Here is a 71,355-nt window from a genome sequence, read left to right as displayed (position 1 = left end):
ATGATTGACGCATCTTCAAACTGGATGACACCAATAGCAGCCTACCTCAATACTAGGAAACTTCCAAATAACAGAAATGAAGCTCCGAAAATGAGGAGAAATGCTACACGGTATATCATCGTAGAAGGAGTGATTAATGCTCAAATTTATACAATTTAAGGTTTTAATTTTGTACATAAAGTTAATTTAAGTTAAATATTTTCATAATTTTATTTGTAAAATTAATTAAGTTGAAAATATTTAATTTCGTGTTATTTTTAAAATTTGAGTAAATTGTGTAATTGAAAAGGCCCAATTGATTCATTCATTACATTTCACCTGACACTTATTTCCACTTCCATACGAAATTGGAGCCATTTTCTCCATTATTCATTGGACGAAAAATATCAATTTTGAGAGCAAAATTGACTCTACAAATAGGACCCTAAAATGAGTGTTGAGCATCAGATTTTTACTTAGAGTTATTGCACCGAAATTTTATCTTTTTCTTTCTTTTTTCTTTATTTTACTTTATTAATTTTGGTGTAAAGACAATGCCTTTTCTAGGCTAATTTCTTTGGCAAGACTGTTCATGCAATTTTTATTTTTCTAATATATTGATTCTCTTTGTTCTTCATTTTCACATTTGTTATATTAAATTTATCTTCTTCTAATTTACACTTTAAATTTAATAGTACATTTTATATAAGTTCAGTCATGCTTTTCTTATGTAAGTTAGGCTATTAGTTATTAGAGTGTTTATTATATTATATGATTTTTACTGCATTTTGCCGGTGTTATTTTGTCGATTTAAATTATATAATATGATAGTATTTTTAGAAGTAGTATTAATTTAATTAGAGAACATATTTTTCTAGTGAGCTTAATTATACAGATTTTCCAACTATAATTAGTGGTGTAGAATTATAGTTGAGTTTAAAGAATTAATTTTAGTAGGGAAATATAATTGCATGTACGAAGCTTGTGTCTTCCATAATCATTTTCTGATTACTTCTCATTTTAATTACTTCTTTAATTTTCAAAAATTATTTTTTTTAATATTCTCATCACATTCAAGGTTCTTATTTTATTCTCGTAAAATTACTAATTGTCCTTTTGAGTGTATTTTCCCTCCCTGTGGATACGACATATAGCCCGTTTACTACCGCGATCGCACTGTAACTAATTGGGCGGCATCAAGGAGTTATGTATAGAAGGGGGTTCTTCATGACACTACTTAGATGTGTCACAAAAGAAGAAGCTGCACGACTTTTTTTTGAAGTACATGATGGATTCTATGGCAACTACGCAGCCGGGCAAAGCCTATCAAAGAAAATACTAAGGTAAGGATATTTCTGGCCGACTATGATTAAAGATTCAAAAGCCTATGTTAAGAAATGTGATATATGCCAAAGATTTTCAAAGATACCCCATGCACCACCCAACGAACTAACTCAGATGCAAAGTCCTTGGCCTTTTTCTATTTGGGAAATTGATCTAATTAGACAATTGCCTAAAGGTAAAGGGAGAGTACAATATGCAGTGGTTGCAATAGATTATTTCACTAAATGGACTGAATTCGAGCCATTGGCAAAAATTACATCCAAGAAAGTGCTAGACTTCATGGTGAAAAACATAATATGTCGGTTCAGGCTCCCGTACAAGATAGTCTTAGACAATGGCACACAGTTTGACAGAAAATTATTCACCGATTTCTGTGCAAATAATTGAATCGTAAATTTTTTTTTCTGCAGTAGCACACCCTCAAGCAAATGGTCAAGTCGAAGCAGTTAATAAGACACTTAAAGATACTTTGAAGAAACGACGTGAAGATGCTAAGAGGAACTGGCTGGAAGAACTTCTAGAAGTACTATGGTCATACCGCAAAACTGAAAAAACAGCAACTAGACAGACCCTATTCGCTATGGCCTATGGTTATCAAGCTATGCTACCCGTAGAATTAGAACCCCCATCCCACAGAAGATTGACCTACGATCAAGAGGCTAACCATGCCCTCCTAGCGGAATCACTTGATGAAATTGAAGAAAGACGAGCTGCATCAAACCTAAAGTTGGTGGCCCACCAACAAAAGGTGGCTCAGTATTTCAATAAGTAAGTAAAGGCACAAAATTTTTTTGTTGGAGATATGGTCCTTAGAAGAGTATTTTTGAACACCAAAAACAGCACGGTACGTGTGCTCGGACCAAACTGGGAAGGACCATATCAAGTGGTTGAAATTCTAGAATCAGGAGCATACAAACTGGGACGGTATGATGAAAACATGAAACTCGTTCTAGTACCAAGGTATTGAAATGGGGAACATTTGAGAAAATACTACCAGTAACAGTACCAGGTCAGATGACCATTCTAAGTACAAAATCTAAGAACATTTACCCTTAAGTAAATGGCCTTCTGGGCGGACCACGGCCAAAGGTTCGGGTGAAATGACAAAGTACTCAGGTCGGATGACCACCTCTCAAAATACAATTTATTTTTAATGCAATTTGTTTTGTTTAAATTCAGCTAAAGATCGGTTTAGATATAACAGCTTTTATGTAAGTTGCTACGGTAGCAAAAATATTCCCACCAATGAATGAATAAATATGTCTATTTAAATTCAGATTGTGTCAATTCTATTAGCAAGTTATAAATTTACCATTAAATGCGTACAAAAGTTTGCTCGAATTCAAGGAACCAAATAAACAAAAACCATACTTGTGAAACGCAAGTGACCAAGAGTCAAAAGTCTGCTAGGTCACTTAGGGGGCAACCATACCCGTACAAAGTATTGGTAAAAGTAAATAACAAACTCAAAAAAAAAAAAAACAAACAAACACGGTTGCACAAACAATTATCATAACAAGGTACGATATTCATTGAAAAAAAGATAACAAAGCACGGTAAATCTGGGATCAAAAGCTGCCCAGTCAGCCAGTTGTCTTAAAAATGAAAAACATATTTCATGTTTAAAAACCGCTTGGTCAATCATTTTTCTCAAAAGAAGGCATATAAGCTGAATAGACATATATATAAAAAAAAGAAAGAAATAAATATTCAAACGACAAGAGTCCGAGGCTCTTGGTACGGATCGCCTTGGTCTGAGGGGGCCGGAGGATCAACACTCTAGGCAGCAGGGATTTTGTTCCTTTGGTCAGCTGGAGCTGTGGAGGCAGTCGCCTCGGGGTTTTCTTTGGCCACCTGAGCTGCGTAGAAATCAAGATACATGCTCTTGGAATCGCCACGGTAATCAAAGTTTCCTTCAGGATTGGCCTTCCAAAAATCATAGAAAACCTCAAGAGCAGTTGTCTCTAGGCTCTCCACCTCCTTCTTGAGCTCCTCCTCCATGGTCTGCTTAATCCTGATCTCCTTCTCAAGCTCCTCCTCCCTAGTTTGTTTATTCTTGACATCTTCCTCCAGTTTGGAAAGAAGAGTCCGAAGATACTCCCTCTCATTTTTAAGATTATTGACCTCCTTGGACAAAGAAACATTATCAGCCTTCAGTTGATCGGTCTAAAGCATATCTTGCAGCTCTTTGGTCAGCTCCTCAACCTTGGTGTTTCTAGCAAGAAGCCTCTTGTTCACCTCCCAAAGCTCATTCCTTACTTCCCCGAGCTAGCTCCTCATGTCCTCAGTTTCCATTCTGGCCATATCCACCTCCCTCTACAGTGTGTTGCCGGTGGCAAGGTTCTTGGCAGCAGCTGATTTGGCTCTGGAATAGGCATATGACATCTTCACATTGACCTGCACGACAAACATGTTAGGGTTTGGGCTACATAAAAGAGAATGAAATAAAAAAGAAGATATTTACCCGAGTAGCTGTTGGGTTTTGTGCCCTAAATAAAACGCATTACAATCTGATTAGTTATCAATCAAAGAAGTTTGAAGTGATTTATGTTTGCGTGAATTTTTCATGCTTATGGTTTAATATATATTTAATATATGCACAAAATCAGTTAAGTCCAGAACATATATTTATTCACAATTACAGTATTGTCAACACAGTGGAATGTAATTGTGATTATATGATTCAAAAGACTAAGTCCCTGTTTCATCAGTGTTTTGGATTTACACTGATGTGATAATCAGCGATGAAGTATACGTACACTTGGAGTAAGTGTTATGTTCTTTCCAGGACATTGGTAAAGTATACTGGTTTCAAATGTATGGAGTATACATTGGACTGGACCGATATTGAACTTAGTTAAGATATTATAAACTTACCGTTGTATCTTTCCAAGTCAATATCCCTAGTTGATCTTAGATCAAAAGAATCTAAATCCTGATATGCTTAGGTTCAATCTCAGGAGTGCTATTCATGTTCTTTGATTTATTAGTTAAGCCTACTTTTGGGTCAAGGTGATACGTATATTTTGGGAACATGATAGTATGATTGAGTGGGAGTGCTGAACATAAATAAGGAATCTATAGCTTTTACTAGTGTATAGAAGTCAAGTGATGATTCCCTTCGAGCTTAGCTAAATAGAAGTAAATGGATGAGCTCTTGTTTCAGTGACTATTTCTTAGATCACTAAAACATCATTTACAGGTAGCTAAGTGTTTTAAGGGGCCAAATACATTGAGGGGTGAAAACTGTAAATTTATCCCATCTCGATGTAAATCATCTATATAAAGGATTTTTGATCACATTAAGATTATAACGATGGTTAAATGAGATAACATATCTATATCGTGGAACATATAGAATGCTCTATATAAGTCTGAGAGTGCAATTTCAAGTTCTAAAAGTGGATTCAACAAGGAATTAATAAGTTAGGGAATTTACTTGGTAAATTCGGTTCGGCTTATTGGAAGCTCAGTAATATAGATCCATGGTCCCCATTCTAGTTGAGACCATACTGCTTGTAAGACTCAATAATTGATTTATGATTAATCAATTATAATTCTAAAGTTAGACTATGTCTCATTTGTGAATTTTCACTAAGCAGGGGTGAAATTGTAAAAAAAAAGAGATTCTAGGTTTATTTATTAATTAAGAGACTCTATATGTCTAATTAATAATTATGTTAAATGATAATATTATTTAATAATCTATTTTAGTTATTAAATAATTAGTTTTGGCATTTAAATGGTTAGAATTGGAAAATTAGCGTTTTTGAGAAAATAGAAATAAAAATTGTGAAAAACTGCAAAATCCAAGTGAGGCCCACTAACACCTATGGCCGGCCACTTGAATGGCTTTTTCCAATTAGTATTTTTATTATTTTAATGCCAAATAATTACTAACCTAAACCTAGTAGTTGCCTATAAATAGAAAGTGATGGCTCAGACTAAAATAAGAGTTTTTTCAGTAATTCAAGAGATTGCCTTTCAAAAAAACTGAGTCTTCCACCTTCTCTCTATAGCCGACCCTCTCTCTCTCTCTCTCTCTCTCTCTCTCTCTCTCTCTCTCTCTCTCTCTCTCTCTCTCTCTCTCTCTCTCTCTCTCTCTCTCTCTCTCTCTCTCTCTCTCTCTCTCTCTCTCTCTCTCTCTCTTTTCTTCTTCATAATTTTGAAACACCCTAGTGATAGAGTAGTGCCCACACACAGCAAGTGGTACCTCAATCATAGTTTGGAAGATCGTGAAGGATTCAATTCAAAGAGAAGGACATTTGGACTCACATCTTGATAATACTCAGCGACAGAAAGGATACAAGGGTTAGAGATCTGAGTGGAAGGAGACATATTATTCCGCTGCTACCAATGTAAGGTTTCCTTAACTTTATATGTGTTTATTATCGTTTTAGAAAGTTCATATATAGGATGTTAAACAACATACTTTTGAGTAGATCTAAGATCCTGGTAAAATAAATTCCAACAACTGGTATCAGAGCCATGGTAATTGATTTGCTTGCGATAAATTTGGACTTAAAACGATTTGCATGTGATTTGGATGGTTTCATGTTGATCTATGTGTTATATAATGATTGATTGATGTTTGTGAATTTTCGTGAAAAATAATTGAAATTTTGTTTCTGGAATTATTTTTATTGGGTAGTTTGGAAAAAATTAAGCAATTTTCTTTTTTACAGAACTAAATTTCGATTTTATTTGAATTAGTTATGATTTTTTAAAAATCAGAAAATATTGGGATGGTGTCACCCACCCTACGCACGCGGATGAGGGTGCAACCCTCGGATGCACGCGCTCAGACATGTGCTCGACCGAGCTTCCTCGGTCAGAACAGAAGCTTGTCTGAATTTGTCCCATGCGCGCGTGGAGAGGCTGCATGCAGCCTCCTGCGCCGAGGGACCTCGGTCAGCCCTCCCTGCATACGCGCGCAGACAGTATGCATTGCATACTGTCCGTACCACTTGCAAAATTTTTCGTTTTCTTCAATTTTTTATGCTATTTCATGGAATTAACTTCCGATTTTTTGTGTAGTTCTGTATTTTGATTTTTACTTTTCATATTTCAAATCTAATTATCAGAAATAAATTAATTTGATTTTTTAAAATTAATTTTAGATATTAGTGTAATTTGAATTTGAAAATAGATAAAAATCTATCTTTTTGCTTAATTTTTTATCTTATTTTAAAATTTGATTATTTTATCTTATTTTTTAAATTTAAGGTCACATATTAATTTTTTTTAAATAATTTGACCTTATTTAAATTTAAAATAAGATTACTATAATCATGATATTTTTGAATAGAAATAAGATATTTTGCTAACTTTTAAATTTTGTTATTTTTTTATTTAAATTAAATTATAAAATCAAAAGGATATTTATTTATCATTTTTTATTTTATTGAATATTTAATTTATAAAATAACATGAAATTTAAAAAGTGGTTAGCAAGTTTTTTTTTTTAAAATGATATTTAGGTTAGTTAAAACTTAATTTTTCAAAATTGTAGGCTTAATTTTAAATATTATTTTATTTTAATTAAAAATACGAAATTTTTTTTATTATTTATTATTTTCGAAATTTAATTAATTTAAAATTAAATAAATCCTACATCCAACTATCCAGTTGAACTTGTTGCAGGAGTATGTGTTTTTGCTTATGTGTAAGTTTTATAAAACCTATTATTGCTTGATCTAAATTGCTATGGTTAACTTGTTGACGGATCCAATGATCTAATTTTAACCCATGGTTCAATTGTCAATAGGTCAAGTAAATAATTTGTAACAGGTAAATTTTACATTCTTCTTTCATATGTGTATGACCTAGAAACATGATAGGGTCCATCCAAATCTGTGTGCCTGTGTGAGCCTATATGTTTATTTTATTATAGATGCATATAAGTTGTTGCTAAATAAAATGTCACACCATGATATATTTTGTTTAGGTCCATTTAGTTTTTGGACCTATTCAATTAATAACAGTTATTTATTTTAAGGTTAAATTCCTCTCTTTTGGGCCTTGTGTGAGAGTTGGGGGCCAATAGAAGTGGGTACGACATATTGAACCCAGCTCCCCCTCACATGAACTACCCCAATTGTGAAGGCCCATTTGCCTAATTCGAATAACTGTATTAGGTTAATTAAATTAGTTTAACATAATAAAATTGATTAGCAACATAATTAACTTTTAAAATATATGAAATTTATTTTCATTTTAATATTTTAAAGTTACTTTTAAGAAAAACACTCTTAGTTTTAAGATATTATTTCTAGATAAACTATTTGTATTTTTCTTGTATTTAATTAAATAAAAAAATTTAACTAACTAGATTCTTTCTGAAGCTTATTTTTAATTATTTCATTAAATATTCCTATTTAAGTTATAGATTAGTTATTTTTAACTGATTTTTCTTATCAACTTAAATTTGAATATTTTTTGAATTTAAAATTAAGTTGAAGAATTCTAGGAATTGGTTATTGAAGATTCTTGAGATATTTTTTAAGTTAATTTTAAACTTAAAATGTAATATTTTCAAAAATTAGGTGGTTACAACTTAATTTTGATATTTAATTGAATTTAAAATTGAAAATATTTAAGTTTTTTTTAGATTCTTTCTATAACAACTTAAATTAGATATTTTTCAAATTTTTGAAAAGATACTTAGTTAAATTGAGATATTTTCTAGATAGTTATTTCTAGACTAGTTATTATTTCTAATATTAAATAGGAAAATATTATTCATTGTGGAATTAATTGTTTTATAATTAATTTCGGTACAATTCAGGTTAAGAATACTTTTCCTAGTATTAAACTAGAAATTAATAATTAAGTCTTCTCTATACTTAATTATTTATTAATTGAATTTAATACATTTAATTAAATTGAAAAATTAACTATCTAAGTTGATTTTCATCATGATACTTAAATATATTTTTTTTTTTCATGACATTTAATTAAATAGAAAATTATTTTAAGTTTTTTTTTTTACAACTGAAATTTGAATAATTTTCAAAATATATTTTATTTATTTTATTAATCAATTTCAAAATTGCATTTGATTATGCAAGATGATTTTGAATTTATCTTGAAAAATAGATTAAAGTTGTAAATTAATTATTTATTTTAATTAATTTTTGAACCAACTTAAATCAATAATTTTTTCATTTATTGATTAATTTAAAATAAATGAACTAAAGTATATTATTATTAAAAATTGAATTAATTAGTCAAAAGAAAATCTAGATAGATAATATTTTTGCCTGAAGTATTTTTCTAGTAATTATTTTTTTTAAGTATTTCGAAAATAGTATAGTTTTATACTTTTGAAATACAATAAATATATTCTTAAAGAAAATTTAAATTTGAGTTGCAAATTAATTCAAATTAATACAACTTAAATTAAACAATTTTCTTAATATTTATTGGAAAGTTAATACTAAGATGGAAATAATTCAATTTATTTTCATAACCATCTAAGTATAATTTTATAAATATTAAATTTAATTCTATTTAGAGTTTTATTCTAAATTTGATATTTAATGAATATATACATATATATAAATAATAGAAGACAATACATTTTAAATAATGAGCTTTATTATTATTAAGATATTCGATCTCCATTGTTGGTTTTACATAGCTATTGTTTTAGTGAGTAATCCTCCCTAATGAAGGAACGTTCGTTAGCAAGTTAGCACCATTTCATCTCGAAAGATAAGTATATTTGTAAGTGTTTTATATTAGTATTGATCACCTTAATGGTGACAACTGTATTTGACTTACAAAATATGAAGCAATGGTGGAAGCTCATGAAATAGGAATGACCTTGACTCTCGCCTAAACGGGACAACGTCGGATCCTCTTTTCGATCGAATAAAAGGTTGCTAGAATGGTTATTATTTTAGATGAGGTGACAACTCTATTCGATGGATGGTAGCTTTGACTCTCGCCTAAACGGGACACTGATATCAGTTTGTTGAAAACCTTGGAAATTATTTAGGATTGTATGTTTTAGTATTTTCTCTTGTCATTCCTACTTGCTATGTGCTAATAATTTCTGAATTAGATTTTGTGTTAAACCATAATTGATTTCTATTTATTATTTTGTAGTATCCTGTATAGCCATGTCAAATCCCATGTTATCACTCTTGACTGAAAATAAGCTAAATGGATCTAACTTCCCTAAATGGAATGAGAACATTAATAATTCTCTCATAGGTGAAAGTGCCCTGTTTGTGTTAACTGAGCCGTCTCCTGAATAGCCGGGTGACAATGCAACTTAAGCTGTTAAAGAGAAGTTCGAGCGTTGGCAGAATGCTAACAATAAAGCTCGATACTTCATGCTTTCCAGCATGGTTGACACCTTGAAAACAAGGTTTGCAAAAATTGACACGGCTGCAGAAATAATGACGAAGTTAACTGAGCTATTCGGAATGGCATCTATCCAGTCTCGCTTTGACGCGACTAAGAAATTCATCAATGCACGGATGGAACCCCATCAGAATGTGCGAGATCACCTTCTCCAATGGCAAGTTATTTCCAAGAAGCCCAGAATCATGGTGCTGAAATGGATCAGACAACTCAAGTAAGTCTTATCTTGAATAGTCTGACTCCAGCTTTTCTGCCCTATACATCAAATTATGTCATGAATAAAAAGGAGCAAGACTTTCACACATTAGTCAATGACCTTCAGACATATGAAAATTTGATTGGAGGACCCGAGAAGAAAGGGAGTAAACCTCAGAATTCTGGAAATCGTAATGGGACGATTAAACCTGAGGCACATGTAGCCTCTACTTTAAGACCCAAGACAAAGAAGAAGTGGAAAAATACCAAGAAGCGAGCTCAAGATGTGAAAACAGTTAAGAACAAAAAGGTTGCTGCTCCTGGTGATACACTAAAAGGAAAGTGTTTCTACTGCAATGAGAAAAGCCATTGGAAATCCCAATGTCCTAAACTTCTTGCAAAGAAACAAGGTATTTCTTTCAATAAACTGATGAGTTTTGGTAAATTATTATCCAATTGGATTATTAATTCTGGACTACAAACCTTGTTTATTTGTTTTTCTTCTTATTATAGCCCAAGCTGCTTGAACTCAGGTGCTATCTTAGTGAGTTGAATCGGAAAGCTGGACAAAGGGGTGGAGTTCTTCCAAGATAAAGAAGAAGCTCGTTTATTTATTTTTGAATTAATTGTTTCAGTTTAAAAATAATTTGGATTTCAATTAATAGTTTGGGATTTTTATTCCCTGTTCTTTTCTCATAATGCTGCAAAATAATTTTCTTTAATTTTATTATTTTTTTTACAAATAAATTGCAATTTATGAGTTGAGCTTCATCTACTTTATCTTAAACAGCAATTACCAATTATATTTATATGTTTGTATGTGTAAGTATTTTTATTATTGGTACAAATTCTATAACTCTTCATAGAGTTATTACTACATAAACACTAGAAATTATTTCTATGTTTATGAATAATTGTTAATTCTAAACAATTATTAAGAATCTGTTTAATAAAAAGATCTTTTGATCTGATAGGGGTGGAGAAAAAGTTAAGAATAATATGCAGTTCAACGATCTTTTATATCTAATGAACTCTAGATTATATTCGAAACTCCACATAATCTCTATAACACTTAGAGAATCATGATCTCTATAACCTTTAGGGGTGGATCATAATCTCTATATACTTAGGGGTGGACTTTATTCCACAGTACTCCCTGTAACACATATTTTTCTTTAAACATGGAAGTAATATAATAAATTAGCTATTATCAGAATAAATCCTTTATATTGATTATATGTTCAAGTTTAGATTTAATGTTGTAATAAATAATGATACCAATAAAGTTCTTTGATAATGTATCTTACTATCTTAATTGAGTGGGAGAATTTTAAAATTCTTTACCCATCTTCATTTGGTTGACACTTGTGATAGGAACTTAAGAACACTACTGAGAAAGCAAATCTAACCATTCATGTGGATGGAAATAACTTACCAGAATTATGAGAATAAGATAGAAGAATTCTTGCATAGTCTATTCGAATGACCTGAGCCAAGATTTCTAATCCTCATAACATTTTATGGTATCTTAATTTGATTCCTTAATCTCTAGCAAGTATTTTACACTTAAAATACTAGACTGCTATGTTGATGATTTAGCCTTAAAAGAAACTTACAGTTTCAGACTAATACAATAAGTCACAACTAGATATCCCTCCAAACAATAAGAGGTTAAAAGTATTATTTAACCAGACATCTACTATTAAGTGGGAGCCATCTGAGATGTAATCAAATAAGGAACATTAGGAGATACTCAAGAAAGATTTATGAAAGTGATCTATATGTTAGATATTAAGGAATTGTATATTAGTTATCCTTATATCTACACCAACTCTTTCAAGAATTTGAGATGGTGATTACTCTAGGGGTGGAGGAGTTATTCTACAAAAGTGTAAAAACCCTTCTATAATAATTCAAGCTTCACCAGAGAAGATTTATAACTTTGTAAATTCGAAATTACCAGAAAGTTATTTTTATTGAAGAATATTCTACACTGTATTATCTCAGCTCCAAATTTTAAAGTATGAAAGATATGTCTTATGTTTACTCAGATGTACTTAATATGCAGTAAGGATTTCAGTATCCCTTGATGAGTAAAGCATATAGTAAAGGATATTTCATAATATTTTATGAACCTGGTTCCAGAAGTTTGGGTGGATTCAAATATAGTACACTTGATCTGAAGATCAAGACAGCAGATTGATTGGAATGCACAATTTGTTTTATGTTAGTGCAAGTGGGAGTTTGTTGGGTTTTGTGCCCTAAATAAAACCTATTACAATCTGATTAGTTATCAATCAAAGAAGTTTGAAGTGATTTATGTTTGCATGAATTTTTCATGCTTATGGTTTAATATATATTTAATATATGCACAAAATCAGTTAAGTCCAGAACATATATTTATTCACAATTACAATATTGTCAACACAGTAGAATGTGATTGTGATTATATGATTCAAAATACTAAGTCCCTGTTTCATCAGTGTTCTGGATTTACACTGATGTGATAATCAGCGATGAAGTATACTTACACTTGGAGTAAGTGTTATGTTCTTTCCAGGACATTGGTAAAGTATACTGGTTTCGAATGTATGGAGTATACATTAGACTGGACCGATATTGAACTTAGTTAAGATATTATAAACTTATCGTTGTATCTTTCCAAGTCAATATCACTAGTTGATCTTAGATCAAAAGAATCTAAATCATGATATGCTTAGGTTCAATCTCAGGAGTGCTATTCATGTTCTTTGATTTATTAGTTAAGCCTACTTTTGGGTCAGGGTGATACATATATTTTGGGAACATGATAGTATGATTGAGTGGGAGCGCTGAACATAAATATGGAATCTATAGCTTCTACTGGTGCATAGAAGTCAAGTGACGATTCCCTTCGAGCTTAGATAAGTAGAAGTAAATGGATGAGCTCTTGTTTCAGTAACTATTTCTTAGATCACTAAAACATCATTTACAGGTAGCTAAGTGTTTTAAGGGGCCATATACATTGAGGGGTGAAAACGGTAAATTTATCTCATCTCGATGTAAATCATCTATATAGAGGATCTTTGATCACATTAAGATTATAACGATGGTTAAATGAGATAACATATCTATATCGTGGAACATATAGAATGCTCTATATAAGTCTGAGAGTGCAATTCCAAGTTCTAAAAGTGGATTCAACAAGGAATTAATACGTTAGGAAATTTACTTGGTAAATTCGGTTCGGCGTATTGGAAGCTCAGTAATATAGATCCATGGTCCCCATTCTAGTTGAGACCATACTGCTTGTAAGACTCAATAATTGATTTATGAATAATCAATTATAATTCTAAAGTTAGACTATGTCTAATTTGTGAATTTTTACTAAGCAGGGGTGAAATTGTAAAGAAAAGAGATTCTAAGTTTATTTATTAATTAAGAGACTCTATATGTCTAATTAATAATTATGTTAAATGACAACATTATTTAATAATCTATTTTAGTTATTAAATAATAAGTTTTGGCATTTAAATGGTTAGAATTGGAAAATTAGCGTTTTTGAGAAAATAGAAATAAAAATTGTGAAAACTGCAAAATCCAGGTGAGGCCCACTAACACCTATGGCCGGCCACTTGAATGGCTTTTCCTTATTAATATTTTCATTATTTTAATGCCAAATAATTACTAACCTAAACCTAGTAGTTGCCTATAAATAGAAAGTGATGGCTCAGACTAAAATAAGAGTTTTTCAGTAATTCAAGAGATTGCCTTTCAGAAAAACTGAGCCTTCCACCTTCTCTCTATAGCCGACCCTCTCTCTCTCTCTCTTTTCTTCTTCATAATTTTGAAACACCCTAGTGATAGAGTAGTGCCCACAAACAGCAAGTGGTACCTCAATCATAGTTTGGAAGATCGTGAAGGATCTAATTCAAAGAGAAGGACATTCGGACTCAGATCTTGATAATACTCAGCGACAGAAAGGATACAAGGGTTAGAGATCTGAGTGGAATGAGACGTATTATTCCGCTGCTACCAATGTAAGGTTTCCTTAACTTTATATGTGTTTATTAACGTTTTAGAAAGTTCATATTTAGGTTGTTAAACAACATACTTGTGAGTAGATCTAAGATCCTGGTAAAATAAATTCCAACAGTAGCTTCATTCAAGACTCCTCCTAGGACCAGCTCCAAGGATAGCTCATTGTCCGCCCGGTCAGATGATCACTCACTTTCGGAAGTGATCGGTTCAGGTAATACTGGAACATGTCTTTACCCTATTGGCCTCTATGCTCAGTGCCACGATTGTTGAAGGGGTTCTACCTTGATCAGACCCGTCTGAGCTCCCTCTTCTGGGACTCTTTGACTTCAAGACCTTCTGAGCCGGAAGGTCCACAACAGGTCGCTCCTCAGAAAGGTCAATGACCTCATGAACTGGAGCCCTCTTCTTAGACGGAGGAGACAGGCCCGAGCTGTCTCCCACTCTCTTCTTTAAGGCCTAGAGCATCTTCTGAGACATTTCTACACAGATAACAATATAGTTAGACGCAGCCATAATATATGTGAAAAGCATAATATAAGAGAAGTAAATACAAGTTAAAGTACCCCTGCACACGGGCAGGGGCATTTTCCAGAATAAGTATAGATTGAACATCATCATCTGAAGAGTCTTCTTGCTCCACTAGAACGAATTTTCCTTTTCCTTCTATAGGGGTAAATGGGTGAGCAAGAAAATTAGGTTCCCTAATTCTGATGGCATGTTCCACATGTGCTTGGTCGGTCGGGGGAGCTTTCTTCTTCTTCTTGCTTGGCTTCTCCTGCTCTGAATATTCTTGAGCATACTGTTTGGCCCCGTCGCCTCCCTTCAACTAAGCCTCACGCTTGAGTTGAATGAGCTTTTTTTCCTACTCGGTATCACTAGCTCGGCTTGGCTTCGCCTTCTTCTTCTTCTCCTTCATGGGCTTCGGTACAAAATCGTTTGGGAAGAGCTTGTACTTCACAAAGTTAACCTCAGTGGTCAAAAAAGTGAAATTTCGAGCAGCTTCTGGCAGTTGGAGAATTTTTTGTGCCCTCTCCTTGAGTCTTAATGTGAAAGGAGGAGGACAGTATGAAGGAATCTTCTAGAACCGACTGTGGACAGTCTCCATGCCCTGCACAAAGTAGTACTCGTCCAAAAAATGCCCTATTTTGCTGACATCAGAGTCCACAGTACCCTTCATCAATTTCTCGTCCAATTGGGAGAAGTAGAAGTACCCCGACCTGCTCTGCTTAGGAATTAACTTCAGGTCGAAGAGCCAGTTGGTGTTGTGCGGAGACGGCTCACCCCATCCTTGAGAAGCATAGAGAATGAACAGGGCAAATAAGTATTTGATGCCTTTTGGTATGAATTGGGTCAGGCAGATATAGTAGTAGTCTGCAATCCTCTTGAAGTATGGAAGCAAGGGCAGCATTGCACCCTGCTTGGTATGGGCACCCGACCAGGCACAGTATCCCTATGATGGACTAGTTACCTGGTGATTTGGAGAAGGGAAAATATACTCGACACCGCCCAAGTATCCATCCTTCTGCAAACTCCTCATCTTAGCTTGGGTTACTATAGATGGAGGAGACACCCACCGAGCCCCTAAGGCACCTTACCTTCTTTGAGGAACTGCCTCGACATATTCCTTAGTGACGTAGTCATCACCCTTAACCAAGACGTCACCGACCTCGGACACTGGTTCCCCTGCTTCATTATAACCACCAAAGCGCAATGGCTGAGCAACTCTCTCCTCCTCGACTTCAGAGCGACTGTCAGGACAGACCTCGCCCTCGTCCTCCATCTCTTAGACTTCAACAACCCCTTCACTATCCTCCTCCTTAGCTGCAGGTCGGGCCTGTTCAGCGCTCGGCATCGTGGCAAGTCAAGCCACGTGAGAATCAATCGCAGCAATTCTTCACATCATTTGTTTTGTGCGGGCCATCATCCTACCCCTAGATGATGTTTGGTTAGTATGCCTAGCAACAGTTATGGAAAAGGTGGCGATAGGAATGCCAAAGGCAGCGGTACTTGGACGGCCCACGGGGATAGTATCAACTATGTCTGGTCGGACGATTTATGTCCAGTTGGATGGCAAGTAGAGTCTCCACCCCTTCCTGAGTTCCCAAATGAAGCGTCCGTAGCCTTCACCCGCGATCTGGTCAGGATAGAAATGATGTTCCACCTCGAGTTCTAGGGAAGGTGTACCTTCACTGCTCACTTCCAAGTCCTCGAAACTTGAATTAAAAAGCCCGTCACTTGATGAGCACAGACTAGCGCAAACACGATGTTGGTCCTCATACAAAAGTTGGAGAAGATCTTGGTCGATAGGATAGAAATGATGTTGCACCTCGAGTTCTGGGAAAAGTGTACCTTCACTGCTCACTTCCCATCCTCGAAACTTGAATTAGAAAGCCCGTCACTTGATGAGCACGGACTAGCACAAACACGATGTTGGTCCTCATACAAAAGTTGGAGAAGATCCTGGTCGATATGATGTTCTCCTCCCCAAATCTCACCAGAGTTCATCTACAAAAAATAAGACACAAGATGAGAATTTGGCCGGGATATCGAGCAAAAACAAACAAAGTATACCGACTAGGTCCATTCGAAAGATTAAAAAAGGGGAATTTCGCGTTATGTAGGTTCATAACCCAAAATTTCAAAACCTCAAATTAAGGATTAATCTTCACTAAACCCTGAATGGGAAAGTGAGAACCGTATATCGTTAAAATAAAGTCATAATACCACAATAGTCGAATTATATGGTCAATTACAAGCAAAGTTTCACATTTCTAAACCTAGATTCTCTATAGTTTTCCTAGAACAAGTTCAAGACTATTAATTTTGTTGGGTTTTATGCCCTAAATAAAACTCTTTACAATCTAATTAGTAATCAATATAAGAAATTTGAAGTGATTAATGTTTGCATGCTAATGGTTTAATATGTTTATTACATTTATACACAAAATCAGTTAAATCCAGATCATATGTTTATTCACAATTACAGTATCGTCAACGCAGTGGAATGTGATTGTGATCATATGAATCAAAAGACTTAGTCCCTGTTTCATCAGTGTTTTAAATTTACACTAATGTGATAATCAGCGATGATGTGTACTTACACTTGGAGTAAGTGTTATGTTCTTTCCAGGACATTAGTAAAGTATACTAGTTTCGAATGTATGGAGTATACATTGGACTGGACCGATATTGCAACTTAGTTAAGATATTATAAACTTACCGTTATATCTTTCCAAGTCAATATCAGTAGTTGATCTTAAGATTAAAAGAATCTAAAGCCTGATATGCTTAGGCTCAACTCAGGAGTACTATTCATGTTCTTTGATTTATTAGTTAAGCCTACTTTTGGGTCAGGGTGATACCTATATTTTGGGAACATGATAGTATGATTGAGTGGGAGTGCTGAATATAAATATGGAATCTATAGCTTCTACTGGTGTATAGAAGTCAAGTGATAATTCCCTTCGAGCTTAGCAAATAGAAGTAAATGGATGAGCTCTTGTTTAAGTGACTAATTCTTAGATCACTAAACTGTTGGGTTTTATGCCCTAAATAAAACTCATTTCAATATAATCAGATTTACTTATTAATATAGATCAGAAATAACATTTAATGTTGCATGGTTCACATGATTTATTTCATGATTATATATGTACATAATGTATAAATTCATCTGAAACCCTTTTCACAAACTTGATCCTGTTTATTGTGCTGTCAACACATTGGAAAGTAAACATGACTATGTGAATAAAGTTTCCTAGATTTATCAGACACATGGTTTTACTGATATAATAATCTACAACAGAGTTTACTTGCATTTGAAGAAATGTTATGTTCTTTCCAGAGCATTGGTTAAAGTAAAGCTCAGGTTGGGTGCATGGAGTATGCATCGGAAGGGATCGATATTGAACTTTGACTTAGATTTATTAAACTTACCGTAATATCTATTCATGTCAATATCAACTAGTTGATCCTAGATCAAATGATCTTAATCCTGTTATGATTAGGCTCAATCTCAAGAGGCTATTCGTGTTCTTTGATTTGTTAGTTAAGACTACTTTTAGGTCAGGGTGATACGTACATTTTGGGAACACGGTAGTGCAATTGAGTGGGAGCGCTAACATAAACATGGAATATATATCTTCTATCTAGCGAATAGTAAGTAAAGGATGATCTCCTTCGAGCTTGACCAAACGAAAATAAATGGTGGAGATCTCATTTCACATAAGCTGAAATATCATTTATACGAGGTTAAGTGTTTTAAGGATTAAATACATTGTAGGGTGTAACGGTAATCTAATCCTTTTATAGTGTAGATCATTCATATAGAGGATCATTGATCAAATTAGGATTATAACAATGGATAACTAATGATGTGTCTATATGGTGGAACATATAGAGCATTCTATATACTGAGAGTGCAATTCTAAGTTCTATGCGTGGATTCAACGAAGAATTAATAAGTTAGTGAATTTTAGTAATAAATTCTTGATCTACTTATTGGAAGCTCGGTTATATAGACCCATGGTCCATGCACTAGTTGAGATAATATTGCTTGTAAGACTCATATAATTGGTTTTGATTAATAAATTATAATTCTCAAATTAGACTATGTCTATTTGTGAATTTTTCACTAAGTAAGGGCGAAATTGTAAAGAAAGAGTTTAAGGGGCATATTTATTAATTATGATAATTTGTATGGTTCAATTAATAAATATGATAAATGACAATATTATTTAATAATTATTCATAGTTATTAAATAGTTAGAATTGGCATTTAAATGGTTGAATTTGAAAATTGGCGTTTTTGAGAAAATCAGATGCAGAAAAGATAAAACTGCAAAATTGCAAAAATTGAGGCCCAAATCCACTATGTATGGCCGGCCACTTTTATAGGGAATTTAAACTGATATTTTCATTATTTTAATGCCAAATAATTCAAACCTAACCCTAGTGGAATGCTATAAATAGATAGTGAAGGCCTCAGGAAAATTACACTTAAATTTTCTACTTTTTGATTCAGAAAAAACTGAGCCTCTCTCTCTCCCTATCTTTGGCCGACCCCACTCTCTCTCTCTTCTTCCATGAATTTCAAATTTCTTAGTGTTAGAGTAGTGCCCAACACAGCAAGTGATACCTCAATCATAGTGAGGAAGATCGTGAAGAAAGACTTTCAGCAAGAAGGAGTTTCAGCACTAAAGATTCAGAGAAAGAGATCCAGGTTCAGATATTGATAACTACAGAAAGGAATCAAGGGCTAGATATCTGAACGGAATGAGTCATATTATTCCGCTGCACCCAATGTAAGGTTTCCTAAACTTTATATGTGTTTATTTCATCGTTTTAGAAAGTTCATATTTAGGGTGTTATTCAACATACTTGTGAGTAGATCTAAGATCCTGGTAAAATAATTTCTATCAACTGGTATCAGAGCCATGGTAATTGATTTGCTTGCAAGAAATTTGGACTTTAAAACGATTGTTTGATGTTTTGGATGGTATCATGTTGTATTGAGTGTTATTTGATGATTGATTGATGTGTGTGAATTTTTGTGAAAAATAATTGAATATCTGCTTCTGGAATTATTTTTATTGGCTAGAAGCAAGTTACTTTTTTACAGAACTCAATTTCGATTTAATTTGAATAAGTTATGATTTTTTGAAGTTTCGGAAAAATTTCGGGATTGAGCAACAAAGTTGCGCGCGCGGAAATCATGCAGATTTCCCCTGCGCCGAGTTTGCACGCCCAAATCACCCATGCACGCGCGCGGACGGGTATGCACAGCATCCCGTCCGTACAGCTTGTAATTTTTTCGTTTTTCTTCATTTTTTCATGCTTTTTCATGGAATTAACTTCCGATTTTTGGTGTAGTTCTGTATTTATACATTTACTATTCCTAATTCAATTCTAATTATCATAATTAAATTTATTAATATTTTTTAAATGTAATTCATGATATTAGTGTAATTGGAATTTAAAAAAATAGTAAATATCTATCTTTTTTGCTTAATTATCTATCTTATTTTTAAATTTGATTATATCTTATCTTATTTTTAAATTTAAGGTCAGATTTTAAATTTTTAAATTAAATCTTTTTTTTTAAATAATTTGACCTTATTTAAATTTAAAATAAGAAAACTATAATCATGGAATTTTAAATAGATGTAAGATATTTTGCTAACTTTTAAATTTTGTTATTTTATTTATTTAAATTACATTTAAAATCTGAAAAAGATATATATATTTATCTTTTTTAATTTTTATTTATAAAATAACATTAAATATTTAAAAGTAGTTAGCAAATTTTGAAATGATAATTAGGTTGGTTGAAATCTAATTTTTCAAAATTGTAGGTTTAATTTTTAAATTTTTTTTTAATTTAAATTTCGAATTTTTTTTTTAATTTTTTTTAAAATTTTTCGAAAATAAATAAATTATTTATTTATTTAATTAATTATTTTTCGAAATTATTTATTTAAAATTAAAAAAATCCTACATCCAACTATCCAGCTAACCTTGTTGCAGGAGTATGTGTTTTAGCTTGTTTGTAAGTTTTCAAAACCTATTATTGCTTGATTGCAAATAGCCATGGTTAACTTTTTGCCAGATCTAATGATCTGATGGCTCCCTTAGTCAAGTCAATAATTTGTAACAGGTATATTTACAATCTTCTTTCATCTGTGTATGACCTAGCAACATGATAGGACCCGTCCAAATTGTGTGCCTGTGTGAGCCTATGTGTTTAATTTTATTATAGATTCATATAGGTTGTTGTTGCTAAATAAAATATCATAGTTCTTGATAGATTTTATTTAGGCCCATTTAGTTTTGGGCCTATTCAATTAATAACAGTTGTTTATTTTAAGGTTAAATTCTTCTCTTTTGGGCCTTGTGTGAGAGTTGGGAGCCCTAGTAGTGGGTACGACATACTGAACCCAGCACCCCCTCACATGAACTACCCCAATTGTGAAGGCCCATTTGCGTGATTTGAATAACTGTACTAGGTTAATTAAACTAGTTTAACCTAATAAAATTGATTAGCAACATAATTAATTTCATTTATTTTGAAATTAATTTAAGAAAACCATAGTTTAAAGAATTTTATATTTTAAGCTAAACTATATGTATTTTCTTATATTTAATTAAATATAGAATTATAACCATCTAGATTCTTTCTGAAGCTTAATTTAAATTTTTCATTAAATATTCCTATTTAAGTTGATATTTAGTTATCTACAACTAACCAGCTTAAATCTGAATATTTTTTGAAATTAAAATTTCAAAATTAAGTTGAGGAATTTTAGGCATTGGTTATTAAGATTCTTTAGATATTTTTGAAGTTAATATATTTTCGAATACTAACTTAAAATGAATATTTTAGATATTTTTTAAGTTAATATCTTTTCGAATATTAACTTAAAATGGAATATGTTCAAATTAAGTGGTTACAACTTAATTTTTGATATTTAATTAAATTTAAATTTGATAATATTTAAGTTCTAGATTTTTTCTAATACAACTTAAATTAGATATTTTTTCGAATTTTGTGGAAAAGATACTTAGTCAAATAAGATATTTTCTAGATAGTTATTTCTAGACTACTTATTATTTCTAATATTAAATAGGAAAATATTATACATTGTGAAATTAATTATTTAAATAATTAATTTTGGTACAATTTATTTTAAGTTTATTTTTTCCTAGTATTAAACTAGAGATTAATAATTAAGCCTTCTCAACACTTAATTATTTATTTCTTGAATTTAATACATTTAATTAAATTGAAAATTAAATATCTAAGTTGATTTTCATCATGATACTTAAATATTTCTTTTTCATCACATTTAATTAAATAGAAAATTATTTTAAGTTGAAATTTATTTTTTCAACTTAAATTTAAATAATTTTCAAAATATATTTTTTTTTATTTTATTAATCAAATTTCGAAAATGCATTTCTTAAATGCTGGAATTTCAAATTTTATTTGAAAAATAGATTAAAGTTGTAAATTATTTATTTTAATTTTTGACCAACTTAAATCAATGATTTTTTCATTTAATGATTAATTAAAATGAATGAAGTAAAATATATTTTATTAGAAATTTAATAAATTAGTCAAAGGAAAATCTAGATAGGTGATATTTTTGCTTGAAGTATTTTTCTAGTGTATTTAATTAAATAGAAAATTAATATTTAAGTTGATTTTTATCATCATACTTAAATATTTGAAATTTTTCTTATATATATTTAATTAAATAGGAAAATTATATTTTTGTTGTAAATTAATTTTGGGCCAACATTAAATTAGAATAATTTTTCCAGGATTTATTTTTTATTTTAACATGCATTTTCGAAAATTGTATCCTTAAATACTTTAATTTTTCGAAATGCAATATATATTTATAGAAAATTAAATTTGAGTTGTAAATTAATTTAAATTAATTTTGTAACAACTTAAATTGAATATTTTTCTAAATATTTATTGGAAATTATTACTAAGATGGAAATAATTCATGTTATTTTCATATCCATCTAAGTAAAATTTATAAATATTAAATTAAAATTTATATTTAGAATTTTTCATTTTAAATTGAAAATTTTAATTAAATAAATATATATTTAAAATAAATAGATTAAATAAAGAGAATCAAATAAAATACAACTCTCTTTAAATAATGAGCTTTATTACTAAGATATTCGATCTCCATTGTTGGTTTTACATTACGTTTGTTTTAGTGAGTAATCCTCCCTAATGGAGGAACGTTCATTAGCAATTTCGCACCGTTTAATCTCGAAAGATAAGTAGTTTGTAAGTAGTTTGTAAGTGTTTTATATGGTATGGATCACCCTAATGGTGGCGACCATATTTGACTTGCAAATTGCGAAACAATGGTGGAAGCTCATAAGATAGAATTGCCTTGACTCTCGCCTAAACGGGACAACGCTGAATTCCAATCTTGATCGAATAAAAGGCTGCTAGAATGTTTAACATTTAAGATGAGCTGACAACTCTATTCAATGGATGGTAGCTTTGACTCTCGCCTAAAAGGGACACTGATATCAGTTTGTTGAAAACCTTGGAATTTATTTAGGATTGTATGTTTTAGTATTTTCACTTGTCATTCCTACTTGCTATATGTTTAATAATTTCTGAATTGTGTATGAATTTATATTGAACCATGTTATTTTCTGTTATTAAGTTGTAGTTTAATTTCGAATTTTCATTGTTGGTCTAACTTGGTTTGTTTATCTAATGAGATAAATCCCTAGTGTATTTTCACCATTAGACATACATAATAGTGTTAGATCTCAAAAGATAAATATTGTATATGCAACATCTAGCTGTTCATCAATTGATGACACCTTAGACTAGTATTTTTACAATATGAAACAAGAAGATTGTATAAATAAGATTACTTTGACTTTCGCTAATCAAAGCATCGTTGGATTCTTATTTAAACAACGAAATTATCCTAATTCCTCTTAGCTTATTCATTTCGAATTAACTCAATAACATATCATTGGATGAATGGTCTATAAATCATTTCATGTCATTCTATATTTTCTCTTAAGAAATTAAATGACGCATATGATTATAATCCCGAAATTCTATTCCCAATTGATATAAATCCTCAATCTTAGAAATCTCCTACTTGTATGGGCAAATCTGACTTAGAGTTTAAATTAGTAGTGGTGGTCCAAGAAAGAATTACTCATTATATTTGGTATAAATTTAAGTCTTTGACTTTAATTTTAGATTCCAAACAGAAATTTTCTTATATTTCTAATTTTCAGGATGCAATACAGTTACACCTTCACAAGGGTTTAATATCCATCTTCTATTAATGGATTCATACTGTATGGAATATGAGTTTAGTATTCTGTGACCAGGATCCACTTGCACTATTGTAAGAACTCTTTGATGTAACTATACCTAAGTCATCAAAAGACTCAACCACGTTTATTTTTAATCTATGGCATTTGTATCTTGATCATAGTGGTTTTGACAAGATCAATCTCAAAAAAGAGTTAATATGCCTATATCCACTGAAAGTAGTTCATCTCATTCGCAGATGGATGTACATTCAGGGGTGGATATGAGTTTTTCGTTGTATTCTTAAAACGATAAATCTAGATTATACCTTATGCAAAGAAATTTGAAATGTTTAAATTTCATTAATTTCTAGCAATGGTTAAACACCATTGAGGTAAGTGGTTAAAGATCTTGCGAACTGATAGGGGTGGAGAAATAGTTAGTAGATATGTAGTTCAAAGATCATTAAAATGATTTTTGAATTATATCCAAACTTACCTCCCAAGAAATTTCGAGTTGCATGTTGATGATTAGTTACTAGTCGTTGCCTAATTCCTTCTATGGTAATACAATTTTAGAATGATGTAATGGTTGTATACTTAATGTAAATCGTTACTAGATTCATGGATGACCTAATCAAAATCTTAAGAAAAGCTAGAACTTTTAACCATGGTTTGTTAGCTATTCTAAGTGATTAGGGGTGGACCATCCCATAGTCAATAGATAAGAAAGTGTTTGTTCAAACAAATACTACTTTTCTAAGAAAATGACTAAGTCTGAAAATAAAGTAGCAAATAAAGGAGATATTTATTTCTTGATTCCAAAAGTGTTCTATCATCTTATTTGACATATGATGATCCCACTGCCTCTGTTGTCTTGTCACAACCGAAGAGGTCAATACCATTTAGTTTTCTTAGACATAATTCACGGTACCTTGTCGTAGTGGGAGAGTTTCTAGGAACTCACCTTCTTATGACTTGGGAGATACTAGTAATTAAAATCCATTGTGAGTTTAAACAAGTAATGGATTGTCAAGATAAGAAACTAAGAAGAAAGCCAAAAGAACTATGGTTTAATCCATTCACATGGAGTAACCTAAAGTTTTCTATTACAAGGACATAAAAGGAAATTTTCGTTTATAAGTCTATTCTATGGACTTAACAAACTTCCTGTTCCTAGTATTATAAGTTTGAGTTTATCTAAACCTATGGCTTGTGGTATACCTGGTAATTACTTACTCTAATGCAAGCAACTTACTTTAGTAAGATGCTGAAGCATTTTCTTTCAAATGGCAATTTATAGAAGCTTCACAACTTCTTAGACATAGATTTTATTTATCTAAGGAAAAGTCTCAACTATTCCAGAAAAGATAAAGCCATGAACGAATTTCTTATATCAACAGTGAGAGGTCTCAGATATGCTTTAGTATGCCTTAGACCAGACACCTGCTGTTGAGTGGGAGTAATGAGTAGGTATCAGATTAATCCAGGAGAAGAACATTGGAAGACAATCAAGTAAATCTTAAGATTAAGAAGAGGAACTATATGTTAGTCTATAAGGTTGTGTTTAAAACTCTTAGACTACACCACATCAGATTTCGAAATTTGCCTTTGTGCTAGAAAATCTTTCTGATAAGATGGTGATTACTCTGGGGGTGGAATAGTGATTTTTTAGAAGTGTAAAAACCTATCTGAAGTCTCTAGGTCTACTAGAAAGGGACTGAATGTTAAAGTTGCACGAAAGGTACTTATTCAGTCTAAGGAAAGTTCTATACATCTTTGGCACCATTCCAAATTGCCTTAACTACTATTACTTCCTGAATAACCAAGAAGTAGTTGCCAAAGGTATAGAATCCAGTATCCCAAGAGAGTAGACATATAGAGAGGAATTTCACATTATTAATGATTTTGTGATTAAGGAAGAGTAATGGTGGAGAAAAGGTTGTCTTTAATTCAACCTTTTAGATCCTATTACGAGGAGTTTACTACTACTACACTTGATTTGCATATCAAGGTGTTGAGATTATTTGAAACGCACTTTTTGTTTTATATTAGTGCAAGTGGGAGTTTGTTGGGTTTTATGCCCTAAATAAAACTCATTTCAATATAATCCGATTTACTTATTAATATAGATCAGAAATAACATTTAATGTTGCATGGTTCACATGATTTATTTTATGATTATATATGTACATAATGTAAAAATTCATCTGAAACCCTTTTCACATACTTGATCATGTTTATTGTGTTGTCAACACATTGGAAAGTAAACATGACTATGTGAATAAAGTTTCCTAGATTTATCTAACACAGGGTTTTACTGATATGATAATCTACAACAGAGTTTACTTGCATTTGAAGAAATGCTATGTTCTTTCCAGAGCATTGGTTAAAGTAAAGCTCAGGTTGGGTGCATGGAGTATGCATCGGAAGGGACCGATATTGAACTTTGACTTAGATTTATTAAACTTACCGTAATATCTATTCAAGTCAATATCGCCTAGTTGATCCTAGATCAAATGATCTTAATCCTGTTATGATTAGGCTCAATCTCAAGAGGCTATTCGTGTTCTTTGATTTGTTAGTTAAGCCTACTTTTAGGTCAGGGTGATACGTACATTTTGGGAACACGGTAGTGCAATTGAGTGGGAGCGCTAACATAAACATGGAATCTATAGCTTCTATCTGGCGAATAGTTAGCAAAGGATGATCTCCTTCGAGCTTGACCAAACGAACATAAATGGTGGAGTACTCATTTCACATAAGCTGAAATATTATTTATACGGGGTCAAGTGTTTTAAGGATAAAATACATTGTAGGGTGTAACGGTAATCTAATCCCTTTATAGTGTAGATCATTCATATAGAGGATCATTGATCACATTAGGATTATAACTATGGATAACTAATGATGCATCTATATGGTGGAACATATAGAGCATTCTATATAACTGAGAGTGCAATTCTAAGTTCTATGCGTGGATTCAACGAAGAATTAATAAGTTAGTGAATTTTAGTAATAAATTCTTGATCGACTTATTGGAAGCTCGGTTATATAGACCCATGGTTCTCGCACTAGTTGAGATAATATTGCTTGTAAGACTCATATAATTGGTTTTGATTAATCAATTATAATTCTCAAATTAGACTATGTCTATTTGTGAATTTTTCACTAAGTAAGGACGAAATTGTAAAGAAAGAGTTTTAGGGGCATATTTGTTAATTATGATACTTTGTATGGTTCAATTAATAAATATGATAAATGACAATATTATTTAATAATTATTTATAGTTATTAAATAGTTAGAATTGGCATTTAAATGGTTGAATTTGAAAATTGGCGTTTTTGAGAAAATCAGATGCAGAAAAGATAAAACTGCAAAATTGCAAAAAGTGAGGCCCAAATCCACTATGTATGGCCGGCCACTTTTGTAGGGAATTTAAACTGATATTTTCATTATTTTAATGCCAAATAATTCAAACCTAACCCTAGTGGAATGCTATAAATAGATAGTGAAGGCTTCAGGAAAATTACACTTAAATTTTCTACCTTTTTGATTCAGAAAAAATTGAGCCTCTCTCTCTCCCTATCTTTGGCCGACCCCACTCTCTCTCTCTTCTTCCTTGAATTTCGAATTTCTTAGTGTTAGAGTAGTGCCCACACACAGCAAGTGATACCTCAATCATAGTGAGGAAGATCGTGAAGAAAGACTTTCAGCAAGAAAGAGTTTCAGCACTAAAGAATCAGAGAAAGAGATCCAGGTTCAGATATTGATAATGCTCTGCTACAGAAAGGAATCAAGGGCTAGATATCTGAACGGAAGGAGTCATATTATTCTGCTGCACCCAATGTAAGGTTTCCTAAACTTTATATGTGTTTATTTCATCGTTTTAGAAAGTTCATATTTAGGGTGTTAATGAACATACTTGTGAGTAAATCTAAGATCCTGGTAAAATAATTTCCATCATAAACACCATTTACAGGTAGCTAAGTGTTTTAAGGGGCAAAATACATTGAGGGGTGAGAACGGTAAAATTATCCCATCTCGATGTAAATCATCTATATAGAGGATCTTTGATCACAATAAGATTATAACAATGGTTAAATGAGATAGCATATCTATATCGTGGAACATATAATATGCTCTATATAAGTCTGAGAGTGCAATTCTAAGTTCTAAGAATGGATTCAACGAAGAATTAATAAGTAGGAATTTACTTAGTAAATTTGGTTCACTTATTGGAAGCTCAGCATATAGATCCATGGTCCCCATTCTAGTTGAGAACATACTGCTTGTAAGACTCAATAATTGATTTGTGATTAATCAATTATAATTCTAAAGTTAGATTATGTCTAATTTGTGAATTTTCACTAAGCAGGGGCGAAATTGTAAAGAAAAGAGATTCTAGGTTTATTTATTTATTAATAGACTTTATATGTCTAATTAATAATTAAATTAAATGACAATATTATTTAATAATCTATTTTAATTAGTTTTGGCATTTAAAAGGTTAGAATTTGAAAATTGGCATTTTTGAGAAAATATAAATAAAATTTGTTAAAACTGCAAAACCAAGTGGGGCCCATTCTACACACCATGGCCGGCCACTTTATGGGGATTTTGAAATTGATATTTTCATTATTTTAATGCCAAATAATTCCTAACCTAAACCTAGTAGTTGCCTATAAATAGAAAGTGATGGCTCAGTCAAAAATATACTTTTTCATTAATCTTCTGACAGAAAATTCTCTCTCCAGGTAAACTGAGCCTTCCCTTTTCTATTCCTTTGCCGAACCTCTCTCTCTCTCTTTTCTTCTTCATAAATTTCGAACCTTAGTGATAGAGTAAGTGCCCACACACAGCAAGTGGTAACTCAATCATAGATTGGAAGACTGTGAAGGATCACACTCAAAGAGAAGGACATTCGGGCTTAGATCTTGATAATACTTTGCGACAGAAAGGATACAAGGGTTAGAGATCTGAGTGGAAGGAGACATTAATTCCGCTGCAACCAATGTAAGGTTTTCTTAACTTTATATGTGTTTATTTTATCGTTTTAGAAAGTTCATATTTAGGGTGTTAAACAACATACTTGTGAGTAGATCTAAGATCCTGGTAAAATAATTTCCAACAGATTTTTCTACAATGGAAACCCAAATAATTAGAGATTCAAATATTAAAGAGAGAAAAGATGAAGCACTTACTCACTGTTCGAATCTTTAAGGTTGTTCGGATGACGTTGATCGACACTTTTTGAAAATTCTCCGAAGGATTTGAGAGGAAAATGTGTTTTTTCTCTGAAATCACTAAATAAGAAAATGTTAAAAGTGGTTTATTAGGACTTTTTTCCCTATTTATAAGCAAGTTAGTGAAGGGTTATCATTATTTTGAAATTTAAATGCCTCAATTTCCCCCCAATAGTAAACGTTGAGAAATCAATTAATCAAGTATCTAAAGAAGACCAACTGTCTAAGCATGCGATCATTGGGGTATTTCGAGGTACGAATTAATCAGCATTTATGAGTCAAATATTGAAAAGACCTTTGGTCAGAATCACATTGGATCACCAATAGGAACATTGAACACGTGCCACCCGTTCTGACACAAATTTATACTAAGTGAAGTCTACGCGCGACTTCGAAAGTCCCGAGCAGACTTGGGGGCAAATATTATCCCATTTTAGCACCATGATGTGGCAGCATGAACTAGTGACACGTGTTTGTTATTCTTTACAGTTAGCTGGAGAAATGTTCCAACAGACTTCAAGTAATGCATCTGCACAGACATAGTCTGCCTGACCGAGCAAAGCAATGGCAGATGATCCAAACAACAAATGAAATCATTTCTCCAAACCGAGCATCAAGAATTAGGTACTTTAGGAATGATATCGTGAAGCCCAAGCACAAAAGCAATCCCAAAAATCATGGGATTGTATCAAAGGAATATGGTAAGCTGTCTGAATCCCTCATTTAATGTATTCTAAATATGTAATGTATGTTCTTACCAATTAATTATACATATTGTAAGCAAAAGGGAAACCTTCCCTCATGCATTTATCCCTATAAATAGTGATCCATCCTTACTGTAAAAGGGGTTGAAAGAATTGTTTCAGAGAGATCTAAGAGAAAACACTCAAAGATTTCATTGTGAGAGCTTTGAGAGAGGAAACATTGTATTCTTCATTCCCAAATCAATACTATCTAAGAGGAATAGGCTACTACCGAACTAAAGGGGCCGAACCTCTTTAAAATCTTGTGTTCTTTATTGCTTATTGATTTTTTCTCTGTCTTAATTACATTTTTTATCGCTTATTAGTTGACTCATTATCATCGGCTAAAAAAGAGGTCAACAGTTAGGTTTTAGTTCAGTTGCATTATTTGTGTTCTTTAATCTATTTGTTAAAGTCAACCAATGGATCTTCTTGTGACATATAGATTAAGAACATGGTAGTTTAATTGAGTGGGAGCGCTAATCATAGATACAGAATCTATAGCTTCTATCCGGATATAGAAGTTAAACGATGATTTCTTTTGAGCTTGGCTTAATAGAGATAAATGGTTGAGTACTCATTTCGGTGATTATAATAGTTCACTGGAATATCATTTATAAGTAGCTAAGTGTTTTGAGGATAAAATACATTGAAGGGTGTAACGGTAAATTTGTCCCCACTCAATGTAGATCATCTATAGATGATCATTGATTATTAGGGTTATAACAAATGGATAATCTCAGAACGTATCTATATCGTAGAGCATATAGAGCATTCTATATAATTGAGAGTGTAATTCTAAATATATAGTGGTGCAAGAAGGAATTAATAAGTTAGGAAATTTACTTGGTAAATTCTAGATCTGCTTATTAGAAGCTCGGTTATATAGGCCCATGGTCCACATACTAGTTGAGACAAACTGCTTGTAAGACTCAGTTAATTGATTTTAATTAATAAATTATAATTCTAAATTAGACTATGTCTTATTTATGAATTCTCACTAAGATATGGCTTGATTGTGAATAAATAAGATTTTAGGGTTTATTTGTTAATTAAGAGACTTTGTGGAGTCTAACTCATAAATAATATAAATGATAATTTTATTTGATAATTAATTTTAATTATTTAATAAATATTTTTGGTATTTATAGGATTAGAATTTGAAAATATGGTATTTGTGAAATAATAGATAAATAGTTGAGAAAAATGGCAATAATATAATTAGTGTAAGGCCCAGTATGTGGCCGGCCATTAAGTGTATTGTTTTCTATTATTTTATCATTTTTTATTCCATATAATTCAATCCTTACCTAAGTGAATTTGTATAAAAAGAAAAGAATGGTCTCATAATCCAACTAATGACTCTAAACCTAGTTTACATCTTGTCAGACAACTACAGAGTTTGAGACTTCTTCTTCTTCTTTTCTCCCTTCTATTTTTGAAATTCTGTAGTTTTCTTCACATTAAAATTCGAGCCTTAGTGATTGAGTGCATGCCCACCCATAGCAAGTTAGTCCTCAATCATAGTGTGTAAAACTGTGAAGAATCCAAACAACTGAAGGAGTGTCGTGCCCAGATCTTGATTATACTCTGCGACAGAAAGGAACAGGGGTTAGAGATCTGAGCAGAATGAGTCATTTAATTCCGCTGCAACCAATGTAAGATTTCTCATACTTTATATATGTTTAAATTTTATCGTTTTAGAAATTCATATTAAGGATGTTAAAAACAAACGTGTTAGTAAATCTAGGTCCTGTTAAAATATATTCCAACACTTTGGGTAAGCTGGTAACAAACAATTTAAAGAACATATATAGTATAATTAAGCTAAAACTTAATCATCTCAAGATTGAGATCAATTGACCAATAATCCACTAAGTGATATTGACTTAGAAAAGATACAACGATATGTATATAATATCTTTTTCACTGTCAGTATTAGTCTAGTCTGATGTATAGCCAATACATCTAATACAAGCTTATATTACTAATGCTCTGAAAAAGACAATCCACTTTTACAAGTGTAAGTAAACCTCATCGCTAATTATCACGTCAATGTAAATTCACTGCACTGACAAATCATGAGATCAAAATATTTGAATTATATAATCATCATTTCCACTGTGTAGATAACACTATAATTATGAATAACAATATGATTGAGATTTAATAGAAGTTATATATCAAACATATGATCTTGAAAGTAGCATGTGAACCAAGCAATATACAATATAGTAGAAAAGTGATTTCTAAACAATTATTGATTAATAAAATAAGATTATATATTGAAGTTAGATTTTATTTATGGCATTAAATCTCAACATTTCATGTAAGAAATATTTTAAAGGTTAGACCATTATGGACAACCCTTTTATCTTCTGCTTGCGAACGACCTCTTAGGGCCATTTGTCTTGGGTTTCCAATATTACTTTTATCTTTAGTATTTAATTAAAGTTAAACTATACATCCAGGAACTTACCCGGACATGTTATGCGAATCTATGTCCAATTGAAAGATGGGCCATCTTGTTTGTCTACTTGGGCTTGTGGATGGGCATGGTAGCTTAATGAGCGTCCGCGAGGGGCCACGTGTAACCTCTTCAAAAACACGAATAACAATCCCCATTAGTTACTACAAATACCGCTCTTCAATCAATATTCATTTCAATTTATAAATGATTAAAACAACTCCACAATGATGCTTATTATCAATTTATATAATCAAAACAACTTATAACTCACATGGGTGTACGGACAACAACGATAGTGGTTGTTTTCGACGAGTCGTGGTGTGAACTAAACCCACTAATGTTTTGCTCTTTAGAAACTTGCCAACTTTGCTAATGTCACCAAAGCCTAGATTAGTGAAAAATAGTTCAAAGTTACAAACTTACAAACTTGATCTACCCATTTTCAACAAAATTTTTGTAGCACTCTTTGAGTAAAGAGTATATTTGGAGCTAAGGATCAAAGTTAGACACCTCTTGTTTATGGAGATCTTAATTAAGTAATATAGAAAATTGTTAAAACAAATATTAAAGAAAAGTTAATAGTCGTGAAGGATGTTGCCTGAGGTGATGATGAAGTTCCAATAGATTTCTAAGGACGACGATAAGAGTATGGGTCGCCAAAATGATCTATGATAATAGTGGTGGTGGCTGACTTTAAATTTGAATAAGAATGAAAGAAATGGGGGAAGAAGGTCATGAAAAGTGGAAGAGGGAATCAGGTAAGAGAAGAGAGAGAAAGTGTGATGTGTTAATCTGGAGTGTTCTTTGCTAGTCCTTATTCATTTGTTTTAAAAAAAAATTCAACTTCAACACTATTTAAAATAAAATTTGGGCTCTTACAACTTACAAGGCTACGTCGTGATATAGCTACCTTATTAGTCAACGTACATAAGGTACATGACACCATAGTATTATTCTTGCAATTGCAAGTATGCTATATATATTTATATAAAAGGTAATAACTAGAAAATTAGGGTGACATTTGGTTGGAGATAATGAAATGAAAAGAAACAATTTTTATTTTATTCTTTTGTTTGGTTGCATCATTTTGGTAGAATGATTATTTTATTTTGAAATAAAATAAATTACCATTCCAATTAATGGAAGATGAGAAAAATTTTAATAATTTTTTTATCAATTATTTTAATCATTCTAAATTTAATTTTATTTTATTTATATTTTCATTCACATTTTTATTCCTTTCAATTAAAGGCCATCTAATTGTTAAATATATATTTTTTTAGTTCTGATATTACATCTTTATATATTAAAAGTGCCTATCTAACGGCAATTCTTGGTTTAACGATTCTTGGTTTAGCGATTTTTTTTTTATTTTGAAAATAGACGGAACGTAAACGGAAGGGTAACGTGAGCGTCTCAATTGAAACCTCCTGAAGAATAGCTCAATCAGTTCTGTAAATTGATTGCCCGCACACAATATTTTATCCAGGACGTTAACCTCCTCTTTGAAATCGCCTCCTAAAATTGCTCTTTTTCTCCATCTGCTGAAATAGAAATTGAAATTGATAAATGAATTTCTCATTTAGAATGGATTTTCAATTTTTAATTTTTTAACACTCAAATGAGAAATTGCATCACCACTGGCCTCTGCCCAATCTCTTCACCACACTCCGGTCTGATGGTCTTCCCTCTCGCGCTCTCAGTCTCAATCTCATTCTTAATCGCTACTTTCTGATCGAAAGAATCCAAAAACTGTGGCATTTTGAAATCGACTCATCTTATTCTCTGCCCGAGTCTCCTTCAAAACCCCACTTAGTGAGAGAAGCTTTTCTCAGAAGCTAGAGAGAGAAACAAAATCAACAGAGTAGAGAGAGAGAGCTTCAAAACCCATAACTCTTTCTCTCTTCTTTCTCTCGAGCCCCCTATCTCTGGTTTCCCTCTCTCTTTCTCTCTCCCGAGCCCCCTATCTCTGGTATATTTTATGTCCGAATTATTTATCAATTTCTATATATATTCATGTATCAGAAGATGGTTGTGTGTGCTGATTTGATATGCGGTGCAAAGATGTGGTGAACACCATGGAAGTGGGGAATGAAGCGATCTCATCCATTTGTTTAAGTCTGGTACGGTACGAGTATATGTTTCGCTTGAGATTTGATTGTGGGTGTCCTCATTGATTCCTTTCCTGTGAGAAAGTATTGGAAACTACTTCTACTTTTAATTTTTTGTGTATGTAGTAATTCTCGGAACTGGGTAGTTTTATTTTCATATCATAATTATGACATTTTTATGGAGAACCATTTTAGCTCATATGTGGTTAATTTATGCGAAAATTGAAACAAAATGTATGTATTTGGATCTCATATAACTCATATATTTATATCTTATGTATGTATAATACAACATAATATTCTTCTCAAGATTATTGATTATTTCTGGGAAATTCTGGTGGGCTTATTATTTTCTCCTTGGTAGTTTCTAATTGGTATTAATCACACATTTGATATAGGAAATGAAAACATCATTTATGTTTCCTCGGGAAGTGAAGTCAAGAGCTTTGATGTCCATCTGGTAACCATTCTTGCTCTTGGTTTTGGTATTATACGTTTTTCTATTGGTATCTTGTTTGTTCACATTAACATATATCGTTTATCTTTATGCGGAATTTGTGATATATAATAGTATTGTTTCTTTTATTTTAACAAAGTATGTTTTGTTTCTATTAAGTTTGTAGGTAATTTATTTTGCAGGCCTTCTCTTGGAAGCCGTTGGAGACTTATGAATATAATAAGGATGAGATAAATCAGGTAGACATTAAGTTCATTCTCTTACACTATTAATCTCAGAGGAAAAAAATGAGCTAGATTTGTGAATTTTTATTTTTATGTGATCCGATTCCGCTAATTCTTACACATGGAATCATAATCCTGTTCTTGCGGTGCTTGCAACTTCAAGTCTTCTTTGCTTACGGTAGGATGATGGTGGCAAGGTTCTTACCATCTATTTCATAGATAATTTTACGTTAGTGTTCATTAAACAATAAATTTTAGACATTCTCATCAGCAAAAAAAGCTGAAATTGTAGCCAGACATTTTGGTTGTGTTTCTTCTATTCTGATTCTGTGCTCATTAAAATACATGTTGCAGATCATAGACATTAGCCAGAAATGTCTCTATAAAACATTGAGAGCTGGCCATCAGGTTCTTTCTCATCTCTTGCTATATTTTTTGTTTATATGTATTTCTTTTTTCTCAATTTAAATGTGAATGAGCGAGCAATATCATTGAAAATAGAAAACAAAGACAACGAGGATATTAAGCTCGACCTTGATCACCACGGTTACGGACCTTGCCCAGAGCTCGATAACAAGAACATTGTATTCGATTTGTTATTATTATTTTTTTTTATTATTAAGATGGGATTATGTGTCTTGTGATGTATATATATGCATGAAATGAATGGGCAACATTTTCTTTAAGGAAAGATAAAAGGTTCTTTCTAGATTAAGGAATAGATTCAAGTTGATAAGGGGAATCGGTCTTGTGTGTTTTGTGAAAGTTTGGGAGTTGAAAAGGGCATATTGTTTGTTGATAGAGATGTAACATTCAATCCTCGTCATTTGTTTGACTGTAACTCTTTCCAAGAGAATGTGTAGTTTATAGTCAATGTGTTATCTTCATGAAGTTAATAAGGCAACCTTTTGGCTATGCTTGATTCATCTCTGTTAAAAATCCATAGCTATGTATAATAGTGGAGAATGTTTTCAATTTCTCAAAGACACTAAAATTCTTCCTAAAAAATATAAAGTATGAGTAAAAATAATTACAATATAATTTCAGTCACAATAAATTTTATAATTAAGTTATACCTGTATATTATTTTTATTGTTTAGTTATAAGATTTTTATTTTTTTTGTTACTAAATGATAATTTGAAATTCTTTGTTGCGATTTTCTGAGGCCATCTTTCTTGCTGTCTTTTAACTCAATTCATGCAACATCTCAAGCAATACAATCACATGAGACAAGGGTAGTTTTCCCTTAATGAAGCTCTATGAGATATAGAGTTGGTAAGAAAATATGTGGACAGTATTCAATCACTGAATCACATAGCACTTTGCAATGAATGTGAATGATTTGTTGTAATATATCTTGCTGTGTCAAAGTTATACAAGTTATACAAGTATTGGCTTTCATTAAGAACACAAGTTATATAAGTATTGGCTTTCATTATATTAGGGGTGCTTTGATATTGTGTTTACTGTTTACTAATGAGCTGGTTTTCTTTACAGTACGAGTAAGGATGTGTAATGATTTAGTAGTTTTCTCATTTAGGAAAAGAAGTCACACCTGCCCACCAAAATTGATATTTTGTAAACCATGTTAGATATATATTATGGGTTTTAGGAATTTATTGGAGAAAATAAATTTAATCTTAAGATAAGATGTGTAATTTTTTTTTTCTTTTTTTTGCAGGTAAGAGCAATCCATACTCAAATGGTGAGATGAATTTTTTGCGTGATCAGTAGATTGAATTCGTCTGAACACAGGACAAGAGCTATTATCATGATCAATTTCTGTTTTTGTTTATATTTTACACTATAACCAATTACTTTCATATAAAGTAAGTTTGAGTACGTAGTTTGTATATATTTCAGTTTTTGTTCATTTTTAATTTATGTTTATACTTTATTCTAACTAATTGTGACAATATATAAATTAGTAAAAATTAATTATTGCAAGGAAAAAAATATTTTTTTTATTTTTTTCTTTTTTATTTGCAAACCAATGACGGGCAGAAACTGTCGCTAAAAAATATGAAATTTATAAGTGAACTGAAAATTTTACTGTAAGCGACGGTTTAAAACTGTGCCTATAACACTATAGGCGACAGTTTTAAACTGTGGCCTCTACTTTAGCCCACGGTTTTAAAATGTAGCCTAAACTATAGGCCACGGTTTAAAACTGCCGTGGCCTATAGTATTTTCTCGACGGTTTAAAACCATCGTCTATTTTACCCAGTATTCGCGACGCTCGTATAGGCGACGGTTTTATGGACTGTCGGGAATTTTTTGCCCGACAGTGTAAAACTGACAGGAATTTGAGGTTTTTTAGTAGTGTACATCACAATCTTGTTGATTGCAAAATGATTTGAAGTCTACAGAACATGGTATTGGGTACTTTTATTGTTACATTATAGGTAACAACCACACACACAGAGATGATAACTATCACTGTTTGGATATGAAGCACTGAAATTATACACAGAATACAGGAAGAGAATCTGTGAGGCTTCCATGAATGAAGTGCACCTCATCTTGCATTTTATGCTCTTTGTTGCCTCTTACTAGGTACTATTGGTGGACTTCGAGTCGGGCTCATTTCATAATCCAGTTCTTCTCGAGATTGACATCATTTCACATGTACTACTTTGTCACTAAACTAATCTATTACACAACTCTCATTTTAGTACATAAACTTTATATTACACGTGTTAAATCATTTTGGCCTGTAATTTTAACTACTTAGGCGGCCTACCTAGCCCCTAAGAATAAAGACCACTACTTTTGATTCTAAGTTAACCAAGTCTTAATTTTTATAGGTAGCAAGTTCAACAACATTTGTTATGGCATTTTCATTATTCTTGTGAAGTTTTTTTCTCCTCAAGAGGTTCCCTATTTCTTATTGTGGTGTTTCTTTCTCTGATTCGATATGTATTTATATATATATAATTATATCCACACATTTGATTCATCTTATTTTTTTGTACTATAAATTCTCTATGTAGCTATAGACCTCTCAAGAGTATGGCTGATTTTTGTAGTTTGGAAGAACATCAATTATTGTGTTCATTCTCTATGGTGTGATCTTTTCCTCAGAGTAATTCTCCTATAGCCTATATATATGGACAATTACAAGCATTGATTTTGGACAACAATCAAGCTTAAATTGGTGTTAGAATGAGTTAGAGGTTGTGTATATTAGGAGTATCCATATTAAGATTAATGTCCTGTTTATTTATTAATAAATATATACTTAACATTTCTTTTATAAAACATTATGTTTTATTTATTAAATACTCGGTTTGTCTTTACAAGTACAATCGTTCATATGATAATATCATTTTACACAGTTTTTATAAATTTAAATTTACATTACAATACTATGCTAAAAAAAAAACTAAATAAAACAAGACCAAAACCCCAAATAAAACTAACAATACGTGCCTCGGCACGTAACATTCAACTAGTAGTTAATTATAAGTATGGTCATTGTTTTTTGTTTTAGTTAATTTGTGAGGAAAATTATTAGTTGGTGGATTAATATTATTAAGAAATCATAAAATTAATTTGTCAAAGAAATTAGCACTAGTTTTTTTTTTTAATAAAGAAATTAGCACTAGTTAGTACTCGTAGATCCTAATTTTTATTTTTTTTTATTATTGGTCAGAGCATAGGTCCCAATTCTTAACCAAGAAGACAAAAAAAAAAAAAGTTAATGCTGTAAATGGAAAATTATAAAACCTAATTCTTACACTTTCTTCAATTTAATGGCCACGCTTACATCTCTCCCCTAAACAGCTCGACCTCTTAAAAATCATTTCAGAATATTAATAATTAATAAAATAAAAAATGAACAGCTACTACTCCCTCCATGTATCTATGTGGCCAATGCAAACTAAGCAAAACTTGTTGTCAATTTTACCAATTTCATTTTATTCTTTGATGCTTATTCTACCTCATTTATTCACCATCCAAATCACATTTCCTTGTTCATCATCCAAAAAAGGAAAGAAAATAACAAAATAATCCAACCAAAAAATTAAAAAAAAAAAAGAAAAAAGAAAAAAGAAGAGAGAGATAGAAAGAAAGAAAGATCAATTCCAACAAAACATAAACACATAGACATTGAAATCCAAGAAACTCAAATCTTCCAAAAAGTCATTAAAATTGTTTGGCATCAAGACAATTTGAGGGAGTAGGTGCCGTTTCATTTGCTATATACACAATATAGCTAATGGGTGTGCGCGTGGGCAGGCTTCTGCGCGCACAATCCCCAGAAACATTCTTCTTTGCCATCTTCTTCCTCACATCATGGACAATCATCGCCTCATTTTCATCGTTGGCCTCCGGTTCCCCGGACGCCATTGACGCCTTAATGCGGTTCAAGAACTCCTTATCCAACAGCAAATCTTTGGCCAATTGGGACCCAAACAAGAGCACACCATGCAACGGTCATAGGGCAAATTGGATAGGCGTCCTTTGCTTCAATGGAAAAGTTCGCGGGCTTCAGCTCGAGAACATGGGGCTTAAAGGGGTGGCGGACGTAGATTTGCTGGTGTCGTTGCCTCATTTTAAGACCCTGAGCTTCATGAACAACACGCTGGCCGGGCCAATCCCTGACTTGAAGCGGCTCAGCACTCTAAGGTCGGTTTACTTGTCTTACAATCATTTTTCTGGTGAGATACCAGATGATGTATTCGTTGGTATGAGGTTTCTCAAGAAGGTTTTGCTGTCCAACAATGAGTTTCAAGGGAAGATCCCTTCGTCCCTTGCCACTTTACCTAAACTTGTTGTGTTGAGGCTTGATGGCAACAAGTTTAATGGCCTGATTCCAAATTTTACTCAGACTACCTTAAAGACAATTAGTTTGGCCAATAATGAATTGGAAGGTCTTATTCCCGAAAGCCTTAGAAAGGTTGATCCAAATGAATTTGCAGGTAATAATAATAATAATACGAATCCTACATATATTATATCATAATTGAGTTTCCTTCATACAAAGTTCCTTTCTAATGTGATCTCAATTTATTATTAATGCATTCCAACAAAATGTCATACATATATTAATATTGCAATAGATTTGATATTCTCCGACAAACATCCCCTACAAATATATATGTGTATATATTTTAGGTTTGGTGTGATATTTTGTGTTCTGTTTTGTATTTATGTAGATTGACTGAAAACCAACCAAATACATTAAAATTATAGCTTATAATTACTTTATAAATATGCTATTTATGCTTGCAAATTATTATATATCTTGCATGATTACTCGAATGGTTGCTCTTGCCTATTTATATTTTGGAAACCATTTTCCTATTTCATAATAATTATTAAGTACAATATCTAAGACTTAATAATAAATTATACGTACGAATAATAATATTTTTGAAAGAGTTGCTACTAATGTTGATGTGTTATATATGTTTGCAGGTAATAAAAATCTCTGTGGACCTCCTCTAGGCTCATGCATAGACCCATCATCATCATCGACCATGGATAACGTCACTTTGTCACCTCCTCACACTAGTGATATCTACAAAAAGAATTCACACCTTCTAAAATTCGTGCTAATTATACTCATCATAGTCCTCATATTGGTAATTTTTATTTCGGCTATCATCATAGCTTGCTCCAATAATCGAAGAAGATCACCAATGTTACTAGATAGGACTAGCTCAACGATGAGCATATCTCATTGTCACCGCAACTCAGTTGTTATGAGATCACTAGAAAACAACCAAATGGATACAAAACTGGACGCTGTAGCGGCGGCCAAAGCGAATAATGGCCACGCCACCAAGAGATCATCGGTAGTGGCCGGAGAAGGGAGATTGACGTTTTTGAAGGATACCAGGGAAAGATTCGATTTGCCTGATTTGCTAAAAGCGTCGGCTGAGATATTGGGGAGCGGTACTTTTGGTGCTTCGTACAAGGCAACCATTCATTGTGATGCCATGGTTGTGAAAAGGTATAGGCAAATGAACAGTTTAGGAAGAGATGAGTTTCATGAGCACATGAGGAGGCTAGGGAGATTGGCCCATCCAAACTTGCTTCCTCTTGTGGCTTATTACTATAGAAAAGAAGAGAAGCTCTTGGTTTATGACTTTGTGGAGAATGGGAGCTTGGCTTTTCATCTTCATGGTAAGTTCATTAATTAAATACTTGCTCTATATGTGAGTCAATCACATTACCTTATATTGTTTTTAAATCCAATACTAAATTAGACTAACTAATTATTAATCAGTATAAAGTAGTGTTAGACGCTATAAATATAAAAGCTACAACAGCAATACTTATGACTATCAATAAAATAAGAAAATTATATATGAATATATGCATGGTTTCCTACTTCTTATATATAAGATTTGTTTATTTAAAATGACTTGATACTAACCATGGAGCAGTTTTGACCAACATGATATGTTAATATAAATTTGTATAGGAAATCATCGTAATTCAAAGCAATCAGCGCTGGATTGGCCAACGAGGCTTAGAATCATAAAAGGCACAGTCAAAGGCTTGCAATACCTCTACAAAACCCTACCAAACCTGGTGGTACCTCATGGCCATCTTAAGTCCTCCAACGTGGTCTTAGGTGAGAACTTCGAGCCCTTAATGACAGACTACGGCCTACTCCCGGCCATAAACTTAGACCACGCGGAGTACCTCATGATGGCTTACAAGTCCCCGGAGTACGCCAAGCTGCGGCGCATCACCAAGAAGACCGACGTGTGGAGTCTAGGAATACTAATACTCGAAATACTAACGGGAAAGTTCCCGGAGAACTACCTAACGCAGCGATACGACCCCGAGGCTGACCTCGCGAGTTGGGTGAACAAGATGATCAAGGAGAAGAGGACGAGCCAAGTTTTTGATGAGGAGATGAAAGGTGTCAAGAACAGTAAGGCTGAGCTTCTAAAGCTTTTGAAGATTGGTGTGAGTTGTTGTGAGGAGGATTTGGACATGAGAATGGATTTGAATGAGGCTTTTGAGAAGATTGAGGAACTCAATCATCATGATTGTCTTGATGATGATGATCATGATAATCATAATAATGCAGGAGATCATCATCATCTGTTTTCTCCCATTGTTGTTAGTGGAAGAAAATTGTCATCAGATCAAGAAGATAGTTACATTTCCAGAGCTATGTAATGATGATGAGAAATATTTGAGATGAGATGATGATCTGTCTAGCTAGCTTTCTATATCCAATGATGTTTTAATTTGAAGTTTTTCTCATATATGTATAATACATTGGATTAAAGTACTTTTGAAGATATAGATGACTTCTCGGTTTGTAGGGTATATATATTAAAATATATATAGAAGTGATGAGTTCTCTGACTAAAAATTCATGTTTTCTTATGTCAATGTATGTGCAGTGCTTATTTTGTAGAGAGAAAAATTAATTTATCAACACGCGTTATATTGTTGACTCTCTTTTGTATCAAAATATTATCAATTTTATTTTCATTTATTATTTACTTATATTTTAATTAATAATATTGTTATTAAGTATTAGTGGTGCTTAGCATGTTCTATAAAGGTGTGACGCTCTACAATTAATTAGCGATATTTTTTAAAAATTATTTTTTAAAGTTATATGGGATATTAGGATTGTTAGTCCTTCTGTTCATGATTCAAGAATCAAAGCAATAACAATGGAGAAAAAGAAAAGAGAGGAAGAAGAAGAAAGATCAAAAAGAGAGAGTGAAAGGAATATTGTGTTATTGTATTATTGTTATTCTGTTCAGAGTACAAGAGAAAGCCTTTATATAGAGAATACACACCACAACACACTGGACGAAAACAGACTAAACCAACAAATAACAACCACTTAACAGTATTTAACTAACTCTAACTAACTCTGAACAAAGATCCCTTAATACCTCCCCACAAACTCAGAATCGGTAGAACTATCAATTGTGAGTTTGGATCGAAAACCAGGAAAGCACTAGCTTGAAACAGATTTGGTAAGACCATCTGCAAGCTGGTCTGTGGCAGGAACATGTTTCACTTGCACCTGCTGCCTAAGAACCTTCTCTCAAACAAAATAAAGATCAAGCTCAATATGTTTTGTTCGAGCGTGTAAAACAGGGTTTGCAGCAAGAAGAACGGTGCTGAGATTGTCACACCAGACAACTGGGGCTTTGGACTAAGTAATCTGAAGTTCAGTGAATAGAGAGTGGAGCCAAGTGAGTTCAAAAACCACATTTGCTAAGCTTCGATACTCAGCTTCAGTACTCGAACGACTTATGGTTTGTTGCTTCTTGCATTGCCAGGTGATTAAGTTGCCTCCTAAGAAGATAACAAAACCAGAGGTAGAGCACCTGCCATCGGGATTCAAGGCCCAATCAGCATCATAAAAGGCAACAAGCTCAGTCGAGAGAGATTTGTGAATGTGTAAGCCATAGTCCATAGTGCCACTAAGGTATCGAAGGATACGTTTGACAGCTTGCCAATGTGATTGTAAGGGGGTTTTCATGAACTGACAGACCTTATTTACACTAAAAGAGAGTTCAGGTCGAGTGATTAATAGGTATTGTAAGGCCCCCACAATCGACCTATAAAGTTGAGGATCGTCAAATGGTTCATGACCATGAGCAGACAATTTTAAACCACTCACTATTGGAGTTGGAAGAGGTTTAGCATCCTCCATTTGGGCTTTGATAAGAAGATCACGAATGTATTTTGACTGGGATAGATGAAGCCCATGAGGTGTGGCCTGAACTTCAATGCCAAGAAAGTATGTTAAGTTGCCAAGATCCTTGAGTAGAATTGAGAATTCAGTGAGTTGATGATATATTGGTGATGAGATTAGAATCACTCCCTGTGATAACTATATCATCAACGTATAGCAAGATAAATGTGGTGGAGGAGGATTTGTGTAAAATAAACAAGGATTTGTCAAACTTCGATTATGAAAACCCAAGAGCAATAATGTAATACCCGGAATTAAGAAAAAGGATTAGCAAAGCCCTAAATAGATAATTATGAGTAATTGATGGAATTATATTATTATATAGTTCAATATATGTGAAATTATATGAATTTTAATATGTTAAGACCCCGTTGGTGAGCCAGGGGCATTTTAGTAATTTTGACCTGAGAAGGGTAAAACGATGAAATTAATTTAATTACGTGCTTAATAGAACTATATTATTATATAGTATGCCTGTGTTGTCTTTTCAGGTGTGTTCTGACAGGTTGGTGCGGTATAGTCACAACCAAGTATTTCGGGCCAAACAGGGTTCGGGCCCGAAATGCAATTTGAATTGAATTATTGGCATTTTACTTATGTATGAGAAATCTGAATTTATTTGAATGTATTTGTGTTATGTGGAATGACCTAAATGCCCTTGTTTGGTTTATTGTGTGTTGAATGGCCTTAAGGGCATTTTGGACCTTTGGCTTTATTATTGGATTTGTTAAGAAAAGAGGTTTATTTTGAGAATTAAAGGAAATTTCTGGAGTTTTTCTCCAGCCCTAGCTGAAACTCTCTCTCTTTCTCTCTAAATTCATTCTTGTTCTTGAATTGTTGGTTGAGTTTGGCTTGGAATCAAGATTGGTGTTGAAGGCTTTTGTGCTAGAAATTGGGAGGAATTGAGGTAGCTCTTTTACTGAATTTTATATGAGATTCTTGCTGAATATTATTGTTGAAAAAGCATGAAATATGATGTGGGTTGTGTTTTTGAGTTTGTGATGCATGTTCTTGGTTGTTGGGGTTATAATGTTGGATTTTGATACTTGAGCATGTGTTTTAAACTCCCTTTATGATGATTAAAAACCTATTTTATGGTTTGGGAGTTTTAGTTGTGAATTGGGGTGAAAAGATTGGATTTTTCTTGCTGAAATCGTGTTCTTGCTGTTGTTTTTCTGGGTTTTGAACCCAGATGTCGCGGCATGGTATTTAGCATGCCGCGGCGCGCTCATTTCTTTCTGGGCAGATCCTTTTAGCAACTTCAAATGGCCATAACTTGTGATCCGGACTCCGATTTGGGAGTTCTATATACCGTTGGAAAGCTCTCTTTGAGCTCTATCTGAATATGTGAATTTTAAAATGCCATGTGAATATTTTATGAAAATGAAATCAGGGGTTAACCCTATTTATGAAATCCCGGATTGTGTGACTAGGATTACTGGCACCTGATCAGGAGCACCCGGGGATTTGGAATCTCTATCATTGCAGGACATCAGGTAAGACAGTGATTAGCGCGTAGAGTATGCGCAGTGGCGCTTATATTGTGAATGATATGCATGAAAGTTTAGTAACCGGGATTAGGGTTATTACCCTAACATGAGCGGTTTAATAGCCTAGGGTTATTACCCCAGTGATATATGTTGTATAAATACTATGCCATGTTGGATAAATGTATATATTGAGATTATGAATTATGCGCTTAAGGCATAATTAAGCTAGACTCGGTAAGTTGGTACCTTGAGTTAATTTTAATGCGGTCTAGGGTTATTACCCTAGAATATTAAGAATCCAGTGAAAGCATGAGTTAGGGTTAACATTCTTAGTAAATTTTATCTGAGTATATAGAAGTGTATTATATGAGTGATTACTTGTTTGTAAGTTAGGGTTATTACCCTAAGATTATATATGTTGTAGTAAATGTTGAATACACGCATGTATGTTATAAGTTATGTGAATGAGGCATAACTGGGTTAGACCTGGTATATATCACCAGGATAAACCATTGAAAGAACGTAATGTATGGATTACGTATATATATAAGAATAGGGTTATGCGAGCAAGGCATAACCAGGTTAGGCTCGGTAAGCAAAACCGAGGTAAACCCTACTAAGGCATTATCGTATATAGACGTGTGAGAGCAACACGTAGGTCTACGCCACGTACACATAAATAGGCATGTGAGCGTAACATGCAGGTCTACAGTAGATAGACCAATGGTGCAGTGGGCACCATCAGTTATGTGTTATACATATTAAGATTAAGGGTTATGCGTTCAAGGCATAATCAAGTTGGACTCGGTAATCAGAACCGAGATGAACTATTCTAGGGCCTTATTGTAACTAGACGTGTGAGAGCAACACGTAGGTCTATGCCACGTAGATATAAAGAGATGTGTGAGCGCAACACATAGGTCTACGCTACGTAGACATAAATAGGCATGTGAGTGTGACATGCAGGTCTGTGACACACAGACATATATAAATGGCATCATTGTTTAAACAGTATGATGAGCATATTATTATTGTTATGTTATATACTGTCTTGCTGGGCTTGGCTCACAGGTGCTCTACTGTGCAGGAAAGGGTAAGACATTAGCTGATCAACCATGAGTTTCAGGAGCAGGGCGAGGAATGTACATGTTCATGCCACTTCAGACCAAGCGGGTTATGGGTCTAACAGTGTTGACTTTTGTATTCTATTTTGCCGCTTAGGTCGGCTAGAAAGAAAGGACTTGTAATAAGTTTGTAAATATTTTTGGGATCCCAACGGTTTAAAAGTTTAAAAGTATTACAAGTTTTATTTTCACCTTGATTAATTTAAAAGTTTAAATTCTGCGCTATTTTTGATTAGTAATCCCGAATTAGGGGATTAGGATTCCATAAGCATTTTGGGTAGCGTGCCTAATTATTTAGGGCGTTACAAATAAGGCTGGTGTGCAATTTATCAAACCAGACACGAGGGGCATGTTTGAGGCCATACAAAGCCTTATGAAGTTTTCACATAAGGTGAGGTGCATTTGGAAGAACAAACCCAGGGGTTGTTGCATGTACACTTCCTCGTGCAAATCACCATTGAGAAATGTATTGTTAACATCCAGCTGCTTTATATCCCAACCTCTAAATACAGCAACCGAGAGAACCACTCGAATGGTGACGGGTTTGACCACGTGGCTAAAGGTTTCAGTGAAGTCTAATTTATATTAGATATATCGAGACAAATAAACATAATTGAAGAACAAAAAAATACAATTCTAGAACGGGCAGAAGCACTAGCAATCCAAAAAGCTATGACTCAATGCATCTCCTCGGTATTCTCAATTCTTAGTTTAGATCTGATTATCAATGCTTGGTTCGTAAACTCAATCGCTCTTTAACTTCAGATTCATCTCTAGCGTTAATTCTTGATGATATTAGACATTTATGTACCAAGTTTATTCTTCTGAGTTGTAAATTTTTGCCCTAGATCTATTAATGTAGTTGTTGATTAGCTTGCTAATTCTTATTTGAAAGCTACTATTAGTACAATATCATGGCCTGATTACTCATTATGTATTCAAAACTTTATTTTGTACAGATGCCAATTATCAATAAATTCTTTAGCTCTCAACTCCTTTGAGTGCTATGCTCATAGGTAGTGTTCTCTAAGACAAATTTCTCAAAAAAAAAAAAGATGCACAAATCATGAAAAATTTGAGAAATAAAATAAGGCCTCTAAAACTGATGCAGAGTAGAAGTAATAATTAGTACTTGAAGTTTTTTAAAATTAATATATTTTATTTATGTGCTGGTTTTAATAATATATACTAATTATGTTTTATATTAATTTAATAAATTTGTTAATATTACATAATAAAAATTATTGAAGAATTCATATTTGAAAGAAAAAAATATCTAATATTTCAGTATTTGATTCATATATGATATTTTATTTTTTAGACTTTTATCTAGATTTAGATGTCCTCATCTTATAAAAAAAAAAAAAAAAAAAAAAAAAAAAAAATTGGCGACAAAACAACTCAAATTTAATATTTTTTAATATTTAACTATAAAAATTGAATTTTCGATAGTAAAACTTACTGAACCCAGATTTCGTCGTTTTGCTAATTACACTTCCGTCTAAAAATCTCAATTAAGTCCTACAATGGACGTGTACATAAATGTGTATACATGGAAAAAAATTCGTGGTCCACATAAAGTTGATTATTAAAATATTATAAAAATAAGTAGATTATTAAAAAAAAAAAATTCTTCTTTTTTCTTTTTTAATTTTCCTTTTCCTTTATCTTTTTCTTTTCTTCTTCTTTTTTTGAATTGAACAAAAAACTCTAATATCTCCACTCTCTCCTTCGACCCGTCTCTCTCGCTCTTATCACTCTCGGCTTGACAATGATGAGCCACCTCCAGTGGCGATTGACCAAAATAAAAGTCACCTCTTGATTTCCCCAAATTGCCCTAAACTAGATCGATAACATCATCTTCATCCTAAATTCGTCAGATCTCTCTCTATTTTTTAAAGACTCAAAACCATCAATTTCTACTCTTACAGATCACAAGAACAAAACCATTATCGTTAAAATCCTTCATATTTTGATGAAGACCAATTCCAACCCCATTTCTTCAAATCTACTTCTGTTCTTCAAAAACTCAAATCAATCAATCTCTACAACTATTTCGATTCCTAGAAAAAAGTAAAAGACACAACCCAAATCGATAATTGACAGCACTACAAGAACAACAACAACAACAACAATAATAAGCTAAAACCGTAGACTAGCTGGAGAGAAAATTACGAGCGACTGACCGAGAGAGAGGGAGGGAGAAATCTGCGGTAGTTATTTGTGGGGTAGGGATCGTGATTTTGTGGTGATATCCAACCATGATGGTCGGGATTCAGCCGTCTGCCTAGTCGTTCACTGGTACCGAGAGAGAGAGAGAGAGAGAGAGAGAGAGAGAGAGAGAGAGAGAGAGAGAGAGAGAGAGAGAGAGAGAGAGAGAGAGAGAGAGAGAGAGAGAGAGAGAGAAAGTGTAAGCTAGGGACAAGAATCATGATTTTGTGATCATATTTGATCACCTTGGTCGGGATTTCACCATGTGCTTGGCTGTTTGCTGGCCTGATCCGCCTGCATCAAGAGATAAGAACAAAGAGAGATGGGAGAGGCGACTGGGATGGATGAGATGAGTTAGGTTTTTTTTTTTTTTTTTTTTGGTAAAGTTTAGAAGAATGAGAAGGAGAAGGAGAAGGAGAAGAAGAAGAAGAAGAAGAAGAAGAAGAAGAAGAAGAAGAAGAAGAAGAAGCAAGGAAAAGGAAAAGAAAAATTAAGAAATAAAATAAGATATATTTTTTTATAATTTATTTACTTTTATAATTTTTATATCATTTTTTATAATATTTTAATAATTAATATTACGTGGACCTCTTAAAATTTGTCACGTGTATATTTGTGTATAAGTGGGCAGTCTATTGTAGCATTTAATTGAAGTTTTTTGACGAAAGTGTAATGAGCAAAACGGAACTTAAGTTCAGTAAGTTTTACCGTCAAAATTTTGATTTTTGTGGTTAGGTGTTAAAAAATATAAAATGTAAGTAATTTTACTAAAAATATATATAAGAAAAAAAAAATAGAAAGAAATGCAAATTTGTTCTTTTTGGCTACATGTATCTCTCAATATGTGGCGAATATACTAAAAATGGAAAGAGAAAATTCACATAAAACATGTTTCTAATTTGTAATGGAAAGACCCATACGTGAATGTCATTTCCTCCTATCCCTAAGAAATAGCACCACCAACAACACAAAAAATATTTATATAAAATCTTGGTTTGTTCTTTTTTTTTTGGGGGTTAAAAATTAAAATAAAATCCAATTAACTCTTTGAAAAAAACAACAAAAAAAAAACAAAATTGCTTCAAAAAAAAAAAGTTAAATTATATGAACATGATATAATTTAAATTATTATAAATTTTTTTATTTTCTTGTCATTACCTATATAAATAAATAATAAATAGTTTAGAAATAATGATATACACATTATTCATTAATATTCTCTTTAAACTAAGAAGAATAAGCTTGATGAAAAAGTAATAAAATGCGCAGAAAAATGAATTAATAACAAAGTTGTTAATTAGAACAGCCTGTTGCACTGATCAACTTTTTAAAGGAAAGACACTTGAGTATTTTACATTTGTTAAATTAACTATTCAAAAAAACAAAATCAGTTGTCCAAAAAAAACACTTCCCAAATCAATAAACGATCGATGAGGATAACAACCATAGGATCATAAACAGAAAATCTCTCATTATTACATTATAGCTTTATTCATTCCTTTATTTAATTTGGTCAAAGTCTTGACTATTATGTTATTTCATTAATATCCTTCAATAAAATTAAAATTAAAAATAAAAATAAAAGAAAAATATCCTTAAAAATAGCACACCCCATTCTAAACGCTGCAAAAAAATAAGCAAATAATTTAGGTAAAAGTATTAAGTGGCAGATTCTAGAATAGAATTGTTTTCTTATGTTTTTGGCAATCATAACGGTATAGACTCCAAATTGTGAAATATAGAAAGAAAATATATATAGAAAAGAACATAAGCAAAAAATACGAGGAAGAAATAAGGCCAGAACTTTGAAGGGAGAATAATCATATTTCTTGAGGGACAACACCTAATTCTAAACCTGTAAGTCAACATATAGTAATTTTGATTTGTTCAAATGTCTTCTTATTTTTATTGTCAATCAAGTTTCATTGCTTTGAATAATCAATATTCTTTGAGACATGAGCTCAGTAGTTATATATATAATTAAATTTGTCTGGTTTGTAGAAAATTAATTAATATGTTTGGAAACCAAATCTATATAGAAATAAAGAATATTATATGTAGATGAATGAATATGAAATTGTGTATCACATTATTAATTTCAGATTTCTTAGAGAAGTATGGGCGTGATCACTCATATATAATTCTATTCTTCTTTCAATGATTTTCTTTTAAATCAAATATATTTATGTCTTGCAACAGTTATTACAATCTTTTGAATATATTTATATATCCTGAAACACCAAATTAATTAAGAATATATTATAATCAGTATATTGTTTTTCCTATTGATCCTTCAAAATAATTACTCTTTAAAATTTGAAGTCTTGACGTGCTTTTTGTTTGAAAGAACGTCTTTTAGCATGATTGGTTTTTTGGTTTTTTTCTTCCTCGAAATCCATATAATAATAATTCAGTTATTAAATATTAATAAAAACAGTATCTATCAAGTTATTCTAATTATTATTTTTTAAGATGTTTTAATATTTTTGTTAAGTTGTGTACACCATTCTTCCCAAAAAAAAAGTTTGTACAACCACGAACATATGAAGAACAAATTTATTTTTTTTTTTTTTGTAATTAGATAAATACTATGTGTGTGACTGAATTTTTATTACAAAAAAAAAACGTAATGAAATTTTAATTGTTGTCATTTATTTTGATTTAATTAGAAACATTTCGACAACATGAAGCAGAAGGAAAAAATTATATTTTTAACTTTTTTTTTTTATAAAAAATTATGTATTGAAATAGACAAACAATCACCTCAGTTAAAAACAGTTTTTTAAATAAATTTAAGTCTATCATTATACATTGAATCTTAATTCAATATAGAGTATAATTTGGAATGTGCAAATGTAAATAGAAAACATTGTTCTAATGGTGATAAATACATACTTAATCATAAGAACAAAGAAGAAACACTTAATTGCTTCAATTTTTTTTAAATAAAAAAAAAAGTATTTTATTCTAAAAACAAAATGCTAACTACTATTTTTGACAAATGAATTTTGATCACAGGATAGACAAACCAATTAAGTTTGATTTTCTTTTTGATTTTATATTGTAGTCCTCTTTCTTGGGTTGATCATCCACTTGAGAAAATCTTGGAAGAAAATGTGGGCAACTAAAAGACATGAGCTAAAGAAAGGATCTGGAAATGGATTGGTAGCTGTGGCTATAGACAAGGACAAAGGGAGTCAAGCTGCTCTAAAATGGGCTGCAGAGAATATTCTCTCAAAGGGTCAAGTTGTTGTTCTTATCCATGTTGTTCAAAAGCAAAGTTCTCATTCTCCATCAGGTAAGAAAATAGAGATCATTTTCTTAATTAGATTTGTTTTAAAGAAATTAAAAAAACTAATATCGAATTGAAATTAATTTGATTTTTGTTTCTAGTTGGAGGAAGCAATGCCATAATATGTGACACCAACAATACATCAGGTTCACCACACAAGCAGCTCCTTGAAAAACAAACCAGGGATCTTTTTGTTACTTACCATTGTTTTTGTACTCGTAAGGATGTATGTCTTCTTAAACCATCCTTTGTCTTATATATGTTTTAATCTAAAATAAAATATGTGAAAGCCGATATTAAATTGAGTAGAAAAATAACTCACTTCTCTGTTTTATTTTTTATAACCAACATTTGTTCAGATACAATGTCTTGATATCATACTTGAAGACTCAGATGTAGGAAAGGCATTATCAGAGTATATTTCCTATGCTGCAATTGAGAATATGATTATGGGAAGTCCAAGCAAGCATGGATTCATGAGGTAATTCCTTATCTTCTTCTCAAATTCATTCATCACAATTATGACCACCTTTAAATTCAGTGCTTTTATTCTTCAGATTCAAGGGATCAAGTATTCCAAGCACTGTATCAAAAGGGGCACCAGATTTTTGCAGTGTTTATGTCATTTCCAAAGGAAAGGTATCTTCAGCAAGAAATTCTACTCGTCCAGCCCCATACTCTTCTCCACTACTAAGCCATATACAGAACCTAACTGCAACCAAAGAAATTCTTAAGCCAGTTGAGACAACTAAACCAAGACTTAGTGTAAGAGGTTAGTACTTCTCAATTATAATTCTATGAAAAATCCAATTTGGTTTTTGATGTTAGCTTTACTTTTAATATTTTTAACAATTCAGTTGATGTTTCTGTGCAGCGAACGATAGGCAATCTTTCAAGCCTCGCAGCTTACAAGAAGATCATGCAATAAGGTAAGGAGTTATGTTATGTCATGTCATGTAAATGAGTAATCTCTTAGAGTGAAACTTACACCACGATCACATGTCTGAAACCAGCAGGTCTCCATTTGCAAGAAGAAGAAATCTTAATGGAATTTATAATGCTGGAGCATTCTATGAATCAGACACTGACATATCATTTGTTAGCTCTGACAGACCGAGTACTGACCGACCATCTTCAGTACTCTATGATTATATAGATCCAGGTAGGAACTCAAGAGTTTCTACCAGCTCCGACAACAGCTTTGGTTCGTTTCGTCCAGGTCCCAAGTTCTGTGACCTCAGTTCACTTCATGATGTATCCACAATTTCAATGGAGAGTGACATGACAGGATGCTCATTTTCCTCACAGGGTCTGGTGTGTATGATAATATTCTCATACAGGATAGAAGTATAAACATTTCAACAAGAATTAGAAGTTTCTAGCAACATGTATTTGTTAACATCATTAATAAATCATATGCTCCAAAATATGTGAAAATTTGAGTAATCATTTCATTACTACTTTGATCATATGCATATATGTTAAAGTGTTCTAAAAAATTTAGGCTTTGATGTTAATCATCTAACAACTGAAAGATCTTCTCATAATCCACTTCTATTTGACTGAAACACAGGACGAAGTTGAATCTGAGATGAGGAGGCTAAAGCTTGAGCTGAAGCAAACAATGGACATGTATAGTGCAGCCTGCAGAGAAGCATTAACTGCAAAACAGAAGGTATTAATATGTCATAGTCATTTGTTCTCAAATCTCAATTATTGTTCTTCAATACTCTTATTCTCTTCTATCAAGTTTGTTTCTTATAAGAAAATTTTGATGTCCAATGAAGGAAAAAGAGTTGCATCACTGGCGTCTTGAAGAAGAACAAAAACTAGAAGAGGCACGACTGGCGGAGGAAGCTGCATTGGCACTTGCTGAGAAAGAGAAAGCCAGGTGCAGAGCAGCCATGGAATCAGCAGAAGCCGCTAAGAGGATTGCTGAGTTGGAATCTCAAAAGAGAGCAAGTGCAGAAGTAGTATCGCTCAAAGAAGTAAAGGAAATGCGAAGAATGTTGGATAATTTAGCCCAAAGTGATGGAAGATATAGGAGATATACTATAGATGAGATTGAATTAGCAACAGACTATTTTGCAGAATCTCGAAAGATAGGGGAAGGGGGCTATGGTCCTGTCTTTAAGTGTTACCTCGATCACACACCTGTTGCAGTCAAAGTTCTGCGTCCAGATGCTGCTCAAGGAAGGTCACAATTTCAGCAAGAGGTAAATAACTGAGTATTGTTACAAGTCCATAGAGTAATAATCTTCATTGCAAACTCATATTCACAAGTGGAGAACTATATTAACAAACACATATTAGCAAGAACTTGAGTGAACAAAACTTAGTAAACTTAGTGGACTAAAGTCCAAGCTAACACTAATAATTTTCAACCAAGCTAGAACACATGCTTGAAGTCCAGGAGTAGTGAATGAGATATTCAAAGCAAAAGTCCACATCTCTATGCAAGTTCATTTAATAACAAAGCAGTAAGTGACAAGATCTGCATATGGAAAATGTAACCATTCATTGCCTCATTATGCTAAAATGCCAAACACATTTGCATATTTTTGTATAAAATTAACTTAGAAAGTAATTGATGTCTGAAAAAGAACTCTTAAAACTACTGAGTGATTCAAACTTTGTACAGAAGCAGCAAGAATTAAATTTTAACCAATATGAAGAAGATTTTTTTTTAAAACTCATATTTTATAATGTAAATGCAGATTGACATACTTAGCTGCATAAGGCATCCCAACATGGTACTTCTCCTTGGAGCCTGTCCAGAGTATGGAATTCTAGTATACGAATACATGGGCAAAGGAAGCTTAGATGACTGTCTTTTCCCAAAAGGGAAAACCCCAGCTATGCCTTGGCAAGTGAGGTTTCGTATTGCTGCTGAGATAGCAACAGGCCTGCTCTTTCTTCATCAGACCAAGCCAGAACCCTTAGTCCACCGCGACCTCAAACCGGGCAACATCTTGCTAGACTACAACTACGTCAGTAAGATTGGTGATGTTGGATTAGCTAGACTTGTCCCAGCAGTTGCAGAAAATGTAACACAGTACCACATTACTTCAACAGCAGGAACTTTTTGCTATATTGATCCAGAGTATCAACAGACAGGAATGCTTGGTGTGAAATCAGATGTCTACTCCTTAGGAATCATGCTTTTGCAATTGATAACAGCCAAGCCGCCCATGGGGCTGGCACACTTCATTGGAAACTCCATTGAGAGAGGCACATTTCAAGAGATGCTGGACCCTGCAGTGACTGATTGGCCAATGGAAGAAACCTTGTCTTTTGCAAAGCTAGCTTTGCAGTGTGCCGAACTGAGACGAAAAGACAGGCCTGATCTTTGTAATGAAGTTCTACCGCATCTAAACAAATTGAGAGAATTTGCTGAAGAAAACATGAACTTCTTCTCACCCGGTGCTGGTTTGGTACCTTACCAAAACCCTGCTTCCATTCATCATGTAAGTTATGAAAAAAAAAAAAAAAACCCCAACTATTTTCTAATCATTTAACCATAACAAAGTGAAATAACTACATATGTTTTAACATAATTAACATGAAAATATCACACATTTGTTAATCTATATACTGTATAGAAACGTACCCTTTGAAGATATGAAATGATTGAAAAATTTCTTGCAGGATGTGATGAATGACCAGTTTCCTCGTTCTACCTCATCTTCAGTTACTGGAACCCCTACAAGTAGAGAGTGAGGAAGAGCATTTTTGCCTGAATTTTTCAAGATTTAAACAAATGTAAAGGCTGTTTTTTATAACAGCACAAACTTACAGTGTACAAAATAAACACTTAGTTTCAGAAAATGCATATTCCAAATTTGTATATTTTCATTCCTGTACACAAATGACTCTGTAGTTGTTCCTGTGAACATAAGTTGGAAATTTTGTTGTTCTTTCCATTGATTTTTCTATTGTTGGTTCTAGATATGGAGAAGAGCTTCTCAATAAATGTAAAGAGGAAATGATAAAGACTTTAAGTTTAAGTTCCTTTCCTGATAGTCAAACTTTGTTCATGTTAATTTGAGTTCAATAAAGTCTTTATAGATAATAACTACGATAAACTTGATTATAAAGAAAATATCAAGTAGTGTACTGAATACACTGTACATACATTACTATATTTATTGAGATAAAATTGTAAATGCAAGTGGAAATAATTTCCTTTGTGATAAATAGACTCTAACCTTTAATACTTCGAAATTCGAATCTTCTGAAAAATAGGCATGAGAGTAGAAACCAAGGTGAAAAGGTATCTAAATCTAACATTGAGGATAAAATAATGAATTGAAATTCTGCAAAAATAATTTTAGAAAGAGAAATAATGACAACAAAAAGAACAATAACCAAGAAAAATGGATGGAAAGCCATTGATTAGAATTTGATGTAATTAGAAATTAAACAACTGAAAATAATTAAGGAGGCCAACGATTAAAATTGGGTGCAATCAGTTCAATCAAGTTATGTTCTCCATGAATTCAGCAAAAAAAAAAAATTATGTACTCCATGATTGATAATCGAGGAGTTTCCTTATTTCAGTACTTCATAATGTCTAATGTTTCAATTTACTTTTTTTAGTGGAAAACAAATTTCCAACAAAGGTTTTATTAACCTATCCATTTTAGCATTTGGTGTGTTTATTCATTTGAACGTGGGAGAGTAGAGGAAAATAACGATACACTAATTATAGAAGGTGGCACATTCCAGAACAAAAGACAATAACACGTGTCCTCTTAGTAAGCATACGTGTGTTACACAGTTACACTCAACCACTTTGTTTCTACATTCTGCAACACATTAAATAGGAAACTCAAAGCAAACAAAACCTTAGATTCTCTTCACTCATTTTATTAATCTCACCAAAAAAAAAAAGTAGAATATATATATATTATAACGATGGGACAAGGCCAAGAAGTGAAGATCAGACCTGAATCTCAGGTTCAAATTCAGGTGAGTAATGTTGTTTGTTGCATATCTGTAATAAGAACTTTCTTTGTATATATATGAAAATTAATTTGTAGCAAGTATTGTAGGAGAGGGGAGAGATATTCTTCTTTTACAGACCAAAAGTGAACAAAGAAGAGGTGCACAGTGCAGATGAGGTTCAAAGGCTTTATATTGTTTTGAGACCTGAGTCTGGTGAAAGGTCTGTTGAAGAAAAGCAGGACCAACTTTCTGGCAAGGAAGGTTTTATGCACAAGTCCTCTCAAACTGAAACTACTGTCACTTCAGGTTCATATCAAGGTGGTCATGGAACTGAGGTAAGTTGTAACACTTTCCATAATTGGTTAAATTGAATGTGAACTAAGGTGATTAATTGAATAATCTTCATTTATATATGTTGAGATTTTACATATATATGTGTGTGTGTACTTATTAGGAAGTGAACATTGAGAAGCAGCCTTTACTGAGGTTGATATTGATGGGAAAGAAAAGCCTCCCTGATCCAGCCAAGAAGAAGGGTGTCCCTTATTGGGGTTTTGTGGAGTTGGTTACAACCCAAATAGAAGATATCAAAACTGCCCTCAAAGGAGGTATGTATACACATATTCCACCACACTTAATAACAATCACTTGGTGAGTTCATTTCACTAATTAAATGTCTCAATTAAGAAAAAAATGTTCCAAAAAGAAAAACTCAATTATGCAATTATTATCTTGTTCATGAGTGAAACTTTTAGCATAACATACTCGTGTTTAAAGATATTCAAAACATAATCCATATGTTTGTATATGAACTACAGAGGAGTATGAGACTTCAACAAGAGGGCACCGGCACCAGCCTGGCGGTAGAGCTCTAGGAGAAGGCATATACAGAATTCTTCGTCACTATCCAAATAAGAAAATGCATACTCATTTGATCTACAAGCTCGAATTTCCAGCTGAGAATGCAAAGAATGAGCCACAGGAATCCCTCAACATCGAACGACAAGGCTCATTCCTAATCCAAATAAAGAATCCGGATGATCATGGTCAACAGCATGGTGGTGGTAGTACTAGTACTAGTAGTAGTGGTGGTGCTTCTGGCTTTAGAGGCCTTCCGAAAAAGCGCAAGGCTATGTTTCCAGCCCATCTCCAAGGCCAATTTGGGCATAACCGATACTCTCCTGCCGATCCCCCCGACTTTTTGAACTACGAAGGCTGCGAGTTCCTGCTCATTGCAGCCTCAGATGACATAGGGGAGGAGTTGGGGCTTGATTTGAAGCCAGAAGGATGTGATTCTTCGGACAAGTCTTGTTCTGATTTAGTAAACACTTTTGGTGAGAATGCTGCTTATTCGACTAAGCCCCTTTTTGAAGGGACATGGGATTGATGGCCAAATGAGGATCAATAGGAACTAATGCTAATGGAAATGCTAGTGTATAGGTATAGAAGAAGGATAGTGTTGTGTTTTTGTTGTTTTTCAGGTTTTTGTAAATTATACTTGTATGTTTGGTTTTGATGAAACTAGAAAATGTTAAGATTGTATGAATTTTTTTTTGTTGGTTAGGATTCTATAGATTAGGGGTGTTCACTAAGTATCCGATCCAATCCAATCCGCACGATCCAATCCAATCCAATCCGCAAAATGCGGATATCCGCACTTGCGCGGATTGGATTGGATTGAAAAATCTAAAATCCGCACTTGTGCGGATTGGATGTTGTTTGACCTCAAAAAGTAACCGATCCAATCCAATCCGCACTTAATTATATATATTTTTAAAAAATTATAATATATAATATATATTAATTTTCTAGTAATATTAAAAAAAAAAACACATACTTCTAATTTATTAATCTTTTTTAGTAATATATTGAGTTAGTGTATTTTATTTGTTTTATAATAAAAAACACTAGAAAAATTATTCTATTCACATAGACACATACACACAAATTTAAATATATATATATATACTAACTTATTTATTTTAGTAATAAATACATATATATTTTAGTGTAAATTATATATTGACATATATGTATATGGGTTTGATTTATATATAAATGGAGATGGAAATAGATTATTATTGGAGATTAAGAAACAATAGTCTTATTTTAATTTTTTTTCTATGAAATATTAAATAATTTATTATTAAAAAAATAACCGATCCAAAATAACCGATCCAATCCGCACTATTGCGGATTGGATTGGATCGGATTTAAACTATTATGCGGATCGGATTGGATCCAAAATATGAAATCCGCACTTAGTGCGGATTGGATGTTGTTTGACCAAAAAAGTGCGGATTGGATCGGATGAACACCCCTACTATAGATATGATTGCTTTTCTTATGTGGATTAGTTACTATGTTACTGTTTTTGTTTACAAATATAGGTGAAGTGGTTTGATGATGAAGTAATTTGTAGAAAGATTAGTATAAGTAAGCTAAAACACATCTGACTTGGCAATAAAATAATCCATACATCAATAAGAAAATGAAAATAAATGGAAAATCAACTAAATTTGAGCTCAACCAGTAACAACATAATTTAAACAAAACCTAGAAAAAATAATTGAATTTGGCTGGTCAAGGACAGCCTAGGAGGAAGGGGTAAGAGGTGATCTTGGCCCCACCACTATGCAGCAGCCGATGACAACTCAAAAGGCCACCCCGGTGCCGCTTCGACCATTAAAGACTCAAATCTAGTGCCGTTTCGACCATTAAAGACTCAAATCTAGATTTTGTGGGGACTTTGGTTGTGCCGCTTCGACCATTGAAGACTCGAATCTAAATCTTGTGGGGACTTTGACTAAACTTTGCGAGAAGTTAGAGCTCTCAAGTGATGCGATTGCTCCTGGTTGATCATTTGGGAGTTTTGACTGAGGTGACTCAATCCTTGGCAAAGGAGGTTGATGGGTTAGAGATTGAAAATGTAGTTGATGCTAGTGATGTTGAGGGATTTTTAGGGGACTTCGGAGAGAAGGTTTGTGTGGGAAAATTACAACTAAGAGTGCAGAATTAAATGAACTAAATTTTAAACAATCAAACAATTAGCAATGATAAGATTTACAAACACTAAACAGAAAATTGAGAAAAATAGGATCAAACAGAGTATATGAAATCAGCAATAATAAATGCAGAAAATAACAAGATATATACTGGTTCAAGTCCAATAGATTAATGTGATCTATGACTCTACTCCAGTTCTGGAACACCACTAAATCTTCTTTATTGATTGAGCAAGAGCAAGTACATTACAGTCGAGATCGATTCTCTGTTGAGTTCTTTCAAAGTGTTTCAACTTTCACACTCTTACCCAAAAATCTTCTTCATCTACAGAAAGTTATTCATACAAAACCCAAATTCAATCTCTCTCTTTTCTCAGTACCTCTCAATCTCTATCTCTCTCTAACTCTTATTCTCAATTTGAACTGTATGCTTTTCGTCATCTTCAAATGCGTAAGTGTTGGTGATATTTATAGGTTTAAGATTAAGATCATGGCCGAGACCTGGAAGAGGCTTTTTCAATGATAAGGAAGTATGGGATGAAGCCAAATCCCAAAAAATGTACTTTTGGGGTCTCTTCCAGGAAGTTCTTGGGATACATTGTCAGTTCTCGGGGGATAGAGGTCAATCCAGAGAAAATTAAGGCCTTCATCGATATGCCCTCTCTCAAGAAGCATAAAGATGTCTAGAGTGTTACGGGGCGTATTGCTGCCCTTAGCCGGTTCATTTCAAAGCCTACTGACAAATGTATTCCAATTTTTAATGTGTTGCGGGGTAACAAAAAGTTTGAATGGACTGAGGAGTGTGAGGATGCTTTTCAGAAGTTGAAAGAGCATCTGACTAAGGCTCCTATTTTATCGAAATCTGTAGAAGGAGAAGATTTGCTCCTATACTTGGCAGTGTTAGATCATACTGTTAGTGCTGCACTCGTGCGAGAGGAAGACAAAGTCTAGTATCCGGTGTATTACGTGAGCAAAAGATTGCTGGGCGCGGAGTCCAGATACCCTATGATTGAAAAGCTAACCTTTTGCTTACTAATTACATCACGCAAGCTAAGACCGTACTTCCAAGCCCACGCCATTAGAGTACTTACGAATCATCTCCTGTGACAGGTACTTCAAAAGCTAGAATTGTCTGGCAAGTTGCTAAAGTGGGCTATGGAGCATAGCCAGTTTGACATCCATTACCAGCCACGGGTGTCTGTAAAAGGACAAGCTCGCTGACATTGTTGTGGAATGTACGAGCTTCAACGACCTCCCAGAAGAGCCCGTTCCTGAGCTACCTACTTGGAAAGTCTATGTCGATGGTGTGTTCAACGAGAAAGGGTCGGAGCTGGAGTGATTTTAGTCTCCCCATAAAGGCACCAAACCAACTTCATAGTACACAATTTAGATTTAGTGCATCAAACAATGAATCAGAACATGAAACCACGTTGGCAGGTTTGAAATTAGCAAAAGAAGTAAGAGCCCAACAAGTGAATATTTACAATGATTCCTAACTGGTGGTGAATTAGATCTCCGACGAATATCAGACAAAAGGCGAGTGTATGGTTGCTTACGTCCTAATGTCGCGTGAATTGTTGCAGGGATTTAGAAGTTATAACATACGACATATCCCGAGAGAACAAATTTTATTTGCCAACATGTTGGCTAAGTTGGCCACAAATCTAGAGATTGTAGAACATGGAATAGTCCCTGTTGGCCACCTGGAAAAATCTAACATCAAAGTCCAAGGGGTGAATGCTATAATGAATAATTCACACTCTTGGATGTTCTTGAGCATGGGAGAACTTCCCGCAAACAGGGCTGCCTCCAGGAAGATCCAATACGAAGCTCCTCGTTATGTGATTATGGGCGGGAAGTAGGGGTGTTCATAAAAACTGAAAAACCGAAACCGACCAGACCGTAACCGAATTTTCGATTCCACGTCATCACTGAATTTGGCGGTCGGTTTCAGTTTCGGTTTTTTTAACATGGCGGTCGGTTTCGGTTTTTGAAATAAAAAAATAGTTTAACTAAAAAACTGTAAAATCCCCCAAAAACCGCCTAAAACCGCCAAACCAAAAACCGCCAAAAACCGCACGGTCGGTTTTATACGGTTATAATTTCTAAACGGTCGGTTACGGTTTTCGTAAAATAAAAACTGTAACCGACCGGTCGGTTATAAAATTTTAAAAACCGACCATAACCGACCGATTTTCACCCCTAGCGGGAAGCTATATCGCAGGGGGTTGTCTATGCCATATTTGAGGTGCATCACTAGGACAGAGATTATCGCAGTAGTCCATGAGGTTCATGAAGGATTCTGTGGAGATCATACTTCTGAACCTAACCTTTCTTAAAAAATCCTACATCAAGGGTATTTTTGGCCCACCATGAAGAAGGATTGTATGGAATATGTGAAAAAGTGTGAACAATGTCATAGATTCGCTAAAGTCCTACGTGCACCACCCATTGAAATCACATTAATGAGCAGTTATTTACTTTTGGAGAATTACCCTATATACTGTTTTTTTAACTTTTTTTTTTTCAAATTTACTATTTGAGTTTCTAAAGTGGTTGCTACGCTAATTGCAATAGGGGTTTTTATACGATTTTTTGTTGCAATTTAGGTTGCAACGCTAGTTGCAAAAGGAGTTTCTATGTAGAATTCCGTAAAAATGAAAAAAAAACTGTTTTCAAGTATAAAAAGAAAAAAAACCCCTTTACTTTTTATAATTTGGGGTATCAATTTGGTAGGATCCTTCGCCAGAGGCTCTACTAACAAAACTCGTGATTTTACAAGAGAATATATGGGGCATGTCGTTTTGACATCCAACTACAGGTCGTTTTATCTCAATTTAGCATGTCAGAGATTTTAGGATTTTCCTTTGGGATAGTATCATTGTCCCACTTATTGAATTTTGAGGGGTTTTAGGACATAGTTAGGGTTTAGAGCCAGAAAAATTCGGATTCAGTACTGTTTATCCATGAATGAATGTTTACACCTACAGCAATGTCCTCAAATTTAATCCCTTTCCCAGCAAAATTCAACTTCACCCTCTTGCTTTCTTCATCTCCCAACACTCCTACTTCTTCTCTCTTACCCAGTTCTTCTCTCCTTTCTTTTTCAACTAGACTCCATTCACACGCCTCCAAACCTCATTACCACCACCACCTTCCCCTGCTTGCCACATCACCTAACTCACCTGCACCTTCTGTTGACGACCAATCTGAAGAATTCAGACAAGCCCAGGAAGCCCTTTTCGAATTTGTCCAAGCTTTCGGTGTCTCACACGAGGACTCGGCCGCCATTTCTTCGGGCTCGCCGCGGTACCTGCAAATGTTGGTTGATGGGGTTCGGGATTTGGACGAGCATGAGCTGTGGAGCTCGTGGAAGAGCGATGATGAAGAGAAAGGATTGAAGTTGAAGGGGTTTAAGGAGAAGGTGAGTTATATGGCAATGGAGAAAGGTGATAATGGCAAGGTTGCATTCTTGGAGAGTTTTGTCGGGTTGAGTCTATCTTCGGCTATGAACGTTGCCAGGTATCTCTCGGCTGAGACGCTGCCGGGTCTCATTGGCAAGGTGATAACAAAGCGAATGCTCCTTTTTCTTTTTTTCTTCCTGTGAAATGAGTTTGCTTATAACTTTATTGGATTTTGTGTCTAAATACAAAAGACAAACTCAAAGTTCATCTATAATTTGGTTAGCCAGCAAAAATGACCTGAAAGTAAGCAGTGTGCAAGATATGCTAACGATTAATGGCCTAGAGTTTATAAACTTGACTTGAGTTTTCTTCAATTGATGCCCATATCTGTTTGACGCAATTGATATTTGTTTAGTCAATTAGATTTTGGTATGAGAAGCTGTTGGTAGATTAAAAGCTTGTGAAATTAATTGTCTTTTATTCTCTTACCACACCCTCAAGTTCTTATAGCAAGGAGTAGTTGGATAATTTTAATTCCTTCTCTGATGTTTTGTTGAAGTGCATCATTTTTTTTATAGCTATTGTTGAAGCCCCATTGCTTATCATCCATTTGGATTATAGGTAAAGTATATGAAGGAAATCTTCTTTTCTGGCAGTGATGATGGAGGAATTATTGGGAAGAATTCCCGTCGTATGATGATGCACTTATCAATTCCCGTAGATGACGATTTGCAACAGACATTAGCATTTTTTGAAAAGGTTTGATATCTGTCTTTCCAATGAAGTGTGATGCATTTGCTTTTGAAGCTGCAAGTTTCTTTTACATTTCTATTATTCTTTTGTCAATAATGAACTTTGTATAATTAATCTAATGTGTTGAAGTGTATCCCCGTCTTGATGATTTTTTTAATGTCATCAATGGAATTTTAAACTTATTTTGTAGATTGAAGCACGACGTGGCGGTTTGGACATGCTGGGTTCCAAGGATATCTCTTTCAGATATCTAGTGGAATCATTTCCTCGCCTTCTGCTGTTACCGCTGGATTCACAAATCAGCACCTTGGTGGGATTTCTTGAAAAGATTGGAATCTCTGGAGAATACATGAGAAACATACTTCTTTTGTTCCCACCTATTATGTTTTTCAACATCAAAGTCATTAAAACGAGAATGCTGGCATTCAAGGAGGTATTGCTTCATAACATTTTATCAGTTTCACTGTACAGAAGATTGTGGACTTAATACCTCCAAATGTGCTACAATGAATCACTATAAATGTACCATAATTAGTAAGATTATATTGAATTGCAAGTTAGCAGAGTTATTTGATTTGCATCATATTTTTCTTCATTTTTTTTCTTGTATATTGATTTTTCTTTTGTATATCAACCTTAATTGGTCTTCTGGCCTTATTAGCATCCTCTGCCTACAATTGAGCAATTTTCTGCCTTGCAGCTCAGCATGGATGAAAGAGATATTGGAAAAATGTTGAAAAAATATCCATGGGTGATAGCTACAAGTATTCAAGAAAACTACAAGGATGTTAGCATTTACTTTGACAAGGAGAAGGTATACTATTGTACACTGCATGCTTTGTCAAGACTCACTATGAAATCTTTTCACTCCTCTACCCTTGCACCCTTTTCGTTTCTTGTAGGGTAACAGAGCATCTCTCCTTGCTGTCTTAAGGAATATTACTTGGGTAGTTTCTGTAGTTCTGCATTGCTACTTTACCTCTGAATAGCTTCTGGAACAAACTTAGAAGAGTCCAACATTTGTTAGTCCTTGCTAAGATATTATTAAGAAACCACAGTTTTGTAGATTTTAATTATATACTTCCCCAAGGAGCTTAATATCCTTACCAAGTAGAAGTTCCTTTTTGTAGCCTATTCCCTTTTAAGTATAAGCAGTGGGCTTGGTAATATCTCCTTTCTCTTATGTAGCCCTAACATCTGGTAAGAGCCTAGCGAGTAAGATCATTACCAGGCCAGGCCTACATGTTTTTCATGTGCTGTCCATTTCAGATAAGAACAAGCTTCTATATTTGATTGTATTTGAAGAACAAATCGGAAAAATATATTTTATGGAAATGACAAAATGTTGTTTGAGTAACCGGATAGCATTTTGAGATAAAAAGTTGCTTTCGTGACAGGTGCCTAAAGAAAGTGTTAATCGTGCTATCAGAAGCTGGCCTCATTTATTGGGTTGTTCTACCAGCAAAATACATTTGATGGTCGAAGAGATTGCAAGTTTAGGTGTTACAAATAAGAAACTAGGTCAGGTCATTTGTAAAAGCCCTCAAATATTGCTACGGAAACCTCAAGAGTTTAACGAGGTAGTACTTTTTTAAACTACGGGATAATTTCTCACTTTAGATTGATGGATCTTGTTTCATGAATTTTTAAGTGTAATGTCTGATATGAGCAAAATGTGTTTGTAGTGAAAGCGCATTGTAAGTTGCATCATTTTTTCCATTTCATATGAATGTTTGTTTTTTTTGGGGGGGAGTGTATTTATTGCTTGTACTACATACAGGTGGTTTCACTTTTGGAAGAAGTAGGATTTGACAAAGAAACAATTGGAAAAATCCTTTGCCGCTGTCCAGAAATATTTGCTACCAGCATCGAAAGAACTCTAAAGAGGAAGCTTAAATTTCTTTCTGCTATTGGTATTTCTGAAGTTCACTATCCACGGGTTATCAAAAAATATCCTGAGCTCCTGGTATCTGATATTGACAGAACTCTACTTCCGCGGTACCACTCTTTTCCTCTGAAATTAGCTAATATTGTTACTAATAAACAGATGTTTTTCTAAGTCATTTTCTTTGAAGACATCCAAGGGAGTTCATTGTCTCCGCAATGATAGTTAATGAAATTGCAGAATCAATTTTTTTTTGGCAATCTCATAAGAGAAGGAATAAAAATGTAATAATCTATGGTCGTTTTTCTCTCTGATTCTGGCTGAAGTTTTGCCATGGGGAATAAAACTAACCTGGGAAATTTGGTGCACAGGATGAAGTATTTAGTGAACATGGGGTTGTCTAGAAGAGATGTTGCATTCATGGTTCGTAGATTCTCACCTCTGCTCGGGTACAGCATTGAGGAGGTGATGAGACCAAAGCTTGATTTTCTTGTAAACACCATGGAGAAGCCATTAAGGGAGGTGGTAGACTATCCGAGGTTCTTGAGCTATTCGTTGGAGAAGAAGATAAAACCAAGGTTCTGGGCTCTTAAGCAAAGGAATATCGAATGTAGTTTGAAAGATATGCTTGGGAAGAATGATGAAGAATTTGCTTCTGAATTTTTACAAGCTGAAACGACAGAAGTTCCACCTTCCCTTTCCCCCTTTTGAAAGGACACAAGCTTTAAGAAAAGCTCAAGGTCTTCTTGTACAGTGTTTCCCTTGTGAATAGTAAACCACAAATCTAAATAGTTTCATTACATTTTTGTCACAGGTTTTGGGTGTATATTATATCATTTTTAGAGTGATAAAAACCATTCAAAGCTCTACTGAAATTGCACTTAAAATAAAAAATTGTGATTGATCTTCAATATATATATATATATGGAAGAAGTTTCAATGGTTACATTTTTATTGTAACCATCATGGTTATATTTTTTTTAAGCCATTGGATTACTATTGAATGGTTGTGATTAATTTAAAAATTAAATAAAAATAAATAATAAATAACTTGTAACGTGAAAGTAACCTAATCATTTATTTTCTTATAAAACTTTAATTAAGATAAATTATATTTTAGAATTAAATTAATTATAATTATTAATTAATTTGCAATTTATTACTATATAAGGATCTTTTAGCAATTTATTTTTTTATACTTAAATTATTTAAAATTTTATAGCAAAAGTTTTTATAATTTAAAATTATACACATATAATTTCATAATTTAAATTTTATTATACTTGTAATCTTAATTTTAAATTATTTCACTTAATTATTTATTTTTTTATTTAAATATTTAAAAAGTAAAAAATGAAATAAGTTGAAGGATTTTTTTAAAAAAAATGGCTGCACTTGTTATCGATTGATTAGCTTGAGGCATCATACTTAGTTCATATAATTGTAACAAAATAATTAAATATCATTTAAAAATAATTAATTATTTGAAAATTTATTATAAGAAGAGCATTGTAATTTGTGTCAAAAGAAGTTTAATTTTTGTAAAAAAAAAAATAAAATTTATTGTAAATATTATAATTAAAGGGCTTAATTATTAAAATAATTCAAGTAAGGATTTAAATATAAATATTAATTGCTAAAAGAGGTCTTGTTGAATATTTAATTAATTATTTTAAGAAAATAGTTAATTATAATTAATTAATTCTAAAAAAGGAATGTCTACTATTTAATTAATTATTTTAAGAAAATAGTTAATTATAATTAATTAATTCTAAAAAAAGAAAGTCTACCTATTAGTAACCTGCTATTACAGGTCAAAGAAAAATGTAACTATATGGTTACAATAAAACTGTAACCATTGAATAGTCACCCATATATATATGTGAGTGATTATTCAATGGTTACATTTTCATTGTAAACATGTGGTTACATTTTTTTTTTTACCTATAATAGAAAGTTACCAATAAGTAAAAATTCCATTTTTAGATTTAATTAATTATAATTTTCTATATTTTAAGTAATTAAATAAATATTTAAGAAGATCTTAATTAGCAATTAAAATTTATAAATTATTATTTATTTATTTATATATAAATCTCTTAGCTTAATCATTTTAACAATTAAACTATTTAATTTTAATATTTAAAATTTTTTTTTACAAAAATTAAAATTAGTTTTATATAAATTAAAATTTTATCCTTATAATGAATTTTTTTTATAAGAAGACACCCTGCTTTTTTTTTTGCAGGATGTGTCCTTATAAATTAAAAACCATGATATTATATTGACACTTAATTAAACCCTAATTAATCTTTAAAGTCTTGATTTTTTTATTTTTTTAATTATAAATTCTAATTAACTAAAGTCTTACTCGCAATTATCTTCTTTCATTCACTCTCCACCACACTTACATTGAAAATGATTGACAACGAAAAACATAGAACCTATAGCAAATTTGTCCGAAGATGAAGATAATTTTTTTTTCATTTCATGAGTTTTGTGAAAAAGAAATGCGAAGAAGATGTCTCTGACATGAGTAATAGTGGAATTGAGCATGACACTGAAGATGTTAGCCATGAATGGATTGATTCTGATGTAGCTGTTTGGAGTGATTTTTTAAATTTTTTGCAGATTGATAAAAATTTAGAAGACTATATAAGTCCATCCACACCTGTAGATTAGGATGTGCTAGACAAATTTCTCTTCTCTTATGGACAACTTTAAGCAACCAATTATTTTAGCATTGCATTTGGGAGACAAACCTTTTGGGTAGCTGGGACAAGGAATATTGGAACTTTAACCTTTTTGCCTTGTACATAATGAAATACCATTCAGCCTTGAGCCCGAATCTTTAATTAAAATTACATTGAAAGGCACTCATCAATGGAAACTAGTTCTAGAAAGAAAGTGCTAGCAGTAGCAGTAACATTTAAAATTGACTCCCATTCCTATGGCACATTATCTTGCAATCATAAACTGTACCCAAGCTGGATCGATAAAAAAACATACTTTCAAGCACACATAGTTGATGATGAAACAAATCTAAACAAGAATAAGATAACAAATATAGTCAGAACCCAGATGAAGTACAATATTGACAATACAAGAGAGGATATTATTAAGATACATTGAAATACAAGAAGTATAAGGAAGTGTAATCATTTTAAATTAATATTATAAGTATAATAAAATTTTAATTATGAAATTATATGTGTATAATTTTAAATTATTAAGAATTTTGTTATATAAATTAAAATAATTTAAGTGTAAAAAAAATAAATTGCTAAAAGATCTTTATTTAATAATAAATTACAAAAAATTAATTAATAATTATACTTAATTTAATTTTAAAATATAATTAATCTTAATTAAAGTTTTAAAAGGAAATAAATTAACAGGTTAATATCAGGTTACAGGTTATTTTTAATTTTTTTTATTTAATTTCCAAATTAATCACAACCATTTAATAGTGATCCAATGACTAAAAAAAATGTAACCATGTTGTTACAATAAAAATATAACCATTAGAACCTCCTCCATATATATATATATATATATATATATTTTAAAATAATAAAAGAAAAGAATTTTTTACATTAAAATTACAATTTAGTATTTTATTTACAAAATTATCTTCATAAGATAAGGTGTCGACAATATTTTTATTTTTAATAAGCTTTTATTTATGGGTAAATACTATTTTGTAAAAGTTACAGATTGGACTCTGTGTTTTGTTAAATGACAAAATAGATCCTGTATTTTCTAAAATAGTAAAAATAGGAACTTGAGCTTAATTTTTGACAACTTTTTTTTAATACAACCAACTTGAAGACAATGATTAATACGAATAGATACAAAAAATGTAAACAATTTTGTCATAGTACTTTTAGATCGGATTATAATTAAATTTTATTTTTACAAAAAATCAATTCAGGGTCCTATTTGTACTATTTTAGAAAATACAGGGTCCATTTTGTCATTTAACAAAACACAGGGTCCAATTGGTAACTTTTATAAAACAGAGGATCCAAAATGGTATTAACCCTTTATTTATTGAAATATAACTTGGATACCATCTCAAATTGCATCAGTTTTTCACTCTTTTTTTCTTTTTTCTCATCATTTTTCTTTTTATTTTTAGTTTCCATTTTAGTCTTTAGTTTCTCTTCCATTTCATTTCTAGTTTTTCATTGAAAAACTCCATTCTTCCCCCACGATCAAAACCCACTTCATCCAACTGCCACCATTTTCATTCAATTTTTTTTTTTATATATATATTGTTGACGGTACTTAGAACTCGTCAACCAAATAATTAGAATTTAAATTTATCTTTAAAAGAAAAATTTAAATTTATCCTATCCAAAGAAGTTACTGTTTCGTTCTCCAAAAAACTCTCCTTTACATGAGCTCAAGGGTCCTATTTATAGTGAGCCCTTGACACTTTATAATTTTACCAGATCCCCAATCCATAGGATGTGAAGTCACTTTCACACCTGATAACGTTGTATCCTAGGTGGTCTGATGCACCTGACATCCTAAGTTACACTAAAAATGTCCCTTTCATTTTGAACCTCGGGTGAAATAAATTTTGTCCTCATTATCTATACTCATTGTGCTGTCGTTATCTCGTCTGATACTTCCTTGTGTAGACTGTTAGTGTCAGGAGGGAAAAGAAGATTGACGGGGTGTAGGAGACCAGGCGCAGGGAGCGGGCATGGCACAGACACAAGTGGCACGAGGGCGCAGAGCGCGCGGGCAGCGCGGGGCGGGTTCGCTCGGGCGGCACGGGGCGCGAGGGCGTGTGGGCGATGGGGGACGCGTAGGCGTGAGCGCACAAGCGCGAGGGCGTGAGGCTGCGCGGGCGCGGGTAAGAGCGACACGGCTACGGGCGCGGGCACAGGCGGCGTGGGGTGCAGGCACGGGCAATGCAGGGGGTGCGTGCGGCGTTGGGCATGCGAGCGCTGGCGCAGGCGTGCAAGGATCAAAGAGCAACCCGATGTGACAAAAGGGGATTTTAGGACAAAAGAGGTGGGGCATCCTTTGTCCTCTTTTGCTTGTTTTGAACATCTTGAATTATTCATCCCTTTATTTGTTATTGATAAGAATACTTACTTTTCCGACCTTTGCGGTTAACACTTGCCTCCCAGTCCAAAAGAGCACTTTTAAGTGACTTTTTTTTACTGTAATTGAGCTACTTTCCACGCTATTGCGGTGCACCTTGCCTGATATTAAACTTAGAATGGCGCACCACATTATTGACGAGACCATTCAATGAGGTAGGTGGGCATATGTTATTTCTTATAAATGCATGTGTTTAACCCCAATCGTTGATCTCATCTTGATCCTACGGTAGTAATTCATTTTTACTCCATTTTCACTTCACTATATTTAAAATCTTTCTTAGTTCTTCATTTCCTTAAAATCCTTCTTACGCCTTAAGCCTCTCGACCCTTGCTCCTCCTTTGAGTTTCGGCATTGCGGGCCTATCCTCACTTATGCTTATGCCGACAGGTACCTTCTCCCATCCATACACATTGTTTTTTATATATATATATTTGTGTTTCTACTACGC

General features: G+C 32.9%; 5 protein-coding genes and 2 long non-coding RNA genes across 11 annotated transcripts; 6 read left to right on the top strand and 1 right to left on the bottom strand.

Annotated features, from left to right (window-relative positions):
- Positions 1-33,734: 33,734 nt before the first annotated feature.
- Positions 33,735-35,016, top strand: LOC133036461 (uncharacterized). 2 transcript variants are annotated; one of them, XR_009687099.1, is made up of 3 exons: positions 33,735-34,307; positions 34,694-34,755; positions 34,935-35,016. It is a non-coding gene; the product is annotated as an uncharacterized LOC133036461 (long non-coding RNA). The 2 variants fall into 2 exon arrangements; XR_009687100.1 differs by having other exon boundaries at positions 34,912-34,991.
- A 208-nt stretch (positions 35,017-35,224) lies between these two features.
- On the top strand, positions 35,225-36,944 carry LOC133036460 (uncharacterized). The gene is made up of 2 exons (XR_009687098.1): positions 35,225-35,384; positions 36,659-36,944. It is a non-coding gene; the product is annotated as an uncharacterized LOC133036460 (long non-coding RNA).
- A 1,878-nt stretch (positions 36,945-38,822) lies between these two features.
- Positions 38,823-42,250, top strand: LOC115713410 (pollen receptor-like kinase 4). The gene is made up of 3 exons (XM_030641894.2): positions 38,823-39,902; positions 40,402-41,112; positions 41,414-42,250. The coding sequence occupies exons 1-3, from the start codon at positions 39,200-39,202 to the stop codon at positions 42,121-42,123; spliced, it is 2,124 nt and encodes a 707-aa protein (XP_030497754.1). The 5' UTR covers positions 38,823-39,199; the 3' UTR covers positions 42,124-42,250.
- Positions 42,251-42,925: 675 nt separating this feature from the next.
- Positions 42,926-43,630, bottom strand: LOC115713409 (secreted RxLR effector protein 161-like). Its single transcript, XM_030641892.1, has 2 exons — positions 43,181-43,630; positions 42,926-43,009 (listed from the first exon to the last, which is right to left on the bottom strand). Exons 1-2 carry the CDS (start codon positions 43,628-43,630, stop codon positions 42,926-42,928), a joined length of 534 nt encoding a protein of 177 aa, XP_030497752.1.
- A 6,143-nt stretch (positions 43,631-49,773) lies between these two features.
- On the top strand, positions 49,774-55,817 carry LOC115712282 (U-box domain-containing protein 35). 2 transcript variants are annotated; one of them, XM_030640543.2, is made up of 11 exons: positions 49,774-50,354; positions 51,565-51,795; positions 51,891-52,015; positions 52,149-52,270; positions 52,347-52,561; positions 52,664-52,718; positions 52,806-53,103; positions 53,363-53,464; positions 53,577-54,005; positions 54,507-55,256; positions 55,438-55,817. In XM_030640543.2, exons 2-11 carry the CDS (start codon positions 51,612-51,614, stop codon positions 55,507-55,509), a joined length of 2,352 nt encoding a protein of 783 aa, XP_030496403.1. In that variant the 5' UTR covers positions 49,774-50,354; positions 51,565-51,611; the 3' UTR covers positions 55,510-55,817. The 2 variants fall into 2 exon arrangements, with proteins under 2 accessions (XP_030496403.1, XP_030496402.1); XM_030640542.2 differs by having other exon boundaries at positions 52,803-53,103.
- An 802-nt stretch (positions 55,818-56,619) lies between these two features.
- On the top strand, positions 56,620-58,309 carry LOC115714653 (uncharacterized). The gene is made up of 4 exons (XM_030643403.2): positions 56,620-56,760; positions 56,844-57,071; positions 57,191-57,344; positions 57,555-58,309. Exons 1-4 carry the CDS (start codon positions 56,707-56,709, stop codon positions 58,121-58,123), a joined length of 1,005 nt encoding a protein of 334 aa, XP_030499263.2. The 5' UTR covers positions 56,620-56,706; the 3' UTR covers positions 58,124-58,309.
- Positions 58,310-62,619: 4,310 nt separating this feature from the next.
- Positions 62,620-66,694, top strand: LOC115715112 (transcription termination factor MTERF6, chloroplastic/mitochondrial). 3 transcript variants are annotated; one of them, XM_061113372.1, is made up of 8 exons: positions 62,620-63,303; positions 63,767-63,904; positions 64,089-64,331; positions 64,599-64,712; positions 65,296-65,478; positions 65,679-65,896; positions 65,974-66,067; positions 66,155-66,694. In XM_061113372.1, the coding sequence occupies exons 1-8, from the start codon at positions 62,716-62,718 to the stop codon at positions 66,185-66,187; spliced, it is 1,611 nt and encodes a 536-aa protein (XP_060969355.1). In that variant the 5' UTR covers positions 62,620-62,715; the 3' UTR covers positions 66,188-66,694. The 3 variants fall into 3 exon arrangements, with proteins under 3 accessions (XP_060969355.1, XP_060969354.1, XP_030499781.2); XM_030643921.2 differs by lacking the exon at positions 65,974-66,067 and having other exon boundaries at positions 62,622-63,303; XM_061113371.1 differs by lacking the exons at positions 65,296-65,478; positions 65,974-66,067 and having other exon boundaries at positions 62,621-63,303.
- Positions 66,695-71,355: the final 4,661 nt, after the last annotated feature.

This window comes from Cannabis sativa, chromosome 4, assembly GCF_029168945.1.
Source record: "Cannabis sativa cultivar Pink pepper isolate KNU-18-1 chromosome 4, ASM2916894v1, whole genome shotgun sequence".
Taxonomy (NCBI): domain Eukaryota; kingdom Viridiplantae; phylum Streptophyta; class Magnoliopsida; order Rosales; family Cannabaceae; genus Cannabis; species Cannabis sativa.
Note: the sequence above shows the minus strand (reverse complement) of the source record. Positions and strands in the feature narration are given on the sequence as shown.

What these genes read in the sequence shown, in the direction of transcription:
- LOC115714653 (XM_030643403.2), top strand. Translation starts at nt 56,707, where the DNA reads ATGGGACAAGGCCAAGAAGTGAAGATCAGACCTGAATCTCAGGTTCAA. An exon ending in AATCTCAGGTTCAAATTCAG is followed by an intron (nt 56,761 to 56,843) that starts GTGAGTAATGTT and finishes CAAGTATTGTAG; the next exon opens with GAGAGGGGAGAGATATTCTT. An exon ending in CAAAACTGCCCTCAAAGGAG is followed by an intron (nt 57,345 to 57,554) that starts GTATGTATACAC and finishes TATGAACTACAG; the next exon opens with AGGAGTATGAGACTTCAACA.
- LOC115715112 (XM_030643921.2), top strand. Translation starts at nt 62,716, where the DNA reads ATGTTTACACCTACAGCAATGTCCTCAAATTTAATCCCTTTCCCAGCA. An exon ending in TGCCGGGTCTCATTGGCAAG is followed by an intron (nt 63,304 to 63,766) that starts GTGATAACAAAG and finishes TTTGGATTATAG; the next exon opens with GTAAAGTATATGAAGGAAAT. An exon ending in GACAGAACTCTACTTCCGCG is followed by an intron (nt 65,897 to 66,154) that starts GTACCACTCTTT and finishes TTTGGTGCACAG; the next exon opens with GATGAAGTATTTAGTGAACA.
- LOC115712282 (XM_030640542.2), top strand. Translation starts at nt 51,612, where the DNA reads ATGTGGGCAACTAAAAGACATGAGCTAAAGAAAGGATCTGGAAATGGA. An exon ending in AGCAAGCATGGATTCATGAG is followed by an intron (nt 52,271 to 52,346) that starts GTAATTCCTTAT and finishes TTTATTCTTCAG; the next exon opens with ATTCAAGGGATCAAGTATTC. An exon ending in CATTTTCCTCACAGGGTCTG is followed by an intron (nt 53,104 to 53,362) that starts GTGTGTATGATA and finishes ACTGAAACACAG; the next exon opens with GACGAAGTTGAATCTGAGAT.
- LOC115713409 (XM_030641892.1), bottom strand. Translation starts at nt 43,630, where the DNA reads ATGGAGGATGCTAAACCTCTTCCAACTCCAATAGTGAGTGGTTTAAAA. An exon ending in ATCGAAGCTTAGCAAATGTG is followed by an intron (nt 43,010 to 43,180) that starts GTTTTTGAACTC and finishes GTTTGAGAGAAG; the next exon opens with GTTCTTAGGCAGCAGGTGCA.
- LOC115713410 (XM_030641894.2), top strand. Translation starts at nt 39,200, where the DNA reads ATGGGTGTGCGCGTGGGCAGGCTTCTGCGCGCACAATCCCCAGAAACA. An exon ending in TGATCCAAATGAATTTGCAG is followed by an intron (nt 39,903 to 40,401) that starts GTAATAATAATA and finishes ATATGTTTGCAG; the next exon opens with GTAATAAAAATCTCTGTGGA. An exon ending in CTTGGCTTTTCATCTTCATG is followed by an intron (nt 41,113 to 41,413) that starts GTAAGTTCATTA and finishes AAATTTGTATAG; the next exon opens with GAAATCATCGTAATTCAAAG.